This window comes from Drosophila ananassae, chromosome 3R (genome assembly GCF_017639315.1).
Source record: "Drosophila ananassae strain 14024-0371.13 chromosome 3R, ASM1763931v2, whole genome shotgun sequence".
NCBI classification, from domain to species: domain Eukaryota; kingdom Metazoa; phylum Arthropoda; class Insecta; order Diptera; family Drosophilidae; genus Drosophila; species Drosophila ananassae.
In genome coordinates, this window is record NC_057930.1 from 4023446 (window position 1) to 4095534 (window position 72089).

General features: G+C 40.9%; 3 protein-coding genes and 1 long non-coding RNA gene across 8 annotated transcripts; 1 reads left to right on the forward strand and 3 right to left on the reverse strand.

Annotated features, from left to right (window-relative positions):
• Positions 1-17844: 17844 nt before the first annotated feature.
• LOC6498748 (congested-like trachea protein) lies at positions 17845-36950 on the reverse strand. Its single transcript, XM_001965831.4, is given in 5 exon segments — positions 17845-18068; positions 18071-18112; positions 18170-18349; positions 36398-36919; positions 36922-36950. Coding segments are annotated over 5 exon segments (897 nt in total). The 5' UTR covers position 36950; the 3' UTR covers positions 17845-17943.
• Positions 32140-34509, reverse strand: LOC123257438. Of its 2 annotated transcripts, none has more exons than XM_044716557.1 (2): positions 34432-34509; positions 32140-34381 (listed from the first exon to the last, which is right to left on the reverse strand). In XM_044716557.1, exon 2 carries the CDS (start codon positions 34286-34288, stop codon positions 33092-33094), a length of 1197 nt encoding a protein of 398 aa, XP_044572492.1. In that variant the 5' UTR covers positions 34289-34381; positions 34432-34509; the 3' UTR covers positions 32140-33091. The 2 variants fall into 2 exon arrangements, with proteins under 2 accessions (XP_044572492.1, XP_044572491.1); XM_044716556.1 differs by having other exon boundaries at positions 32140-34393; positions 34444-34476.
• Positions 36951-37367: 417 nt separating the features above from the next.
• Positions 37368-39681, forward strand: LOC116655237. Its single transcript, XR_006507427.1, has 3 exons — positions 37368-37565; positions 38933-39247; positions 39303-39681. It is a non-coding gene; the product is annotated as an uncharacterized LOC116655237 (long non-coding RNA).
• A 20843-nt stretch (positions 39682-60524) lies between these two features.
• On the reverse strand, positions 60525-64960 carry LOC6498732 (meiosis regulator and mRNA stability factor 1). 4 transcript variants are annotated; one of them, XM_044716169.1, is made up of 7 exons: positions 64096-64960; positions 63909-64040; positions 62060-63853; positions 61748-62009; positions 61620-61687; positions 61039-61521; positions 60525-60981 (listed from the first exon to the last, which is right to left on the reverse strand). In XM_044716169.1, exons 1-7 carry the CDS (start codon positions 64759-64761, stop codon positions 60784-60786), a joined length of 3603 nt encoding a protein of 1200 aa, XP_044572104.1. In that variant the 5' UTR covers positions 64762-64960; the 3' UTR covers positions 60525-60783. The 4 variants fall into 4 exon arrangements, with proteins under 4 accessions (XP_044572104.1, XP_001965864.4, XP_044572103.1 ...); XM_001965828.4 differs by having other exon boundaries at positions 60525-60984; XM_044716168.1 differs by having other exon boundaries at positions 61039-61524.
• Between the last annotated feature and the right edge of the window lie 7129 nt (positions 64961-72089).

The following is a 72089-nucleotide window of genomic DNA, read 5'->3' on the forward strand; positions in this document are numbered from 1 at the left end:
TCATAAGTATGTTCGAAAACAATTGCGCTGTAGCAGGCTTTTCAAACGCAGAAAACATGCTGCGGCTTCAAAAAATGCTTGAAGGGAAAAGCGTACGAGTTGGTCCGTGATAAGCTGCTGATACCAACACTGGTTCCAGAAGTCATCAGTACGCTGAAAACATTTTTTGGACGACCTGAGCAAATCCTCGATCGACTGATAGACAGGATCCGTAAAATCAACGTGCACAAAGATAAGCTGGAGACACTAATAGACTTCGCCATGGCAGTCCGCAACGCCTGCGCCACAATGGAAGCTTGCCGGTTACATAGACACATGGACAAAAAGGTCATGGGGCTGCAGTTTTTAGCTGTCAGTGTAACACATTTTCACTACTTTTCTATTTTTTATTTGATATGAAACTAATGCAGACTTGAAAGAATTGTGAATGAAAATGCTCACTTACATGTTTTTACGATGGGCGCCAATTAATTAAATTAGGTGGTAGTAGTAGTTGTGGTCCGTTGGTGATGACGATGTCCTCAGTTCCGAATTAGTTAAGTTAGGTGGTAGTAGTGGTTGTTGGTCCGTAGCTGATGACGATGTCCTCAGTTGCGGGTGATATGATTGTACCTGGCGGTTGCCTAGGTTTCTTCCTTCTTGCTGGAAGTTACGGTGGGAGTCACTTACTCCGTTGTTACCGCCCTGAGGCTGAGTAACCAATTTAACAAATGAATTGACTTTAACGGCTTGTGCCGGAGTTTGATATTAGCGTTCTTTATTGTATGAAGCTCAAACATAAACTGAAACTTAAAGCTAACAAAAATGTATTTCATAGCGGCCAAGCAAATATGCAGTGTTCGCCGGCTATGCACGAGCATCCGGCCAGACGCTGTGTCAGCAGTTTGGCCAGAGCGAGTTCTTAAGCAATCGGACATTGCCGTTGTGCGGTTAACTTCGGTTAACTTACATATGGGTAATTCTCTAGAAAGGTCAACCACGACAAAAAAATTCAAAGTCAATAAAAGAATGAACCTATTAAATTTAGCTAATTTAATAATATTTAACATTTACTTATAACACATTTCGAAATATTTTAATCCAAAGTCTCAAATGTGCGAAAGTTTAGTTTTTAGCATTTCAGCGGCACGATTTGTTTTAAATAACTTTCGTAAAGAGAGTAAATTGCATTGATATTCACTATTTGTAATATCGGCTAATAACCAAAGATTACAACAATAATGTAAAAGAAACGAGGCGATTGCTAATTACTGTGAATTTCTCATCAGATTATCAGTTTATTTCATTGTCGCGTACGACATTGAAAAAGAACATTTGTTATCAGTGCGTCGAAGAAATTTGTCGAATGAGCATCAAAACTTGGGCCAAACAGAAAATTGGACATCTAAGTATTAAAAATAAAAATTTGTGAAATATAAGTAGTGCATTCGGTATAAACGTTTTTTAAGTTTGTCGCGTGCGACATGGTAAGACATTTTTTTTCATTATTTTTTTTATTTTTTATTTGCTTTTTATTAATGCAGATGAATGAAGGAAATAATAATAAAGTCAATTGCAAGTGGTGGAGACAAAATTTAAAAAAATAATGACACCAAATAAAAAAATATTATATTATTATATTACATATAATTATATTATTTTCCTCCTTGTTTGTTAAGTTTGAAACCTACATTTATTTTTTTTTAGCTCTAAATTAATTCTTATTAAATTTAGAATCTCCTAATTCACGTTTTATTATTTTAAAAGTACAAAAACAACTTAAACAAGAAAGGAAAGCTAACTTCGGGCGGAGCCGAAGTTGATATACCCTTGCAGAATTTTTATATAGTTTAATCCATAAAAAATAAATATTTAGCCCATTCAGTCAAACACACCCAGAGTTAGGGTTTCGCGTAACACTTTCAAAATATTGATATCGAATAATGGGATTTTGTGGGACTAACGATCATAAAATTAAATGGATTTCATTTTGGGTCATGGAATTTATCCCTTGCTTCAATGAACACGTGCAAGGGTCATTGCAAGGACACGTGCAAGGGACATAGTGCACAACATGTGTCACAGGTATGAACACTGTGGCACCTATAAAAACAGGTAATAGCTTATTTCTGATTGGTCGAGTTTGAAAAAAATGATCCTAAAAATTTGGACTGCAAATATTTATAACCCCAAAATTGCACAACAGGTAGATCAGGTAGTTATAAAACATGGTTTTTATTGCCTTTTAAAAAGGGATAAAATTGCGTAACCCAAAGGGTTAAGGTACAATGATTTATTATTTTTGGATATTACCCAACTTGGCTATATATTGGCAGATTCATTAATCCACAGATCAGTCAATGACAAAAATTTATCCAGTATTTTTTAAACAGTGAAAAGTGTGAACAAGTGAAAAAATAAGTGTGGAAAAAGTATTATACATGTGAAAATTCCAAAAAGGAAATAGTGTGGTTTAAAAAAAGTTTTTTAAAATATATTTGGAATAATTTTGTTAAGTATTTTCCTAATAACTCTTAAACTTTCAGCTTCAAACTTCTTTATTCATATTATTTACGTTTCCATAATAATTAATTTTCATAATTTCCCGTTTGTTTAAATTTTTCAACTAGCACTAGGTAAAAATATGCCGCGTGTATCACATTTATCACAGGATTAACGCCGACGAGCGGCTTTAAATCGTAGCCAGTGCTGGCTACGAACAAAATGGCATCCGAAATAAGGGTTCGGAATTCTGAACACATCGCCAACGTTCGCGCCAGTAACCCAGAACTGCGGGAGGAAAGTCGGGCACGTGAAGCCGCAGCGCGCGCCACTTGGAGACGAAGTGAAAGAATCCGTAACCTTGAGCGAATTCGGGATGCTGAAGGACATGCTCATCGACGACAGGATCTTGGCTACCGTGTCCCAGAAAGGAATCGCGACATGGAAGTACGTGCGACTCGCCGAGAGAACCCCGAGGAGCGACGACGAGAGCAGGTGCAAAACACTGCTGACCATGCCGCTCAGAGGACTATTCCGGACCATCGAATTACCGAACGGATTCGGGATATGGAGGCGCGCGCGACCCGCCGAGAGAACCCCGAGGAGCGACGACGAGAGCAGGTGCAAAACACTGCTGACCATGCCGCTCGGAGGACCATTCCGGACCATCGAATTCCCGAACGGATTCGGGATATGGAGGCGCGCTCGACCCGCCGAGAGGACCCCGAGGAGCGACGACGAGAGCAGGTGCAAAAACACTGCTGACCATGCCGCTCGGAGGACCATCCGGACCATCGAATTCCGGAACGTATTCGGGATATGGAGGCACGCGCGAACACGCCGAGAGGACCCCGAGGAGCGACGACGAGAGCAGGTTCAAAACACTGCTGACCATGCCGCTCGGAGGACCATTCCGGACCATCGAATTCCTGAACGGATTCGGGATGCCGCAGCGCGCGCTTATCATCGGCAGTGTTGCCGCCGATATTTAAATTCTGCTTCGATCCCTTCAATATGGTCCTATTAGAAAAAAAAATAAGGGATTTTGGCTTATATGGGTGAACGGCCACACAACTGATCTACCGTTACATTGCGATACTATCGACCGGAGAAAAAAGACAAAGTTTTTTAAAGTTTTTCTTTTCCAACTTGGTAGTTAAATAATAAATAATAAAGTCGAATTACTAAAGAATTTGTCAATACTTATTGGTCGGTCGAGCCAACACATTTTGTGCCGCAACATTTCTTTAAAAAACTTTACTTCAACAAACGCCAAATAAGCGAAAGCCAACAGACGCCTGAATTTCATCATAATTGTGAAATACCCGAAGACATCTGCACAGACGCCCACACATGCACATGACATACATGTAAAAAAGGCAATCTGAATGCAACCTCGTGTAGTACATCACAAAAAGTGAACAGGTCCTAACAGGCAAACGCAAAAACAGCACCATATAGAATCGTCACATCAAAACACACAATTATACATAAATATCTTGACATTCCAAAATGCCTACGGAGCAAGATACAACGGTGTGTAACATATGCAAAAAAAAGTCGGCTAAATAGCGGTGTCCAAAACTGGGTCCAATGCGACATATGCAAGCTATGTTTCACTTTGCCTGCGCTGGAGTCGATGCCAACATAAGAGAGCGTCCGTGGAAATGCACATTCTGTAAGGAAGAGGAAGACGACGTAATTTCAACTTGCCAGCGACTATCCAGTACCACCGCATCCACAGGAAGTTCAATCCATAAATAGCGCTAGAGTCTGCCCAGGAACAGCTGGATGTGCCTATCACCACAAATTTAACCCAACAAGCAACAAGCCTTCAAGTTAACTGAGCCGACAAGCGCCCCGAGCAACAGTAATCTAATGCTGGCAATGCTTGAAGAGACGCGTGAAGCTGAAAGAAAGTACATTCATCAAAAGTATAACCTTTCTTGCCCAGCAACAGGGAGTAAACACAATCCCCTTCGCAGAGATTGGACCAACTACTGCACAACTAGCCGCAAGACAAGTCTTGCCAGCGGATCTTCCCCCATTTAGCGGTAATCCAGAGGAATGGCCCATGTTCATAAGTATGTACGAAAACAATTGCGCTGTAGGCAGGCTTTTCAAAACGCAGAAAACATGCTGCGGCTTCAAAAATGCTTGAAGGGAAAAGCGTACGAGTTGGTCCGTGATAAGCTGCTGATACCAACACTGGTTCCAGAAGTCATCAGTACGCTGAAAACATTTTTTGGACGACCTGAGCAAATCCTCGATCGACTGATAGACAGGATCCGTAAAATCAACGTGCACAAAGATAAGCTGGAGACACTAATAGACTTCGCCATGGCAGTCCGCAACGCCTGCGCCACAATGGAAGCTTGCCGGTTACATAGACACATGGACAATCCAATTCTGCTACGGGAACTCGTTGACAAGTTACCTACTCATCACAAATTAAGCTGGGCTATGCATCAACGCTGCGATTCGATTCCCATAATACAATCTTTCAGCGACTGGCTATATAAACTAGCGGAAGCAGCCTCTACCGTACTACCCGGATCAAGCGCAAAGACCAACAGTGTAAACACCCATTCACAAACTCGACGAGGATCGTCGAACGAAGCAACTTTCGATACGGAGGTCGATCTCCAGGAAGAAACCAGAGCGAGCCAAACGTGCATTATGTGTAATTCTACTGAACACACCGCCGCCCAATGCGAAAAATTTAAGCTGCTAACTGTTCCAGAAAGACAAAGAATTATAAACGACTCTCGGGCTTGCTACAGATGTTTGAAGGGCCCATCGCCGTAAATGTTTTTCCAGGCGCGACTGCGGAGTCGACAACTGCCAATCCAAGCATCACCCGTTACTTCATAGAGATCCACCTCAATCAGAGCTAGTTAGTGACGAAAGTTAGTACGAAAGCGTACTCCTGAAGGATCTAAAAATTGCCACAACAAATGAACCGCTATGCCTACAGTGGACCGGCGGCACCACCAGAATGGAGGATACTTCAGAGAGAGCGCAACTTCAAATATCAGAGACTGGAAATTCGAAAAAGATGTGGCTTAACAAAGTGCACTCTGTTAAAAAGCTGTCATTACCAAAGCAGACCGTTGATGCAGACAAACTAGGCAAAAGGTATAAATATTTACATGGATTGCCTCTGAAAATCATATTATAACGCAGAGCCTATGATTCCTATCGGTACTAACAACTGGGCATTAGCAGTTCCCAGAAAAATCCGTGAAGGAAGACGCAACGAACCCATCGCCTCAAAATGTGCTCTAGGATGGAGCATCCAAGGAACAGGAAACTCAAGCAAACATGTTTCTCTACATCACTGCGAATGCAACTGGGGCGAACTCGATAAAGCCATCAAGGATATTTTTAATGTAGACCCTATAGCTCCACGAAAGCTTCAATCGGAAGATGACAAAAAGGCCATACGCATTCTTGAAGACACATGCAAAAAGGTAAATGGCCGCTACCAGGTTGGTCTTTTTTGGCGAGATGACCGTGCTACGCTCCCAGAAAGCCTTTCAACTGCTTTAAGGACGCCTGGAATGCCTGCGGTCAAAAATCAAGAGAGATCCAGAATTTTTCGAGCGAGTTCAAGACCAAATCAACAATCTTGTGTCTAAAGGATATGCAATCGAACTAGAACCTGCAGACATAAATAAGGAAGAACATCGGGTATGGTATCTCCCAATTTTCATCGCCTTAAATCCTAATAAACCTAATAAAGTACGATTGGTTTGGGATGCAGCTGCGAAAAGTCACGGAAATCTCTTAACGATTTTATTTTAAATGGACCCGATTATCTAAATCCACTCGCAGAGGTTCTTATGGCATTTAGAGTTGGCCGTATCGCCGTGTGCGCCGACATTGCAGAGATGTTCCATCAAATTACCATACAAGAAAGCGATATGCAAGTTCAAAGGTTCTTATGGTTCCATAACGACAAAAAACCCCAAGGACCTTCGTCATGCGTTCGATGACATTCGAAATTTGCTGCGCACCTTGTATCGCCCATTATGTACGCGACAAAAACGCAGAGGCATTCAAAGACACAAATCCTCGAGCATACGAGTCCATAACCAAGGCACACTATATGGACGATCTCATCGACACCTACAATAATGATTCCGAGGCGGTATCAGTGGCATCAGCAGTCAAGGATATTCATGCGAATGCAGGATTCACAATAAGAAACTGGATCTCAAACTCCGCCGCGGTTATGCATCATTTTGGAGAGCGCCAATTAAACACCCACAAGCCAAAGGAACTTGGTGGACCTGGAAAGGTTCTCGGTAAGTATTGGGATCCAAAACACGACGTTTTTAAGTATATATTTAGGTTCGCAAGACTTCAAAGAGATGTCCTGAACGGAGACGCTACACCAACCAAGCGAGAAATCCTGCAGGTACTCATGTCCGTCTTTGATCCACTGGGCTTAATCTCTTGCGACACAATCGGCCTAAAGATGCTACTTCAAAAAGTGTGGCGGTCAGGCATAGACTGGGATGAGGAACTTCCCGAAGAGCTACTTCAGTTTTGGATGCAATGGAAAATCGTCCTTCTACAAGCTACTAAGTTGGAATTTCCCCGTCACTACTCCAGATTGCTACCAGAAGCAGAGCAAATCGATCTACATACCTTCGTAGACGCCAGCGAATACGCTTATGCCGCAGTTTCATATCTTCGTATAAAAAAGGAAAACAATGTCGATACAGTCATAGTAGCCGCAAAATGCAAGGTTGCACCGCTGAAACCCGTCTCCATTCCACGTATGGAACTCCTGGCAGCCGTTATGGGAGTCGGACTAGCAAAAAAAATCAAAAACACGCGAGGTTTACGAATCGATAACTGCACTTACTGGTCAGATTCTAAGACTGTTCTTCAGTGGCTAAAAATCGACCCACGCAACTTCCAACCCTTCGTCATGCACCGAGTTGGCGAGATCATTGATAATACTACCATTAATCAGTGGCGCTGGGTTCCAACAAAAGAAAACATAGCAGATTTAGCCACAAAAATCGTGAAGGCTCCAGAGGCTTCTCGATGGATTAACGGGCCCCACTTTCTTATCCAGCCGGAGGGTGAATGGCCAGAACCGGACGTGTCCTTCAATGAAGAAACAAGCAAGATTGAATTACGTAAGCATGTACTCATAACAACCAATCTAAAGAATTTCGAATTTGCAGTTTACTACTTTTCGGACTGGAAACGCTTATACAGGGCTGTGGCTAATTTCCTCCTATATATCGAGAAGCTACGTGCCAAATGCTGTGGCAAACCTTTGCCTAAACGTCTAAACCCTGACATCGTTCGCTCAGCCAAGACATGGCTATATAAACAGGCGCAGTTTGAATTGTATGCTGCCGAGATCACCTCTTTAAAATCCAGATCATGCATCAATAAAGCCAGCCCGCTTATCGCCCTAAACGTCTATTTGGATGCATCAGGTGTCATACGTGTGCAAGGCAGAATGAACAAATTGAACCCAGCAGGTGACGCCATCGTACTGCCCAAAAAATCACGGATTACCTTCTTAATCGCCAAGGATTATCACGAAAGATCTCATCACATGCTCCATGAGACAACAATAAATTTGATACGTACCGACTTCTACATTCCACGTCTGCGAGTTCTTTTTAAGGAAGTCCGAATGAGTTGCCAAAAATGCAAAATCATAACCGCCTTACCTAAACACCCACAAATGGCCCCTCTACCAGCTGCCAGACTCGCTTCCTTTGAGAGACCCTTTACGTATACCGGAATAGACTACTTTGGCCCGATCCTTGTCAACGTTGGAAGGCACAAGGAAAAGCGTTGGGGAGTTCTGTTCACGTGCTTAACTTTGAGAGCCGTGCACTTAGAAGTAGCCCACAAACTCGACGTTAGTTCCCGCATAATGTGTTTAAAAAACTTCATGGCACTTCGAGGAGTACCGAAAGAAATCTACTCAGATAACGGCACTAATTTTAAAGCCACAGAAAAGATAGTGAAGGAGGAACTAAAAAGGATTAACTTCGACAATATAACCATACTCTATGACGCAATTATATGGAAATTCAACCCTCCGGCAGCGCCTCATATGGGAGGAGCGTGGGAAAGGCTTGTTCGATCTGTTAAATCAGTCCTAAAATCGATCTGCCCAACAAATAACTTTAACGACGAAACTTTACGAACTGCCTTAATGGAAGCTGAAACTATCTTAAATTCCAGACCATTAACCTTTGTTTCTCTAGATTCCGAAGACGAAGAGGCTTTAACCCCAAACCATCTACTCCTGGGATCACCGAGCGGTTACAAGCCAATGTTAGAAGACAACACTGACCTGAGGCTACGATGGCACCAAACGCAGCTTTTCGCCGATAAATTTTGGAAGCGTTGGATAAGGGAATACACGCCTACACTAACCAGACGATGCAAGTGGTTTACCAAACGCCCACCGTTAGCCATTGGAGACATCGTAGTTGTCGTCGACGATCAACTTCCCAGAAACTCGTGGCCCAAAGGACGCATAACTGACGTAGTGATTGCCAAGGATGGACAATTACGCAGGGCAACAGTATGGACGCGGAATGGAATTATGATCCGCCCAGTAGCCAAAATAGCAGTCCTGGACGTCGGCTTAAAAGAAAGTGAAGATCCGAAGGACGTTCACGGGGGGAGAATGTTGCCGCCGATATTTAAATTCTGCTTCGATCCCTTCAATATGGTCCTATTAGAAAAAAAGAAGGGATTTTGGCTTATATGGGTGAACGGCCACACAACTGATCTACCGTTACATTGCGATACTATCGACCGGAGAAAAAAGACAAAGTTTTTTAAAGTTTTTCTTTTCCAACTTGTAGTTAAATAATAAATAATAAAGTCGAATTACTAAAGAATTTGTCAATACTTATTGGTCGGTCGAACCAACACATTTGTGCCGCAACAGGGAGGACTCAGAGGAACATGCAAGGGAACAGGAGAGAAATACTGAGGAGCACCGACAACGACGAAGGAATCCGGAAGAGAGGCAACGAGAACGGGAAATGGACGCCAATAACAGGAGAGCAACTAGGAGAAATCCCATCGCAAGATCGCAGGAGCAACGGATGAACACATCTCAACGACGGGAAACACGACAACAGCGGAGGATTCGGGAAGAACAAATTCGACAAATGGCAGAGGATCGGCTAATCAACTTTAGGATGGACCCCCAAAACCGACTGGATGCCTCCCAAAGGCAGTCACAAAGGAACATGGACGCAAGAGCAGCCCTTTCTGAGGATGAGATGGAACAGGAACGGGAACTACAGCGTCATAGGATTCGATCATCGGCGAGGGATCTTTATCACAGGAACATAAAGGAAGGACCAACGGAAATTTGTGTCTGCTGTGGGGGAACGTGGTTCCGTTCGCAGGTAAGTGGAGTATATATCCTTGCTATCTCCTCTAAATTTCCCCTCCTAAACGTTGGCAACGCTTTCTATTTGTCGAGAAAATTTCCAGTTCCGTCCGGCAAATATTATTTTTGCAACACCTGCCGTCGTGCCGCCTCTTTAGGCAAACTCCCATCAGTCTGCCTTTCGAATGGTTTCGACTTTCCCGAAATCCCCGAGTGCTTAAATGGACTCACCTGCCTCGAAGAGCGCCTGATTTCACCGAGAATCCCTTTCATGAGGATTATTTCTCTCGGCTATGAAAGGCAATGCGGTATCCGAGGCGCTGTGGTGAACGTTCCAATTTCAGTTCCTGACATTGTGACTGCGCTTCCGCGCTCTTTCGACTCTACTCATGTCATCCAAGTCAGTTGAAGCTGTACGGTACTTAGTGAATACCGAGCTCTACAGAAAGCACAACATTTCACTTAACGAGTCATGGCTAGCACAACTTCTATGAAGTAATGAAATTCCTTTTATTGCGGATGAATCTGATCGCGAAGCGGTAGAGCAACTTCTTCAGCAGCAGCACCAATCCCAAAATGCTGTAGAGCTCGAGGAAAATTTAAATCCCGGAGGCCATGAAACATTATTGGAAAATAATGATACTGCAATTCAACGCATTGCACTGGCACCGGGAGAAGGCCGCCGCCCAACAAGCTTAACGCTCGACGAAGATGCAGAGGAACTTTCATTTCCAACTATTTCTTGCGGAGAAATATTTAAAGGAAATGCGAACAAATGCAAAAAAAACCAGCTCCTAAATCCGTTTTTACGACCGTCGTTGAGCTGTGGTTCCTAAAGTTTTATATATGTATAAATTTAACGAAAAGCAGCGTATACAAAATTCAATTTCCATTGCTTAACGCAACAAATCCGGAGCAGTTACCGCTGGTAATCTACGAGATGAGTCTTTTGTACATAGACTTGTGCAACATGATTATGGCTACCACATCCTCAAAGGCTTACGGTCTGCACCAGCTCATTGGGAGGCTGAGAAAAAGAAAGTTATCGCTATGATTCGACAATTCGGGTTGTTAACATTCTTCATTACTCTTTCCGCTGCTGAAACTAAGTGGAATGAACTTTTAGTTATCCTTTGTCTTCTATTGGACAATAGGGTTATAAGCGAGGAAGAAGCGGCAGCTCTTTCCAGCTCCGAAGCTCGATACTTCGATTACAGGTTGCGACAATTAATGAAATTGTTCAAAACCGAAATATTTGTGGAATTCAATCTTTCCCATTTTTATTGGAGAATCGAATTTCAGCACAGAGGATCTCCGCATTCTCATGGCATGTACTGGCTTGCTGGTGCTCCTAAGCTCGACGACACCGAAAATACCGAGCAGGTAATAAACTTTATCGATAGGTTTATTACCACAAATGGAGACGATCCTGAACTACAAGAAGTAATTCAGTATCAACGTCACAAACACAGTTCATCTTGCCTAAGAGAGTTACGCGGACAGGAGTTTTTCCGATTCAATATGTCACACCCTCCTATGCCCGAAACGCTAGTTTTGCATCCGATAGAAGAAAACGAAGTAAATGTTGAAGAACATAAAACTTTGTACAAAAAAATTAAGGAAACTTTAAGAACCATTCCTAATGAAGACGCAGCTTTAGTTAATAATTTTGAATATTTTCTGTCCCACCTTGATACTAATTTTGAAGCCTACAAATTAGCCTTACGTTCCAGCTTGAAAAAGCCAGAAATTTTTCTTCGCAGACAATTCTCCGACCGACTGCTCAATGCATATAATAGAGATATTCTAGGCTTACACAGAGCTAATATGGATATTCAATTTATCCTAGATGCCTACGCCTGTTGTAGTTATATCATTAACTACATAAACAAATCAAACAGAGGCGTTTCGCAGTTGCTCCGTGAAGCCATGGCATGAAATAAGCCATGGGAATATATCTATTAAAAGGAAATTGCAGCACCTAGGAAACAAGTTTATTAACGCTACAGAAATATCGGCCCAAGAAGCATCATACAATATTTTGGGCCTGCATATGTCGGAGGCAAGTGAAGGTACAATTTTTATAAACAATTGCCATCCAGACAAACGAGTTCGATTGGCTCGCTCAAATGAAGAATTAGAGCGACTCCCAAACAACTCGGTGGATATTTTTGAGCGTAATATTCTTGACCGATATGTGCAAAGGCATGAGCAACTGGAAGGAATTTGTTTAGCAGATTTTGCAGCTTGGTATAGATTCCATAAGCGCAATACACGATCTGCCGCTAATCATGGTGAGGACTATGATGAAGCAAATGATTTGGAGGTTGATGACGAAGTTGCTGAGCAAAACTATCCACTGATGGACGGCTCTGGTTACGTCAAGAAACGAAAGCATCCCCTGATTCTTAGATGGGTTCGCTTTAGCATTAACTCTTCACCATCGGATTATTTCCGAGAGCATTTAATGCTTTTCTATCCTTGGCGAAATGAAGAAGCTGAATTTCTTTCCAACGACGTTGAAATCACATTCAGAACTAATCATGAATCTATTAGGGTCATGAAGAGAAAACTATGATGTGTTTGATGATATGGAGTTAGAAAGAGTTCTTGAAGATTTGCAAGAGGATAGAGGGGATAATAATTCCATTTTGGAAGAACCTGCCTCCCAATTTTTAGACGAAGAATTTAGAGCTTTTAGCAGTGCCAAATATAGAGCGGAACGTAAATATTCTTCAGGATGACAATGCAACAAATAATCCTGAAGAAGATGGCGAACTTCAAATTAATTAGACTCCCCCCCGATAGTTTCCAATGATGACCTTTGCTCGCTAACTCGGTCCCTCAACTACAAAAAAGACAATATTATGCAAATGTAATGCATAATGTTGTTTGTAAAAATATATTTTACGAATATGTTGGTGGAGGGGCCGGTGTAGGAAAAGCAGACTGATTTCAACCATATATCAGTCTGTGACTTGCGAGCCAATAAGCTTCCTGGTTGCTACGGATTCGGCGAAAGTGTTATTATGTGCTCCAACTGGAAAGCTGCTTTTGGAATAGGAGGAATAGCTCTTCATTCAGTGTTTTCTCTACCAATTAATCAGGCCTCAGGTCCCTTAAGACCTTTAAGCAATGATAGTTTAAATACAATTCATTGCAAATTGATAGATCTCCAATTAATTATAATTGATGAAATTTCCATGGTTGGCTCAAAAATGCTTTCATTTTTGGATCAAAGGCTTCGTCAAATTTTCCGATGCCCAGACATATGTTTTGGGGGAAAATCAATTATAGTTTTTGGAGACCTAAAGCAGCTTTCCCCAGTTGGAGACAGTTGGATATTTTCGGAGAGGACGAATAATCCTTATAGCGTTTTAGCGGGAAATAGCCTATGGAACAACTTTAAGTATTTTGAGCTCACAGAAATAATGCGCCAAAGAGGCGATCATGCATTTCCCAAGCTTTAAATAATTTATCTGAGGCTTGTATGACAATTGCAGACATAGAGCTCCTAAAACAAAGAGTGTTTCACCCAGCGAATTTCCAGATGATGCCATTCATTTATTTTCTTCTAACGAAGAAGTAAACCATTTCAATTCCATTAAATTAGCGCAAATTGAGACGGAAGAGTTGGTTTCCACTGCAGTTGATACAGTGAAAACTGCGAACATATCTGCACAAAATAGAGAAAATACGTTAAGGGGCAGGATGGTTTGAGGCTTCAAAAAAAATTTTTTTTCAGAAAATTTTTATATAATAGAACATTATCTTAGGAATATCCTGTGAAAGTTTCATGTCGATCGGACTAAACTTGCTGAGATATCGATTTTCTAGTTTCTTTCTCTTCATATACTTTCCATTGCTTTTAAAACTTTAGACGCGTTTTTTCTCAAAACAACTCTTTCAAGTCGGTGCGTAACGTAACTCAAAAAGTAATACTCGGATCTAAATAATTTTGCACACATCTTTAATACAATAAATACTTGCGGATGAACGAACGCTTTTTTTTTTAAATTTTTTTTTAACCCATTTTTACGGCAATAATGGGCGGATTTTTATGTAAAAATGGTACCTCCGACTTTACACCGCTCCAAAAATTCAAAATCGCATATTTTTCAAAATGGTTTCGTTCATCCGCCAAAAGAAACTAATATTTTAAGTAAATCAATTCAATTTTTTTATTTCCGATAACACTGTAAGGCCAGACCTTACGCACCGCAAGAGACCAATTTTTGGAAGCGACTCCGGCCGACTGCCCGTCACGGGATAAATTATAATTATTTCTTAAAAATAAAAATTCCTAGATACTCTCCAAATATAGCCATTAATCGTGTAAAAAAATTGAATTGATATATTTACTCAGACATAAAAAAAAAAATCGCAAAAATCTGCTATTTTTCAGCCTCTGAAACCATCCTGCCCCCTTAAGATATGCTCAAAATATGAAAACCTCTGAAACCCAGGGTTTACCATATGTTCTTCATCTCAAAACAACTGCTAAATATATGGTTACCGTTAATATTGACAGAAATGACGGACTTGTAAATGGAGCAACTGGTCAGCTACAGGAAATTGACCATTGCGTAGTTAATGGCTCAAATTTAATAACGCGACTTTGGATTAATTTTTTCGAGCCCATGGTTGGTGCTATTGCCAGATCAAAAGTTCGAAATAGTCCAGATCCCGAATGGACTCCTATAGTAAAAGCCTCTCGAGTTTTTCAGTGTGGAAGATCAGAGCATGCTTCTGTTGACAGAAAACAATTCCCAATTGTTCCTGCTGAGGCTATTACCATCCATAAAAGCCAAGGAGCAACATATAGCAAAGTCGCGGTGCATCTTAAAAGAGGCATTAAACGAGCTTCGCTATATGTTGGATGCAGTAGAGCTACTAGCGCATCGGGACTTTTCCTTTTAGGCGACTTTGTTTCTCCAACAAGATTTGGAGCTCCAAATGTCCAAGCCGAACCTTCAAAATTTAAGAAAGGAAAAGTTCTTGACTACGCATTACGATTTGTGGTTAACAGAAACGAAGCAAACTGCCTATATACCATAATGTAGAGTCACTTCGAAGCCATCGCGAAGATATTTTTAACGGACCCTATTATTTGTTCTGCAAATTTTCTTTGTTTTGTCGAAACTTGGACTCTTCCCAGCGAAGATTTCTCTTTAGCAAGATTTCGTATTATAAAAATAATTGACAGCAATCGATTAAATGGTTTTGGAAAATGGAATAATTATTTATGCCAACAAAAATTTCTGAAAATGTAATGTTTTTGTTTGAGACAAATAAGTCTTTAAATCTAGAACCATATATCAATCTATTGCTTTTAAAATATCTTGATACATCTTTTATTGTTGTTTATAGGAATCCTGCGTATCCTATAACACAATTTCGAAATGAAGTTATGGCGGATGTAGAAAGAATACGCAGATTAGAAAATAATAGCAAATTGGTAATATTAGGAGATTTTAATATATGCAGATCCAGAAGCACTGATCAACTTGAAGAGGCTTTAAGTGAACATAACCTTAGTCCAATTAATAATATTGCAACTACAAAACATTTAACGCAAATTGATTGAATATTTGCTGAAAATGAGCTAAGGAATGCTGTAGCTATTACATATAAAACAACCTACAGTCATCATGATGGAATTTTCTTAAAATATTAATTTATTTTTTTTATCATATTTATTATTAATTTGCATGTAGATTTTGATAAATTATTTTTTTTAAAATGTGCAATATAGATTAAGTTATTTATTTCCCTCTCGTGGATTGAGACCTTGTCGTGGTGAGGGGGCTGAGTATGTGAGAATTCTTAATAAACATCACGGAAACCAGCATCAATACTTTGTTTTAATTAGTTTAAAAAATATAATATATATTCATCGAATTTAAAAAAAAATGGTTTTACTTTAACTTTGAAGAAAACACAATTTTCAATAGTTCAGTTATATGGCAGCTACAAGAATATAGTCGGCCAATCTTTATGCAATTTGCGATATGTTACGAGTTACAATATGTTGGCCAAAAATAAAATCTACAAAAAGTCCCAAGCCTCTAACTTAAAAAATTTTTAAATTTTGTAGACAAAATATGTTGGCCAAAAAAATTCTTTTGAAAGAATTCCCCAACGTTATAACTTAAAAATTTCGAAAGTTGTATCTTTTCCGATCTTTAAGTTATATGGCAGCTATAAGATATATATAAGATATATAAGATATATAAGATATATATATATATACTTTGGCCCAAAAAGGAATCTGTACCAAGTCCCATCTTTCTAACTTAAAAACCACCAAAGTTAAGTTTTCCAATTAAAGTTATGCCAATTCGATTGTTCTATGGCAGCTATAGGATATAGTCGGCCGATCCTTATAAAATGTTGTACACAAGATATTTTGGTCAAATATAACATGTGTGTAAAGTCCCAACCCTCTAACTAAAAACCACCAAAGTTATGCCAATTCCGATCGTTGGATGACAGCTATAGGATATAGTCGGCCGATCCTTATAAAATGTTGTACACAAGATATTTTGGTCAAATATAACATGTGTGTAAAGTCCCAAACCCTCTAACTTAAAAAACACCAAAGTTATGGCATTTCCGATCAATGAGTTATATGGCAGCTATAGGATATAGTCGGCCGATCCTTATGAAATTTGCCAAATCAGATTACTTTGCCCAAAAATGAATCTGTACCAAGTCCCATTATTCTAACTTAAAAACCACCAAAGTTATGCCAATTCGATCGTTGTATGACAGCTATAGGATATAGTCGGCCGATCCTTATGAAATTTTGTACATAAGATATTTTGGTCAAATATAACATGTGTGGAAAGTCCCAAACCCTCTAACTTAAAAAAACACCAAAGTTATGGCATTTCCGATCATGAGTTATATGGCAGCTATATGGCAGCCGTTCCGACTTATGTACTACCTGCAAGGAAAAGAAGGATGTGTGCAAAGTTTCAACTCGATAGCTTTAAAACTGAGAGACTAGTTTGCGTAGAAACCGACAGACAGACGGACATGCTTATATTGACTCAGGAGGTGATCCTGATCAAGAATATATATACTTAATAGGGTCGGAGATGTCTCCTTCACTGCGTTGCACACTTTTGACCAAAATTATAATACCCTCTGCAAGGTATAAAAATATGATGGAAGGAAAAGTCGCGTGCGACAGTGATTAAAAAAAAAACTACCAAATAATTTTAAGTGAAACAAAAAGAATTACTAAAATTAAATAATAAATAACGTTTTGAAATCGATTGCAGACAAATTTCCATCAGGTTTCGCTAAAATCAGCGTTTGAAATGGTTTTTGAAAAAGTAACTTCTGTTTTGTGTCGTGCGACATCCCTAGTTTTTTTTGAATATTTTAAAAACAGAGGGTCTTCCAAATTAATATTTACACCAATTAAACAACTTATCAAGACCTATTAGATTCACTTTTGTAATAATAAAAAACAGTCTTGGCACATTGTTTTTTTCTAGTTGGAATGCGTACGAATGTCGCGTTCGACATTAGAGAATTACCCATATATTGAGTTATCAATAAAATAAGGCCAGGTTATCAGAATGCATACATTAAATCGAAGATACAGTGCTGAATTCCTGTTATAGTTTTGCTAGTCAATGTATATCAACTTGATAATTTAGTCACAGACTAAATGAATGAGTTAAATCAGTATAAACCATGTATATATAAAAATGAATTGAGTTGTTGATTTGGACTTGTGTACGTTTACAGTGGAGGTGAAGCAGAGGCCGACAAAGAAACTGCCTCTCTCAATGTTCAAAGACATGGGAACCACTGTTTGAATATACTAATTATATTAACAGACAGACTCAACCTAAAATGCCTTGACCTTACAGTTTTTTTAAAGATAACTATACAGAACAGAACCCTTCTTTAATCCCTTCCCTAAAATATTTTATAAAGATTGACAATTCTATAAAGGAGAATATTTACAATATATTTAAAATCGAAGACACCTTTTACACTTAAAAAACAAAAAAAAAAAAAAATTTTTTAAAATTTTGGAGCCACTATTCAAAGAAATTGTTAGCTATCTCAATGCCAAAAAAACAGGCCGCATTTGCTGGAAATGCGCGAATCATTATGGGTGTCACACCGCGATATAAAGCCATTGGTCCATCCTTTACAATTAATTCTTGAAAACGCTACGAACTCCCATTCTGTAAGTTCCTTCTGGGGCTAAAACAGGAATAATCATTAAATTAAAAAAACTATATAAAAAATTAATTTGCTCACCAGATTGGAGTCGACTTTTTAATACATCGGCTGGCATTCCTAAAACCCAATATGCCATTCCAGCAGCTCCACCAGCAAATATTGTTGATGCTGTATTAATTTGGCCAGTTTCAGATTTAGCTTTGGGCCACATCTTGAATATATTCATATACCAGAAAATAAAACCATTTGCAGGTAAATCTGAAATACAAATTTTTAACTGTTAAAATTTAATCTTATAAAAATAATACCAAAAATATAAAATATGGTATTCACTTACATCTTGTATTTATTAAATATTCTGACAAGCAGTAAGCGCCTGAAAGGTGCATTTTTTTCGAAGTATACAATAAGTAACAAATTTTCAATCAACAGGGTACATTTAAAAATGTATAAACTTATAGTTACTTAAATAACTTAATAACTTTAAAATATCATAGGATGTCAGGGGACTCGTTAAAATGACCAGAGGCTTGGTCATAGTCTAATACAGGGATGCCCAGTCCCATGCTCTCGTTCCTCCTTTGTTTTTGGGTGCTCTGTCATATAGCATAGGCAAGGCAAATTACAGGAAGATTAATACTTCCTCTCTTTATCTCAAAGCGAACGGACGTGTTTTTTGTGCGCACTGCGTTTTCATAAAATTTGCTTATTAGCTTTCCATAAACAAACGGTGTTTATTTTATTCAAATAAAAAAAGAAAAATAATAACAAATTGCAATTCATAGATCCGTATCGCTTCGCGTGTGCAGTGATATATTTGGAGGTAAAATAATATATTTTATCAATTTTTCTTCAATTCATTGCCCTGCTTTGCTTCTTCATCTTTAACGGTGTTGCTTCTATTCTATTGCTCCTATTTCTCGCTCATAGAGAGTCTTATCTCTATTCTTTTGCGTTTTACTAACTTGAAATAGCCAATTAACGAGAGAGAGTGGACTTGTTCAAATACAAGAAACTCAGTGAAAAAGCAAAAGAAGTGGTGTGCTCTAAAAATCGCGAAAGGACGCTTTGGACACACATAAGTCTCGAGCTTATAGTGTCCAATAACTAACACAAAATCAAAATTATTAAATTCAACAAGAAAGGAAAAGCTAACTTCGGGCGGAGCCGAAGTTTTATATACCCTTGCAGTTGAGTCACAGTCCGCTAGGTGGCGCCACGCATCTTATATTATTAGATATATAGCGGATCGTATATAGTCGGCCGATCCTTATTAAATTTGGCAAATCAAATTTGCAAACCAAAATAGAATCTGTACCAAGTCCCATCTTTCTAACTTAAAAAACACCAAAATTATGCCAATTCCGATCGTTGTATGACAGCTATAGGGATATAGTCGGCCGATCCTTATGAAATTTTGTACATATGTACATATGTTGGTCAAATATAACATGTGTGGAAAGTCCCAACCCTCTATCTTAAAAAACAACGAAGTTATGGCATTTCCGATCAATCAGTTATATGGCAGCTATAGGATATAGTCGACCGATATCGTCCGTTCCGACTTATGTACTACCTGCAAGGAAAAGAAGGATGTGTGCAAAGTTTCAACTCGATAGCTTTAAAACTGAGAGACTAGTTTGCGTAGAAACCGACAGACAGACGGACATGCTCATATCGTCTCAGGAGGTGATCCTGATCAAGAATATATATACTTTATAGGGTCGGAGATGTCTCCTTCACTGTGTTGCACACTTTTGACCAAAATTATAATACCCTCTGCAAGGGTATAAAAATTGAAATGCCATCACGACAAACTAAACCAACAGCTTGTGCACATTCATTTAAAGAAATGAGAGCGGCCCCCCGATTGACCGATATATCCAAGTAAAACGAAAGCTCAGTCCTCAGCCGAAAAAATGCTAGCGCTGCATAAGCAATGAAATTCAACAATCATGACGAACCGATTAATTCTCTGTCTGAAAACAGATTTTCTATATTAAGCGAAGACAGTAATAATGAAGAGAATACGGAAGTTCCCAAAGCCAAGCAAAAGCCCCCACCCATATACATACGTGATCAAAACTGCAGCGATATGGTAAACTGTCTCGCTAAGCTAATTGGAAATAACAATTTTCATATAATGCCACTGACCAAGGGCAATATACGGGAGACCAAGCTCCAAGTCTACAAGGAGGAAAATCATCGCTTAGCCACGAAATACCTATACAACAACCAGAAAAAATATTACACCTACCAATTGAAGAGCAGCAAGGGCCTTCAAGTGGTCATAAAGGGTATTGAATCGTCGGTACCAATAAAAGAAATCATCGAAGCCCTTTCAAGAGCAGGTTTTAAAGTTAAGGGAGCCATTAATATCATCAATAGACAAAAAGTCCCCCAGTCTATGTTCAAAGTTGAGCTGCAACCTGAAATGAAAACAACTCCTAAAAATATGATTCATCCCATATGCAAACTACAGTATCTTCTGCATAGTAGAATCACGGTAGAGGAACCTCATAAGCACAACCAACCTCTACAGTGTTCAAACTGCCAAGAATATGGACACTCAAAGTCGTACTGCACCTTGCGCGCAGTCTGTGTGGCTTGTGGCGGCCTCCATAACACTGCCTTCTGTACCATAAATAAAACCGACCATAACTCTAAGAAATGTGGCAACTGCGGTGGAAATCATACTGCCAATTACAGGGGATGCCCAGTTTATAAAGAGCTAAAAAATCGTATGAATACAAAAAAAACCCTTACTACAACGTCCGTTTGCCTCTCACACTAACCACCAAACCACCACGGCATCTTTGTCTAAACCTGGAGTTTCTTTCTCTAGCGCTCTACGATGGCCAGGACTATTAAATGGCGTAGGTTCAGCACCACTGGAACCTGAAACTATAGGATATCCACCTCCGCCTCCGGGTACTACGAGGGAAAGAGTAGGCCAAGAATCTGCAACCCCCGAAATAAAGGGTATCGAAGGAATGTAATCCACACTTATAAGTCTAATAGTCACAATGCAAAATAATATGCAGGATTTTCGCTCATGCGAAACCAAAATCGACTAATGAAGCTTTTAGTCAAACAAAAATCCAATTAGATGGCTTATTTGAGAATCTGTCTATGGAATGCTAACGGCATTTCAAAGCGCAAAAATGAACTTAAGGGGTTATATACAGTCAGGATTTTCAAAAAATCGATTTTTTTTTTTTTCATTTTCTTAAAGAATATATATTTATATATAAAGAATATATTTTTATGAAGATTCGAGAAATATTTCCCAAGTTACAGACAAAACTAGAAAAAATTTTTAACTCAATGTAAACTGTTTGTGAAATTTTAAAATCGTTTTTCTCAAAACTATGTTTCTCAAATCGGTGAACACGATTTCTCGAAAACCACTGAACCGATTTAGCTCTAATTTTCACACAAAATTAATAACTACTTTTTGCTGTCTTTAATCGAAGATCTTTTAAATAAAATTAAAATTATAATTTAAATCAACATTTGAAGTCGATTTTTTTTCCATAAAAATGAACTTTTTTTTTGGAAGCTGCCATTTTGTCAAAAAGGGATATTTTTTTAATTCCTTCGATTAAGGACTACATTTTTTAATATACTAAAAGCATCTTTTTGAATTTTTGATTTCCGATGATTCTGCAAATAGTTATTATGTTCACCGCGAGACACTTTTTTTCGAAGACCATTGGGAGATAAGCTGCAGAGGCCAAAGGAAATAATATTTTTACAGATATAATATATTTTTTTAAACTTTAAAATATGTAAAATAATATAGAAAAAATTCAACTTTAATAAATAAATATTTCCTTGAAAAAAAAAATACCCAAAAACTGCATTTTTAACCCCTTAAGACATTTTTGATGATAATAATATCGATATTATGCTCCTCTCCGAAACTCATCTAACGAACAAAAACAACTTCTATTTGACGGGATATATATTTCATGCAACAAATCATTCAGGTGGGAAGGCTCATGGAGGAACTGGGATCCTCATAAAGCAGCGCATAAAACACCATTCCCTCCAACGAGTTGCTACAAATTCCTTGCAGTCAACTTCAATACGAATTCAAACCGTGGGAGGTCATCTAAACCTAGCTGCAATATACTGCCCACCACGTTTCTGCATATCTGATATGGAGTTTATGCAATTCTTTGATACACTATTCGATTGCTTTATAGCAGGCGGCGACTACAATGCCAAGCACCCTCCACGAAGCATCATTCGAGCCGAACCTTTGGATGACCTATCGTCTGACCATTCAGTTGTCCTTCTTCACCTATTTCAACATGCCGAATTACAAAATAATCAAATTTATCTCACATCAAAAAGGACAAACTGGCTTAGGTACAAAAAGTACATAAGCTCTCACAAAAACATAAGGCCGTCAATTAACTGTAGCAAGGACATTCAAGATGCAGTCAACCACCTGGAAGACATGATGACCTCAGCAGCAAAGCTCTCGACTCCTGCGACCACAGAAAAACCTCCATACTCCGCCACAAATTCCTATATAGAAAATCTAGTCCGGGAAAAGCGGCAGCTCCGCCGTGAATGGCAGGCTCACAGATTCCCTTATTCAAAGGAAAGGCTAAAAACAGTGACACGAAGGCTCACAAAGGTCCTACGGAGCAGAGAAGAACTTGCTCAAAAATCATACATAGAACAGCTTTCCCCAAAAAGTACCAGGTGTCCTCTATGGAAAGCCCATCCTAACTTAAAGCCGCCCATAGAAGCAGTTATGCCCCTTCGAAAACCAGATGGATCTTGGGCGCGCAGAAATGAAGAAAAAGCAAGCGTCTTCGCTAGTCACCTTTGTAAAGTTTTTACTCCAAATCAAGCAGCCTCTCCTTTCATTCTTCCAGAGCTACCAATTCCAGATCCAATTCCAGCTATAGAATTTCAAACAACTGAAATCACTAAGGTCATCAAAGAGCACCTCAAGCCAAATAAGTCTCCAGGGTATTGCGCCTCATTGCGCCGAAAATGATTATGTAGCTCTATTGAGCTATCAGCGTTTTGATAGCGGCCGAATTAATAGACCAGGTTCAATTTTACAAATCAATTTATTATGGGTCAATTTAACCCCAAAACAAATTCCGCGGCCGGTCCAAAACAATGCCGAATTACAAGTGCTAAAACCTAAGAGCTTGCGCAGAAGCTCCACCAAAGCTCCCAAACTGCATGCGCTACAAAAGAACAACAAAGCGCATGCGAATCTGGGAGAAACAAAGAATATGGAGCAGCTGATAACGGGCAATTAGTGGACCGCTGCGGCTGGTTACACTGAGAGAATAGAAATAGAAATAATTATGATTTTTGATGCTGGCACAAGTCCCAACATCCTCCCCCCGTTGAATTCCATCTTTCAACAAAAAATCCTTAGGGGCATGGGGCAGCTTCATCACATAATATTGCTGATGATCTCAAGGTCCATAATTCTCAGTTGCAGGCTGCCGTGTCCATCCAGATCCAGAGAGCGCTCGAGCCAAGCGTCAACAGAGTGGCGAGAGTGGAAGGAAACATCTTTGCGAAATTGCGCGTAGGCGCACCTTTCGATTGCAGGATCGGGAGCCTTCACGGCTGGAGCAGCAGCCACCTTGGCAGCTGCAAACGGCGGCAGCAGCGATGCGGACGACCTCCCCCATTGGAAGGGTGCAGGCTAGAGTTCCGAATGGAGTCAGACCTGGGTGCTGACTTAATCGGCAACGGTGACAATAATCCAAATCCCGAGCCAGATGAGGGATTAAGTTCAGCAGCTTCAGAAAATCCATCGCAGACAACTGCCAGATGCGACGTTGAAATAGCGACCACGGGGGGAGCGGTGGATAGCAGGGGCACTGATGAGACGCAATTGGACACGTCCTGGATATCGTGATCCTTGTTCAGGTTTCGCTCCAATTTAAAAACCTGAGAACCCGATTGGATGTCGCAGTCCAGCGGGTAATCCTGACTGCATGAGCGACGCTTTTCCAACAGACCATCCTGCACCTTCACCACCGCTATGGTTGGTTCTGCCATTGACGAAGCAGTGGGACCATTGGGGCCGTCGAGACAAGTGGAGTGTGCAGGTACCCTCATGGAGTGCTTTGCCATTCCCACCTGAATGTCAAAGCGCACATCAGCGGCAAGCTGGGAGAACTTCCAGCATAATTCACTCCCAACTTCAACAGAGCTCAATCGCTCTAACTCATCCTGGAGTGTGGTAAATTTCTTGCGCAACGCAATTTCCAACGGCTCCAGTACCATGATGGTCAAATCTTCCTTCTGAACTGCAGCCTTGACCTTGTTATGCAGGGCTTCCATCTCCTGGTAGGTCACCTCTGCTCTTCGCCGCAAAAGCCTTTCCCTGCTTGCAGGAACCGAGGCACTAGCTACATCTCCAGACTCCATTATGCAATTTGTTTTTTTGCAAGGTGCAATGCAATGGAAACAACAGCAATAAGTTTTCCTTTGCAAGGTTTCCTTTAAGCACTTTAATGATCACAAATCAATTAGAGCGCGATCACGTCGGGGTCACCAATATTGAGCTATCAGCGTTTTGATAGCGGCCGAATTAATAGACCAGGTTCAATTTTACAAATCAATTTATTATGGGTCAATTTAACCCCAAAACAAATTCCGCGGCCGGTCCAAAACAATGCCGAATTACAAGTGCTAAAACCTAAGAGCTTGCGCAGAAGCTCCACCAAAGCTCCCAAACTGCATGCGCTACAAAAGAACAACAAAGCGCATGCGAATCTGGGAGAAACAAAGAATATGGAGCAGCTGATAACGGGCAATTAGTGGACCGCTGCGGCTGGTTACACTGAGAGAATAGAAATAGAAATAATTATGATTTTTGATGCTGGCACAAGTCCCAACAAGCTCCCTGCGCGCGCTATCAACAAAGCTTGGCCACTTCCCCCAACAATGGAAAAAATCCATTATAATAATGATACCGAAACCAGGGAAAGACAAACCTTTGGCCTCTTCATATAGACCAATAAGTCTACTTTCATGCTTATCAAAGCTTTTTGAGAAACTTCTACTGCTCCGTATCACGCCTCATATGACTTCGAATAATATAATCCCGGAACATCAATTTGGCTTCCGAGAAAACCATGGCACCATAGAGCAGGTGAACCGTATCACATCTGAAATTCGAACCGCCTATGAACAGCGAGAATACTGTTCTGCTATATTTCTGGACATATTCCAGGCATTTGACCGAGTCTGGCTGCAAGGACTTATGTATAAAATAAAACTATTACTCCCACAAAACTGTCATGAGCTGCTCAAAACATACCTGCTTAATCGAGTGTTCACTGTAAAGCAAAAAAACTTTACAGCAGAAGAGTTCGAAATTAAGGCGGGCGTACCCCATGGAAGCGTCCTCGGCCCCACCCTATATTTTTTTGTATATACAGCAGATATCCCAACAGACCAGCGTCTAACTATGTCAACATTTGCCGATGATACAGCCATACTACAAAGATATAAATGCCCGCTGGAGGCATCCAGAAGCCTCTCCTCTCACCTTGCACTAATAGAAAAGTGGATGGCGGACTGGCGTATAAAGATAAACGGTGAAAAATCTAAACACATTACCTTTACTCTCAACAGACAAAACTGCCGCCGCTCCAACTCTAAACAATACCATAGTCCCCTCTGTGAATGAGGTCACATATCTCGGCGTCCACCTGGACAGGCGTCTTACGTGGAAAAACATATTGAAGCGAAACGGGACCATTAAGACATAAATCCAGAGGACTGCACTGGCTCATCAATCCTCGTTCCCCACTTCGATTGGAATATAAAGTACTACTCTACAATTCAGTCATAAAGCCTATCTGGAAGTAATGCAAGCAGTAGCAATATAGACGTTATCCAAAGGGCACAGTCTAAAATGCTCAGAACCATCACAGGAGCTCCATGGTATATTCGCAATGAAGATATCCATAGAGACCTAGGTATACCTCTCGTCAAAGTCGAAATTTCTAAACTCCAGGAAAAATACAAAAGGAAACTCTCCACGCACCAAAATCCTCTGGCCAGATCGCTAAACCAAGTTAGTCAACAATCGCGATTAAGAAGAAATGACCTTCCAGCCCGTTGACATCGTAGGCCCCATAGTATAGATGTTTACAAAGATAAACTAATTATGTATTAGATTAAGATTTTTAAAATTGTTGTTAGTCTCTTAATAAGAGAAGATCCAACAAATAAAAGATAAAAGTATGTAAAAAAAAAAAAAACTAACTCGCACTAACTGCTCTCTTCAATCTCCCCTTTCGTTTCCCTGGTACAGTGGTACAAGGTTCATCAATATTAATGAATTAATTATTGAATTTTTGATAATTGTTAATAAATTAATTATTAATAAATTAAATTTTTAATAATTATGGAATATAAATTGGTGTGTGCGTTGAAGTCTTGTAATAAGACAACCTCGTCTTCCCAGCCTACCATCCACTGCTGACTTTATGAAAACGTTTTACACGCTAAGTGTGCCGGGTTCACGGCCTCAGTTTCGGATGCAATCTCACGTAGGTCTGGTCTCCACTTTTGCTGTGACGGTTGTCGTGCTGTTCAGGACGAAATGAGATGGTTCATGAGGCAGACTAAAAGCGGATTCAAGGAGTTGATTAGTGGTTTTCGTAAAATCAATGACCAACTCTTTGCGCTCGTTACACAGTTTAGTAGTCTTCAACTACTAAATGAGTCTCCAAAGCGTAAGAAATCCTCTTTTAGTGATGTGCTTGTGGTGAATAATCTTCAGCCTACTCAGCCGACAACTATGCAGTCGCTTATATCTCTGGCCACCCCAAGGGCCGGACCTGAGAAAAATTCGGCTTTCGATTATCTCAGAATTAATGAGCAATTGTCCGATATGTCCTCTGTGGCATCGCTTAAAGTGATCCCAGACCCAATAATTCAAACCCCCGTAACAGTCACCAAACCGGGTAATCAACCGTCCGGACCCCCGGTACGTACTGATGCCGCAGTATTAGTTACGGCAGCACCAAAACCCTTGCAGGTGATCCCACCATCGAAACAAATTTTTGTTTCCCGGCTTGCCCCTGATACTTCTGAGATTGATATCTCGGCTTACATCAAAGCCAAAACAAAAGTCGACATAAAGGTGGTGGACATTACAAAATTTAAATTTTCCTACACCAGGCACACGTCATCTTTCAAAATACGTGTGCCCTTGCAGATGTTCAAGACGATTTGTTCCGCCAGCTTTTGGCCAGAGAATATTTTCGTCCAAGAACATCAGCCAAGTTCGGTGAAAACATGTTACGGCCACTGACCAACCTTCCACCTCATCTTCCTCAGTTTTAAAAAACTAATGTCTTCTATAACACTTACCTATCAGAATACAAGAGGGATACATCTCACATTATTGTATTTACAGAAACTTGGTTAAAGCCGGAGATCTTAAGCTCCGAAGTTTTTCCTAGTAGGTACACCACTTTTAGATGTGATAGAGCTCTGCGAAGGGGAGGAGGAGTGTTAATCTCTGTAGACTCCAAACTCGCTTCTGAAGAGGTAAAATCACAAGAGTTTGGTGACATTGAATTCCTTTGCATCAAAATCACTTTGTCCGATCAATCTTTGTATGTTACCTGTTCTTACATACCATCTTCGTCCAAACCGCCAACATACTGGCAACATTTGTCCTCTATTCATTTGGTTTTCGATCGTCTGTCTGATGGTGACCAGCTGATAGCTCTGGGTGACTTTAATATCTCAGAACTTATGTGGTCAAATGTTGAAAATTCACCGTCTTTACAGCTTAACTCCCACCACGACTTCCCTGCGGACATGTTTGACATGTCACTCGGGCAAATTAACCACAACCACGTTAGAAATTCTTTAGGTCGGCTGTTTGACTTATGTTTCGTTTCTGATCCTGATGGAATTACTCTTTCCAGAACTTTTTCCCTTTCTGACCCTGAGGATCCATATCATCCCACTCCTGAGCTTTCAATCGAAAACAACTCCTTAATTGACCTTAAGTCTACACTTAAATCTCATAAAGTTCGTTTCTTCCGTAAGGCTGATTTTATAAAATATAAGTTATAATATAAAAATAATAATATAAATAAATTAATATCCAAATTTGATTGGTCTGATTTACTGGCATGTGAGGATATAAAAATCGCATTACAAAAATTTTATTTCACTTTAAAGTTTTAACTCATTTTTCGACGCTTGTGTGCCATGGAAATATCCGTCCGCTTCAACGAATCCGCCTTGGTTTACAAGGCACCTTATAAATTTAAAGAATAGTATGAGTACTACTTTTAAATAAACATAGATTATCTGGCTGTACAGTTAGTTATTCAAGATTCTTAGTAGCTCGGTCCAATTTCACCGTGCATAACGCAGAATGTTATAGGAGTTATATTCGTTGCTGCAGGATTCAGTTTATTCAGGATCCGAAGCAGTTTTATAACTTTGTAAGCACTAAGCGTAAACATGTATCTTTTCCCGCACTGCTTACGTTTGAGAACTCTTATGCGAACACTGATCAGGCAATGGCCGATCTCTTTGCACAGCTTTTTCAAACTACGTATTCACCTAGCAGCAGTTCAGCTCAGCCTTACACTTATAATATCCAATCAGCCAATCTTTTATTTCGCCCATCTTTCGATCAAAGTGGTGTGTTATCGGATCTTCTTAAGGTCAAGCCCGCGTATTCGCCAGGCCCTGATGGAGTACCAGGCTGTGTTCTGAAGAACTGCGCCGAGGCTCTGTGCAAATGGCTCCCTAAACCAGTCAGCCATACCAGTTCCAGTATGGCTTACAAACAGACATCATTTACACTGACTTCAGTAAAGCATTTGACTCTGTTAACCATTCGCTTATTATAAGCAAACTCAGTCTTTTGTGATTCCCAACTGACCTTATCTTATCTTATCTGAATTTCGAGCTATTTATCTGGGAGAACCTTCTTTAAAGATGTTACACCATGGCGCCACATCTGAGGTGCCCCAAGGAAGCCATCTTAGACCCCAATTTTTAACACTGTTTTTTAACGACTTGCCCCTTCCTTTAACTAATTCACTTGTACTTATGTACGCTGATGACGTTAAGCTATGCCTTCAGTATAAATTCACTAGCGCCCAGTCTAGACTTCAATCCGATTTGGATAAACTTCAAAATTGGTGTTTAGCATATAACCTAAAGCTTATTTGATCGAAATGTAAACTGATGTCTTTTAACCGATCTAGTCCTCACCAGGCTATGTAATTTCTCTATGGGAACGCCTCAGAACGATTAACTCAGGTTAACGATCTAGGTGTCCTATTAGATTTTAGACTTAAATTTACCGACCATATATCTACCATAGTTAATAAAGCTATGGGTGAGGTTTTATTAAAAGATGGTCAAAAGAATTTAATGACCCGTACATAACTAAAACGTTATGTACATCACTGGTCCGTCCGATTCTTGAGTATGGATCGTGTGTCTGGAGTCCTCAATATGGAGTACACCAAGATCACATTGAATCTGTACGAAAAAACTTCCTTACTTTTGCTCTTAGGGGACTTAATTGGGATGCAAATCTTTACCTCCCCTTTTATCGTAGTAGACTTTTACTAATCAACTTACCATCATTAACAAACCGAAGAACGCTGCTGGGTGTCATGTTTCTATATAATCTTATTTATGGAAATATAGACAGCCAGCATTTACTAACACGCTTAAATTTTAACTTTCCTAGTAGAAGGACTAGAAACTTCCCTCGGCAGCTTCCCTCGGTCGGTTGGACAGATTAGGGTTGGATCTAAGGCTAACATCGCCATCGAACATATATTGGTTGTAGAGAAATTAATTTAAGAGTTTAAATTACCGATGAAATTGATGGTACATCTCAGCAGCTCGTTGCTCCCCTGTCTTTAAAAATCGTTTTTAAAATTGTTTCCTTCAATTCTTTAAGTTTTTTAAACCATCTGTGTACCAGGGAAGCTTGTACGATCTTCGTACCCCAACAGTGGCTTTGTTGTCAATAAAATTGAACAGAGCAATCAAAAAATGTGTAACAGTCGTCAAAATCGTCAAAAAAAAACACAATCAAAAGATGCAATAGAGGCATTAATAAGTCAAAGATTCATTCAAGTAATAATAAGAAATGCGTGAAGCGGAAGGAAAAAAACTATAAAATTCAATATGTATCAACAATGGCTTATGCTGCATGTCACATAGACTAATTGGTGCATTGCACAATTCTACTCTTACATTAAACAAAATTTTTAAAATTAAATGATCAAAAATTTTAAATCAATCATAAAAAAAATACCGTTTACTGGGAGAGGCCCCTACACAAAATATATTCCCCCAGAACCACAATTGCATCGGGTTGGTAAACATTGTTGGGTAACATGCAGAGTGACTCCGGGACAAAACAATAGAGATCATGTTGAAATCGCCAGTTATCATCAAAGCATTGGAGTCTTTCGTTCTAGCACAGACACTGGCGATGTTTTCCATATATATATGATCCTATTATGATGAAGGGGCCCAGTATGCCCTGACTTTAAACGGCTAGCTGATACTTGATACAAGTTGGGCTCAAAGAACTCGGAGGAACTGAAGTGGCTATTGAGTACAACTTTTAAGATTTATAAGAGTCCAAGGCAGCAAGGCTCTGCGGAATTTGGGTGAAGGTACAGAAGGTACAGCCAACAAGGACACACATATATTTGGCAATATATTATATTAAAAGCTAGAATTCATAATAAAATAGACTCAATAGAAGGAAATGAGCATGAAGAGGAATGAGATTGAGGAGGAGGAGTTTGCCTTTTCGGGGGCGAAACATCTTAAGAGAATTTAATTTTCTTACAATATGAAATGTCAATTACTTTATTTGGGTATAGCCGGTCTGATAGTCAGATAAATGTTATAAGTTTTCTCTAATATGGAAAAGCTACGGAAGATCGATATAAGCACTAACTATAGAACATGTTGTATCGTTAGTGATCTATGTAACTATATGATACGGCAATTATGTATGGACACTTTAATAGGTCACTTATAATAATAATACACCATAAAACTTTGTTTGAACTTTGTTTGTTATGAAACTTTGTTTGTTATGAAATGGACAAAACTCTTTTCCCACGTTACTCCAACTACTTTTATACTATTATATATAACTATATACAACAAGTCTTTCATCTTTTCGAATAAGCATTGCCTTTACAAAGGCAATAACTTCCTAATTAGAAAAGGAAATAGTCACTGGGGTCTAGATCTGGGAAATATGGGAGATGCTGAAGCAATTCGATGTTTAATTCATGCAATTCCATTGTTCCATTCCATTGTTTTTGCAGGTTTGTGACACGGTGCATTGTCTTGATAAAACGGCACTTTCTTCGTTTTCAAATGAGGCCGTTTTTATAATATTCCGATATAATACTCGCTGTTAATGGTCTGGCCGTTCTGAAGATAGTCCATAACAATTATTCCACGTGAATCCTAAAATACGGAATCCATAACCTAGACAGCAGACGGTTGCCTTTCTCTACGCTTTAGAGCCGGTTCGTCATGCTCGGTCCACTCAGATCATTGCCGGATTGAGTCTGGGGTGTAGTGATGGATCCATGTTTGCAGAGTCCAATTATTCATACACAATAAGCCAAACACGCTCTTTTAATATTTTCAGTCATAGCTAACTCTAACAACTTAACTTTACGGTCACTCAAAATAATTTTGGGGATTTTTATACCCTTGCAGAGGGTATTATAATTTTGGTCAAAAGTGTGCAACGCAGTGAAGGAGACATCTCCGACCCTATAAAGTATATGACAGAGATCCCTCCAACGATTCCATATTTTCAGTAAGTTTGCACAGCAAGTTCTGCTCGTTGCAAGAGACGCATCCAAACTGACCTGCGTAACACAGAGTTGTTTCTAATTTCATCATTTCTCCAAAGTCTATTGCCATCTCTGTTTCTTTCATTCAGTCCGCGCTCTCCGATCAGACCATGCTCAGCAGCAGAGTGTGTCCCTTTTTCCCTTTCAGCTGCTGTGCATTCTACAACTACTAGACAATGTGTCGCCACACCAAAGCTGTACGCACATGACGCACAACTACTAGACAATGTGTCGCCACACCAAAGCTGTACGCACATGTACTATGGACAAACTAACCATTCTACGACACGGCCTTCCTGACAACTCACACGTCCTCGTGTGTTTTGTTTTCAATACCACGAGACTCAATTTCTCTTTAAACTTTTCTTTATTCTTAAACAGATATTTTTTTCTTTCTTTTTACTTCATGTATTGGACAAAAGCTTTCAAAAATAAAAATCACTTACATAAATATCAAATCTTCTATATTCATTACATTTCTTCCATTAAACATAATCTTATTAATTCATTTTGTTATTCTTTAATAACATTATTCTCTTTTGTAAAATAAAACCTTTGTGCATTTCCTTTGGCACATTTTAACAATTTTGTAATTCCTTTTACACGTCTTACGATATAACATTAGTGTAGTTCCTTTAACACTTTGAAATAACTTTAGTGTAGTTCCTTTAACACTTTTAAACATTTGTGTAATTCCTTTAACACATTGAAATAACTTTAGTGTAGTTCCTTTAACACTTTTAAACATTTGTGTAATTCCTTTAACACAATGAAATAACTTTAGTGTAGTTCCTTTAACACTTTTTAACATTAAATTCTGTTCGGTATATCTCTATACATTAATTTATGCCACCCCTTTTTTTTTTTTCTTTTTGAATCTCTTTCTTTATTGTCAGACGCTTTTTCCATCATGCCGTCTCTATCTTTGCGTATTAGCTGATTGTTCGGCAAAGCTCTTAAGAATTCATGAGAATATTTGTAAATTCGCTTACTTGCTAAGGACAGACATCTATCTCCATTCAATATTTTGACAATCTCAAACGATTTGCAAAAATGCCTACCACCTATGTATGTACCCTCGGCGTTAAGTTTTACAATGTTATTTATTCTTTTGTTTCCCCTTAAATTTATCCATGACGCTTTCCTCCACTAAGGAGCATTCAGCACCTGAATCAAAACAAAATGGAATAGACTCACCGGATGCCCTCATTATTCCAGTCGGTGGAGCTACTGTGCAGATATCTACCCGCTTCTCATACGTACGGCCTTTTGGACAAGCGGATGCAAAATGTCCTATTTCGTCACATTTAAAGCATTTGACACTTGACCAATCCTTCGGTCCAGTCATGTTGCTGCCGCTGTTGATTTTGCCTTTGCTCTGACCCTTTTCCAAGCGAGCACGGCATTCGGCGTATTTATGACCACCCTTTCCACAGTAATTGCATTCCGTCGGTGTCGGAGACTTGAACTTCTTGCGCTCCGAGCCTGTTGAATCGTCATCTATACTGCGCTTTTTGAAAGAGTGTGCGTGTAACTGTTGTTGTAGCTCATTGCGAGTTTTTACGTTGTTTGTAAAAACCAAGTGCGTCAACTTGTTATCTATTTGCGCCATGTGAGCCAGAGTCACAGATACCGCTATTTCTTCCAAATCCTTGGCTTTCCATTTTGACATAAGTAGCGTAACAATACGGCTACCGTATTCAGCGAAGCCCTCCTCCGGCTTTGGTCGACCATTCAGAACATTTAACAGCATGGCGGCAGAAGTCTCAATTCCAACAAAGCGTTGTATAAACAGCTCCTTGAACTGCGCCCAAGTGATGCCGGCAAAGCAAATTTGGGAAAGCCACTGTGATGCGCCGCCTTCTAGTGCCTTGCTTAGGGCGATCACCAGATTGCTACCCTCGAGCACGTTATCCGCAAAAATTAGGTCCACTGTTGAACACCAAGAGGAAGCATCTGCTCCAGCACTGTCAGGATTGAATTTTGGAAGAGCTACATATGACGCTTTTCCATCGGTTGGCGGTGCCCTTGGTGTCTGCATGTTTTTGATGATTTCCAGTAGGTTGCGGTTTTGCAGCTCCAACGCCAACAAATACGGATCGGTGGCACGATCAGTAGGCAAAGCAGATCCCACTTCTGATGACAGAGATCCCTCCAACGATTCCATATTTTCAGTAAGTTTGCACAGCAAGTTCTGCTCGTTGCAAGAGACGCATCCAAACTGACCTGCGTAACACAGAGTTGTTTCTAATTTCATCATTTCTCCAAAGTCTATTGCCATCTCTGTTTCTTGCATTCAGTCCGCGCTCTCCGATCAGACCATGCTCAGCAGCAGAGTGTGTCCCTTTTTCCCTTTCAGCTGCTGTGCATTCTACAACTACTAGACAATGTGTCGCCACACCAAAGCTGTACGCACATGACGCACAACTACTAGACAATGTGTCGCCACACCAAAGCTGTACGCACATGTACTATGGACAAACTAACCATTCTACGACATATATATATTCTTGATCAGAATCACCTCCTGAGTCAATATAAGCATGTCCGTCTGCCTGTCTGTCTGTCAGTTTCTACGCAAACTAGTCTCTCAGTTTTAGAGCTATCGAGTTAAAACTTTGCTCACATCCTTCTTACCCTTGCAGGTAGTACATAAGTCGGAACGGCCGGGATCGGTCGACTATATCCTATAGCTGCCATATAACTGATTGATCGGAAATGCCATTACTTTGGTGTTTTTTAAGTTAGAGGGTTGGGACTTTCCACACATGTTATATTTGACCAAAATATCTTATGTATAATTTCATAAGAATCGGCCGACTATATCCTATAGCTGTCATAGAACGATCGGAATTGGCATAACTTTCGTGTTTTTTAAGTTAGAAAGATGGGACTTGGTACAGATTCCATTTTGGGCAAAATAATATATCTTATTTGTCAAATTTCATAGGGATCGGCCAACTATATCCAATAGCCGCCATATAACTGAACGATCGGAAATGGCACAACTGCAAGGGTATATCAACTTCGGCTCCGACCGAAGTTAGCTTTCCTTTCTTGTTTTTTTACATTTTCGGGAGTATAAAACTCTTTTGGGCGTCCACTACGTTCAGCATCATTTGTGCTCACCCGACCACGCTTGAAATCGGGAAACCATCGGCAACCGTTTTTTGTTTTAGATATGGCAGAGTCGGAATAACATTTGTCAAGCCAAGTTTTCGTTTCGACGGTATTTTTCCAAAAAAAAAACAAAATGTTTTAATAACAAGCGGATGTCGTCTTTTTCCATTTTTCGTAGAATTATAAAGGTAATTTCACTAAAACGCATATAACCTACTATCATTAAATTTGTTTCAAATTTGTGTATGTTTTGTTTAAAGGTATGTATCGAATAGGAAAAATATCAAAAAAATTATAGTGCCCCCACCTACAGTCGCGAGCACATGTCGATACATGTTTGTCACTTCTGAGTTCAGTGTTATAAAAGTGGCAAAAGTGTATTAATCGCCAAAATTGCTTTTTGCCAATTATCTCTATTCATTTCTATCAGCACACAGCCCGGATTTGAATCCAATTGAAAATCTATGGGATCTGCTAAAAACCGACTGGCAATGTACAGTATTTCACCGAAGGGCTCTAGGGAACATTGGGTCAAGATAGAAACAGGATGGAAAAATATTTCAAAGGAAATGTTGCAGAATTTGGTTGAAAATATGCCTAGGCACATTAAAAGTGGCAGTAAAGCTAAGGGTCTTTGGACAAAGTACTAATATTTGGGAAAAACCATAAAAAAGCAAAAACGTGCAAAACTGAATACATTGACTTCGGATCGTATATAGTTGGCCGATCCTTATGAAAATTTCATAGATTTGAACATCAATTTTCGAATAAAAAAATTGGAAACAGCCCCAAGCATCTTTAAAATTATTTTATGGTAACCATAGGATATAGTCGTCCGATCTTTATAAAATGTAATAATAATTATTATTTGGATTATTTTGCCCAAAATGCAATCTGTGCCAAGTCCCATCTTCCCTCCCTCCTTCACCGCGTTGCACACTTTTAAACAAAATTATAATACCGTCTGCAAGGGTATAAAATAAATTTCTGTTTGTTAGATTTGCTGAAACTCAAGAACGGCTGTACGGATTTATCTTATCTTAGTCTTGAAATGTTCGTGAAGTAAAAAAAATAGTAATAATTGCCGGGAAAACCCTACAACAGTCCTTTTTTATTTCCCATACAAATAAAATGTGTAGTCAATTTGAACTTTGTCAAATTGAGACAGTACGAAGTCCTTCGGGTCAGCTAGTTAATATTATTAAATAATGACATGAAATTTATTTATTATAAATATTATAATAAATAATGTAGCTATAATAAATACAATTTTAAACAAACTTACCCCTAAGCATGGTTGCGCAGCTTCCCTTAAAAACGCTGCGAAGGCCTCCTTCCTTATATAACTTTACGGCGCAGTCGATCATTCCGTTATATTTGCGCTGACCTCCTTGTCCCTGTTGAGTTTGCAAAAGTACTTTTATACGCTCTCCTGGAGCCATGATAAGAGTAGAAAATAGTCCAGAGAATGAGCCCGCAACAAAAATTTGAGGATAAGTGAGTTTCGCATCCTCGCCTCGTTGCTGTAGTCGTTTACCAAGTGCATACCCAGCAAAGCACATTGCAAAAATTGGTGCCACACCAGTTAAAGGTGCGGACATGCCTTTGTATAAGCCACGCACGCCTTCATTCTTAATAGTCTTTGCAGCACAGTCGAAGGTACCTTTGTACATGGGTTGCTCTCCAGCAGCCGGTCGTGGCATAGTCTGTAAACGTACCTTAATTGTGTCCAAAGGGTGGCCCGACAAAACATTACAAATTCCGCCGAAGCCACCAGTGATAAAGGACTTAGCGGGATTCGCCTTTTTTCAATGGATAATTTCTCTACAGTAGCCATTCTATCAGGATGAAAAAAAATACATATATTTAATGAACCCAAACTTTAGGTTTACTCCTTGCAACCTTGCAATAAAAAGACAGCAACTAAATTTTCTGGAATAGTCTTCAATATTATTAAATAGCTGTAAATGGCATCTGCTCTCGATTTTCCTTTTAAATGGTCTTTTATTTATTTGGCATAGTCCAAAGTCCGAACATTGCTCTTTAATTTCCCTGTTCAGAATTAACCAGGGATAGAAAACAATAATAAGGTAAATACATATACGTCAAAGTAGCGTCGCCTAGTTCCTGCCAATGTGGAAAAGGGGAAACTGGTAGCACTTTAAGTTTTTAATATTTCCCTCATAATAGGCCTTCCCTGGACATAGAAACAGTTTAAGATAGCCATGACTTTTTGAAAATATGAGATTAAAAACTCCAATTTAATTGACAAAAATGTTGTTTAACCACCTATAATAAATTCAATAAAATTATTTCGAGTTTTCCCTTAAATCCAAAATTAAAACATGTTATGACCGCGATTATGGACCACATAAAATTAAGCGTGGAGGAAAAAAGTTGGAAATTGTCGGCCTGTGTAATTTCGAACTATTATTCTTAGACCAAGTATACAGGTAAAACTAAATATTTTTTTATTGATCCCCCGTAACATTGCGGGTAGCTCGATAGCTTTAAAACTAGAGACTAGTTTGCGTAAAAACAGATAGACGGACATGCTTCCTGATCAAGAATATATATACATTATAGGATCGGAGATGTCTCCTTCACTGCGTTGTACACTTTTGACCAAAATTATAATACCCTCTGCATTGGTATAAAAAATGAACTGAAATAAACAATCCCTTGTGGGTTGCAGTAAAGCCTTACAGATGCTGTAGATATCCATGACCTAAAAAAAAGAGAACAAAAACTCCTAATTGACGAAAATATTGCTTTTGTAACTATAATAATTTTAATCAAGTTTTTCGAGCCTTCCATTAAATCAAAATAAAACATGGTAAGCTCTACTGATTTAAATAATTTGTTGGATATTTTTTTAACTAGTTTTATTCCGTTTGTTTTTCAAATTTTTAAAGCTGAAGCTTGCGGAAAAAACATGGTATTCATTTGTACCTGTTTACTTGGTTTAAGCACTAACCATACAACATATAGACCTTCTCATTTCATACAACGAAAATGGACGCAAAAATTTCTTGCGACAGGCCCCAGCTGGCCCTAGAGAGAATCTTACTCTGATTCTTAAGCTCATTTTTACACTCATAAAATCATTGAACTTTTTTGGTTGTTCAGTCGCAGAGAAGAGCATCATCAAGAAGTTTTTTTCCGCGGTTAAACTGATCTTTTTATGTATGCGTAGTCCCACATTCACATACATGATTTTATGTGTGTCGTTCTTAAGCCAGCAAAAATTTTAAGCCAGCAAAAATTTTTGGATTTTATAACTTTTTAATAGTAATATTTTTTAATAGCAATAAAATGTTTTATATATTTACGACATTTTGAATTTATATATTACGAATTTATAAATTTTCGAAGATTTAAAAATCATTGTACTAAGATAGGAACAGGGTGTCTTTCAGTCGGTTTCACTTAAAACTCAAATTGTTTTAAAACCCAAATGGATGTTGCTGTCATACCCTTACTAAAGCCCACAGAAAAAAAAAAAATCTGCTGTTTCATCATTAACCCAATAAAGATTTTTATTAAAAAAAAAACGGGTAAAGCAAGTAAAAAAGTAACGAAAATTTAATAATGTAATGTTAATGTTGTTTTAAATTTGCGTCCTTTACATAAAATATTAAAAATGTTGAAATTTAAAAAAATAAACTAAAACTACTTTTTTAAATGGGAAAAAATATTTGCAAATGTAAAAATATAAAAAAAAATGCTTTATTTTGTGGCCTTATTATTTTGTATTTTGTGTTAATTATTTAAATTTTAAACAAAATAACATTAATAAAAATTAATAAAAAATGTACAGTTTGTTGTTTGGTTCAGTTGTTCGTGATTTATAGCGTCTATATATAGAGCAAAATAAACCGCCGCCACCGTGACGTTTTGATATAGACATGTTCGAAGATGCGCCTGTTCCGAAGGCTTGCCGTTAAAATTGCGACAAAATCGCTGAATTGGCAGGGCATGTGTCATCAAACCGTTATAAACCATTTGAAGAAGCTTAGATTTACAACGAAGATCGATGTATGGGTGCCATTCGAAATTAACGCATAATTACATCTTTGACCGTATCGACGCAAGCGAATCACCACTGAATCGCAAAAAAATTGGCCCGTTTCTGGTGATTGGTGATTAAAAATGTCATTCAGATTCATCTTTGAATTGTCTCTCATCAGGACAACGCTAGGCCACACACATCTTTGATGACGCGCCGGAAACACCGTAAGCTGGGATGCGAGGTACCACATTTCCATGGCAAGCAAGTTTGGATGTCGGAAGTTCGCCACAAAAGAGATCGGTGAACATTGGCTTTTCAAAATTTGTTTGGCAATAAGGAAGCGCGCTTCTAAATACGGGCATCTCGCTGGAAACTAGTCATCGAAAAATTGAAGCATATTCAACTGGAATCGCATGATTGAACCATGAAACGCATGAATTTTTTGAATAGTTGAAAAAATCTATAAAAATACCGCAAGACTTTTTTAACCAGCCTTATATTAAAATGAACATGACAAATAACAATTAAAGCAACTTAAAAATATGATAATAAGAAAAGAATGGTCTAAATTCATTTTAGTTTAGGTTCGAATCTGTTTCTAAAATATCCAAATAAGATTCGGCATTATATTTTTTGTGGCCTGGTACAGAATACTCAAGCATAGAACATACAGAATAAATAGAGTTGTAAAGATAGATTTTCAAGTGATCGGACCCGGGAAAAATGCAACTAAGGATACCTTGGAAAGAAGCAACCGATACCTTGAAGGCTATCATAAATATGCATACATGGTGCACTTGTCGCACTCATGAAAGGTTTACGCAACATGTCAGTGTGCTATGCGTTGATAAGTAGTTTTAATTATATTTTAGATTTTCATGTAAGTTTCTTAGAAGAGTTTTCAATAAATATTACATCAATTATTACAAAATATAATATATAAGTTATTTATAATTGAGTTTCATTATATTTTATAATAAAATGTCTTTTTATCAATTATTTCGCCTAAGCCTGTTAAGGCAATGACTATTCTAAAGAATATGTTTATAAAGGTTAAAATACATCTATGGCTGTTGAGTACAAATATTAGACTAAATTATTTTCATTCAGCGACTTATTAGACTAGTCGCCAAAGTGCCGGGTCACCATTCCGGCATCCGGCCGGAGTGCGCGGTCAGCGGTTTCCTTTTCGCGCATGTTGATCACCGGGTACGGCCTGCTAAGCGGCAGATGGAAACCGAGGTAAGTTCTTCTGTAAGGGTTTCTAAGGGAGGTTGCTCAGACTCAGCTTGTGAAGAATTGGGAGACTTTGCCAGTTTTGGTAGGTCGTAATGCTGGCATAGCGGGTTTTTTCCAGCTCGTTTACGAACCAATTTCGCCCTGGGCATTCAGCGACTGTGTTTCCATTTTCGAAGTCCAAGATGTTGTTGTTGTGCTGGACAGGATAGATCGTTATCTTCTTACATACGAGCTTAGGATTAGGGAATTTAGTAAGAAAACTAATGTTAATAGGCTGCCTCTCCTTAAATTCGCCAATGTCGTAGATATCTAGAATTTTTTTAGTTACAATGTTTAATTTTGCTTTAAGGTGAGGCCTATAGGAATATTTTTCAAATCCGTGATGCAGATTCTATTTTAGCCAAAAATATTTTCAAAAGGTGTGTTTCTTTATTTGTTTCGAAATTTTAAATTTGATTAATCGCGTTCGCGAGATCGTTCAAACGCTCTTGAAATTTGATATTTAATTCCGTTTGTCCCTTATCTGATCTCAGTAATGGCTCTTGGTAGAATACTATTTTTTCGTTGCCAAAAGAATTAATTCAACTGTATCGTTTAATCCCAGTTTCAGGAATCTGGCTATTTTTGCCAGGGTGCTATGGAAAATGTCTACTGGAACGTTTAATGTGCTATGTAGGGGCGTTGGAAATTGTGAAATTGAGTTGGTTTAGCAGAATTGATTTTATTTTTTCAGAGTTAATGATCTGTCTTTGGGAAAAAATTAATTATGTGTAATAAAGGGGCCTTTATGTTCACAATAGCCAAATTTAGGAAATTTATCGACACATGTAAGGAATAGAGTACCATCTGTTGAGAAAATATTAATGTGTAGAATTTCCCTTACAGAAGAGGGTTTCGGTGTTTCTCCTACCTCTTGTTTTGATGGATGAGGTTATTTCTGTTGCTGACCGAAGCATTTTTGGAAAAAAAGTTATCTCTTATGATTTGTTTAACATCCCTTTAGCGTCGCATTAGGGTTCTTGTCCGAGACAGCTGATGATCGGTAAAGATCCGCAAGCCATTTACTCCATATAGGTAATGCCGGAGATTTTTTAGTGCTTAAACAATGACGTCGAGTTCTTTCTCGTTGGTAGCATAACATTGTAATTGGGCAGCCTTACTGGGATAGTACCGCTTGACGCAACAAACAACAAGAAAGGAAAGCTATTTTCGAGAAAAGCCGAAATTGATACAACCTTGCAGTTAAGTAGTTGCTCATATCAGTATATATATATATCGGATCGTATATAGATGGCCGATCCTAGTTAAAATTTCCCTATCAAATCAATTTGCCAATAAAAATGTTGGAAACAGCCCCAAGAATCTTTAAAAATAGCAGCTATAGGAGCAACGACAACGGGGAGTGGATCAACAGTCAAAAACAGAAGAAGAGGGAGCAGATCAACGGCAACAATAGCGCCAAGAGCAGCAAAAACAACGGGAGCAGCGACAGCAGTAGGAGAGAAACAAGCATAGGCCCTGCAGCTCGAGCACGTGAGTCAAAACTGAGAGAACTGATAGCCCAACCGGCGCCAGGCACCAAGACCTCACGTCCTGCTGGGCGAAAGCTTTGGAGGGGTGTGTAAATTGGCTCCAACCCGTAACGGTGACCGGGGAACAACGGGAAGTCGAGCGTAGCGAGGATCCTGCTGAGGAATTAACTCCGGTGAGATTCACCTTTACGATACATTGTAAACAAGCTAGAAATAAAAAGGGATATCACTCACGTCGGGCAGTCACGTAGGATATATAAATTCGGTGAAACGACCCCACAAACTCTGTAAGCAAGCTGCGGCATCTGTTGCGAGCGTAAACAAGCAAAACAGATTAACTCATAGTTAACGATCTGGGTGTCATATTAGATTTGAAACTTACATTTATCGACCATCTACCATGGTTAATAAAGCAATGGGTGTGCTTGGTTTTATTAAAAGATGGTCAAAAGTATTTATGACCCATACATTACAAAATTTTTATAAATGTTATGCTATTAATAGTTTTCAATAGCTGCTGAATAAATAGACGAGTGTCAGTTAAGATTTCAATATTTTTACTTGGGTTCAATTTAACCCTAATATATGCCGCACCAATCAATGCCGAATTACAACAAACGCATAACCAAGAGCTTGCGCAGAAGCTCTACCAAAGCGTGTGCGCTACAAATAACCATAAAGCGCAGGCGAAACTGGGAGACAAACAGACAAGAATAAATGCTGAATGGTAGCGCTTGGCCCAAAAATAAACATCATTGGTTCGTCCGATTCTTGAGTATGGATCGTGTGTCTGGAGTCTTTAATACTGAGTACACCGAGATCACATAGAATCTGTACAAGAACTTCCTGACTTTCGCCCTTAGGGATCTTAATTGGGATGCAAATCTTCATCTCCCCTCTATCAAAATAAACTTACTAATCAACTAACCATCATTAACAAACAGTATAACGATGCTTGGAGTCATGTTTCTATATAATCTTATTAATGATAATATAGACAGATGTAATGTAGACATTTACTAACACGCTTAAATATACAAGGACTCCTAGTAGAAGGACTAGAAACATTCATCTTCTACTCCTCAGCCATTGTAGTTCGATAAATGCCCAACATTAATTATCAGGCTATGTTCGGACTACAATGGTTTCTACCACATCTTATCATTTTGCTCCCCTAAGAATCTTAGATCCCTTATACTCAACGTCTTTATCTGTGCAACACTCTTCCTCGAGATATATTAACTCCTTCTCTTCTCTTTAACTTTCTCGGATCTATTTTCGCGACTCGAGCCTTACGTTACGCGGCAGCGTCTGTTGGACGGGAGGTGGGTTTGTATGTATGTAACCGCGCGATCATATTTAACATGGAAATTTATTATTTCCTTGTTTGAATATAAGCAAGTAGTTCCAATTTGTTTACATTATTACTATCATAAATGTTTTGGGTATAATCAGACAAAGTATTGGATAGTATAAACTCATCTATTTGAATGGTAAAATTCATAATTTTTATGATATTATTGCTGCTTGGCCCAAAAGTGGTGATTAATTCAAGCGGCTTCGTCACAGGGGCACTCATTCCAGCTCGGAGTGCAAATGTAAAGCAAAGGGTATTTTCCAGAACTTGAAGAGGATCCAAGGAGCCCTGCAGCCAGATGTCAAATATGGACGTTCCATGCTCCATGTGCGTCATGAGATTGCGATCATGTTTTCGGGACTCAGTTTTAGAGGCAGTTCCTTTCTTGGGTATCTCCGAGGAGAAATTTGACGCCGCGCTACATCTTTTGGCAGGGCCGGATTTATGTAAAGTGCCGCCCTGTGCATTATAGAAAATGCCGCCCTTATTATTAATTGAAATTGAAAACTTCCTAAATCAAATGTCGGGGAAACCGTGAACTATATACATAATAATTAACAGATTAAATAAATGTATATCGTTGGTTGAATTCATTTATTGTTGATACTTTATTTTCAACAATGCTCCGATTTTTCAATAATTGTTATGACATACCACTTTGCTCTGAGACGAGGCAACTCTCATCAATATGTTTTTCGTCTTTCTTTTTGATGAAAAAATTGTGCAATTTTGGAGTTTTGCACAAAATTTCCTCCTCCTTGTTGGCTTTATCTAAAGCGCGCTTTCTAAAAGCAGCGCCGCTTAATTTTTTTCGCCTGTCACTCATGACTCACAGAATTTACATAATCAACTCAAATGAATAGATAAACATCGAATCAAATTGTTTTGAACACATTTCTGCTCGAAAGACAACCCAACCTCTTAAAATCGGTCAGTAGCCGCTCTGAATTACCGACGGCTATACGCAAAAATTGTCCAAAATTATCCAAGTATAAATTTTCTATTTAGCCTCAAATTTTGCCGCCCCCGAAATTTGACGCCCTGTGCGCGAGCACCGACCGCACATAGTGTAAATCCAACGCTGTCTTTTGGAGAAACGATTTAATAACGGTCGTTTGATCAGGGTCATTTGAACATGAGATCCTGGGCCTCAATCTATTGGAAGGGGTGATTCTTCAAAGGTTGGATCCAGCTACTCAGGCCAAGTGGGAAGAAGGTCAAAGTGCCTCGAACTCGAATCTCATGCCTACTTGGGAGTCGATTGTAGGATTTTTGGAGCAGCGATAAAGGACTCTAGAGGCTATGGATGTGGCCATGGCCGCCTCCGCGTCGGACACTTAGGTGGGATGACTTAGAGTCGCAAATAACAGTAGATCGTCTGACCAATATTTTATCCGGTGGGTGGTCCATGTAGTGCATGCCCCAGATTTCTATTAATGGACCCTGAGAGCCGCCTTGGCAAGATTAGGCGACTCGGCCTTTGTCACAAAATCTCCACAAATGGCAATCACCTGCGTATGTGCCTTGTTGTTAATTATCGCAGTTGTGGGGAGGAGGCATCACAGCCTGCTGCTTTTTTTTTGGAAATTGCGACCATCCAGCAACCAGCCTTCTTTTTTTCCGTCTACGTCAGCCACAGCCGAGTGCATCGAACACGGGTTCGACCATCCGCGGCTAATGCACTATTTGCCCAATGTCGTAGCGGTGATGGATTTGCTGGCTATAGCTAACATTTTCGGAGTGGCGGTGGGGCCTTTATTCATGTCGAGCTCTTTTGAATTTAGGATCGCAGGTGCACGTTATTGCGTCGCATCTGGATAGTCAGTCAAATTCTCACATGACAGTATCCGTAATTGGCGACACTGGCTTCGTGTCAGACGGATTTTTGTCGATTTCCACGTACATCCCATTGCTCCGAATATTCGGATCTCCAGCTGGTTTTAGCTTGGATGTTTCAGTTGGAATATTCGGACAACCTCACTTTAACTGATCCTAAGTTTTTCCGTCCACAATTTATCGATTTTCTTATCGGAGCCAGTAGGAACTGCTGTGTGTACACAACGCGTAAGGACGTACAAAGAGCCCAAGACATCTGTATGAGCGGTTTAGAGTGTCTGCTCCTTAAATTTTAGGAAATCGAAGACTTCACCTAGCTTATTGTGAAGTAGACGATGGAGCAGTGGATTGCGAGGCACATTTCGTGCACCATTCTGCTCGGCTTGAGTCAGGCGCCTGCTCTGTGAGGCTTCCGTTTAAAAACTGCTCTAAGTTACTAGAAAAATCTTACACCCAAGCCAAGCGGCGATTTGTCTTCTCTGAAACGAAGCTGTCAGCTTCAGCCTCAATGTTTGCTGTCAGCCTCAATTGAAGGATCAGTATGCTTCATTCATAAAGGAGTATTTGGAGTTGGGGCATACGTCTCCAGTCCCGGTTAGTGCATGAAACACCAGTTAGTATTTCCTACCGTATAACTATGTTTTGATGGAGGTCAGTTCAACAACCACCATCTTTGTGTACCTGCCACCATCTTTGTGTATTCGTTAAAAAACGTGCTGATGTCTGGTCCGGTTATGCAGCTAAAGTTGCTGCACATTCTTCTAAGGTTCCGTTGCTATCGGGTGGCCCTTTATAGGAGATATTTGCAAAAATCTACCGATGCATCAGAGTTTTCTCTGAGGATAGCTATCTGCAGTGCATTCATTGGCGGAATTTAATCCTGGATCAGTTGCAGGTTTTCAATACTGTCTGGATACTTATGGGACAAAGCCGGCCTCATGTTTATCAGTTCGTGCAATGCATCAGTTGGCCGAGGATGAGCAGTCTATGTTTTCCAAAGGGTTGCCGAAATTCTGCGTCGCAGATGAGGCTGTCAATATGATGGAGCAAGCATCGGGGATCCTCTCCAAGGGCCAGTTTCGGTTAAGAAAGTGGTGCTCCAACTTTTCTGAAGTGCTGTCTGGCGTTCCGGAGGAAGATGGGGAATCGTTCCTTATATTAAATGATGGCAGCAATCTTACGAAGACTCTGGGCCTCGCGACTAATCGCTTGTTTTCGTTTGAAGGGTTCAGTCAACCTCAAAATCCACTAGGCGCATCATTCGGGAAGAGCCCTCTCGTTTTAATGTTTTCGTCGCCAATCTGGTTTCAAAAATCCAGAAGTTGCCGGAACGATGAAATGACAATATGTTTCTATGTTTTTAAGCTGGCAGACATACTGTCGCGTGGTGCTCTTCCCAAGGAGTTAATTGATGTAAGCATGTGGTCTCATGGTCCTCAGTTTATTCTTAGACTTCAAGATCAGTGGCCAGCAGCGGTACAATCTGAAAGAACCACTCTGGAGCTGAGGGCAATGGTTCTGCTAATGCAATCTCCGTACGTTGACGTGACAGCTGGTTCCAAGTACGCTAATTCGTTTCCAGCACTGCAGCGGGTATATCATTGATCAAACATTTAAAATTAACAGAAAATTTTGTATCATTAAATAAATTGCATTTTTTTCCACAATACTTATTATACTTTTGATTATATATTTATTATCTCTGTGGTCAGCCCGAGGTTGATGTGCAGGAATGCGAGACTTGGGGTCATGTGACTGTTGACTGGCCTCGGTTGAGATAGTGATGTCAATCAAGGCACTGTAATGAACAGTATGCCTTTTTACTCTACCTTGTTTAATAACTATGAATAAATCTTACTGACATATTAAAAATACCCTTACAAAACTATTTGTGTTCATCTTACTAGGGAGACATTGGATCATCCGAATCTCCAATGCCTGCTGGTTGTTTGATTAGTTAAAACTCTTCCCTTGCCTCTATTACACTGTATATTCCTAGCATTATTATACTGAAATGTTGATGAGCGGTGGTTCAGAGTGTCCTGTTGTCCACATTCTTTTGCGTTTGCTTGTTCCATGTCTTCAATCCCTGAATCCTCAGAATGTAGTCGATCTAATTGATCCAAAAATGACTGCAGTTTCCTTTCCGTTGTCTCTACTTTCCAAGTGCTGGGCATTCATGCACGGCTGGGGCAAGATGGCTGGGGCCTACCATCTTCACAATCTCTTATACGTTAATATATTATATGTAGGATAATTCTCTTGTTGACCAATTCTCATATTAAGCTCTTCTCTAAATGATTCATTGATATTTACGCGATCTTATAATATAATTTCTTTTCTTAATATTCTACATGAGAGTTTTTACTTTTTCTTGACCTTGCAAGAATTTTATCTTCTTCATTCTTCTTAACAGATACTAAGTTGTTACTAAGTAGTTCATACTACATATAATTTTAAAACTTTACTTTTACATATTAATATTGTTTCGTTTTTCTTTTCTTGTTCTTCGTCATCTTGTTTAAGACAAGAAGAAGGTTAAAAACCTTTAATTTTATCTATTTATTCTCGATACTGCTGACGGCTCTTGGTGGGCTGTACTGAGACTTCTGAATCCACCTTTTCCACGTTTCACTTTTCTCAGTGTATTGGGCACTTGAAGCGGCGTTCGAACGCCTAGCTGGACTTTGGCGATTTGGAGGTCAGGCCTAACTTTTTGTAGGCCGCCCACACACGAAAACTTTTGTCAATACCCTTGATGACCACTTTCTCTCCAAAACTCACCCAGATAAACCATAGGATGGTTTTATAGTTGCCAGGGAATTTCCCTCCTGTGTAATATGCACGCACTTTAAACTGAGTGTAGATCTATGATCTTAGATCTTACTTACGAGTTTACTTGTTACAACAACACTTCAGCCAATTCACTTACTGTAGCTTTCTTATAGAGGGTCAGATTGAAAATAAAATCCACCTTGTATATAAAGGGCGGCTCGACAGGTTATATCCGTTTTCCTATATATATACTCTTCAGCTTTGGATAAGACATGCTATCGATAGTCTGCATACGAATGCTGATTACCTGTGGGCGATTCGTAACCCCATATGGCAAATACTAGAGTGGTTGATCTATCCCGCGCTAGATGGCGTATTCCTAAATCCATTCTTTTCAAACCTTCAAACCTTCAAACCTTCTTCGGGGGTTCGTTCCATCCTAAGTAGTTGTCATGTTCTTTTTGTTTGAGATTTTGGGCTAGAGTTTGGTGGGCTAGCCGGCAATTGGGAACGGAGTCCCAGCTCCTTTTTTTTTCTCTTTTTTGGCTTCTCTAAGTTGGACAAGAAACTAGCTAGTCCAGAAACCCTACCTCCTGCTATCCATGGTTCCTGGACTATGACTATGTCGGCTCCATCCTCAGCCAGATGGATCAGCAGTGCAGCTATATGCAGAATCCGTATGGACATCTGACAAGTCAGCCTCCACCATTGGGATATCTACCTCCTCGTCGTCGGAGATATCTTCATCGATGGCCCGACTCGCAGCATCCTGCGCAGCTGCGAACGTATTCGTGCTGTAGCCGTCCTCGATATCTGAAGCGTCAACCTCGGAGGCCAGTTTTCTCCAGAGTTTGTGGTCTATTTCGAAAGAGCCTTCGCCCGAGTCATAATTGTATACCTGTATGTTAATGAGCAGAAGAGAGAATAAGTTAAGCTACTTCTTAGAGTCGGAATCTCAGCAATCCTTTTACTTGCAGGACTGTGTCAAATGATCCATGGTGATGGATGTTATCCATCCAAACCTCTGATATGATAACATTATAGCTGACCATTTCCTTCCTTTTTATTGATCTTTGGTGTTGTCCTATTGATTGGAATTTGGCCAGGACTCTGCAATTTGTGCTAAAAATGGTGCTCCGGAGAATCGCGTAGCTGAGCTGCAATGCACCCTCTGGAAAGGTCTGCGGGGTTATCCTTTGATGCCACATTCCTCCTTAACTCTGGATCTGTCATTTCCTGAATCTGGGCCACTCGGTGTGCTACAAACGTTAGCAAAGAGGATGCAGTGGTGTTAATCCATTTCTGTGAATCTGCCCATAAATATATTGCTTCTAGTTTTATGTTAAAATCGTTTTTATCTTTTTTGGTGAATTCAGCTGCTAGCACTTCCGCTTAGAGTTCTAAGCGTGGTAATGTTTGTTTCATTAAGGATGGCTTTGACCCGTGGCTTTGATCATACAAATTTTCCTGTATTGTTACTCGCTCGTAGATACGCCACTGTCCCATATGCTGCCTCTGATGCATCTGCAAACACATATAGTTGAATATCTGCTGATGTGTCTGAGGGAAGTGCACACCTTGGAATTGTTATTGTAGTCAGGATCTGGACGTCATGTCCAAATGTTTGCCATTGATGGGTAGGTTCAGGGACTAATACCGTGTCCCAGTCTAGTCTTCAACTCCCTTAGCTGTTGGATCCTTATTTTTAGCGTCCGAACAATCCTAGAGGGTCAAATATTTTCGCAATTTCCAATCGCACGATCTTTTGGTGAAGATTCCTGTATCTTCTGTCGCAGCACATTCACGAAGCCAGTCTTCGAGTGGATCAAATAATTCCAAGTGTTTTGACGGTTTGCTCCGAAAGTAGCTAACCATGCTGACCTTAGTTTTAATTTGAATCTTGCATCACTCAACAGGTTTATTAGCTGATTTCTTTTACTATACTTATTGCAACCTTTATGGTGTGACCTCCTGTGAGACAATCATCTACGAAGCATCCCTGTCGTAGTGCGGCAGCCCCTGGCCCATAGGCTCAGGGTGCGGTATCCACTAGATATAGTAAGCTAATGGTCTTCAATCCGAAAATATGGCTTCGTATTTATTCGCAAGGTGTTTGAGCGCTTTGGCCTTTGTAAAATATTCATTATCAGGACTCTGCTGATTTTTTTGTAATATTTCTTATCAGCTTATGGATAGCTGTATTGCTCATTGCTCAAAAGATTTAACGGTTGAAATGCTATGTGGTTTTTATTCAGGTTTTGATCTCATAGGAAAAGGTTGCGCCGGGGTCACCAAAGGTTAGTTCGTATAGCATTATGCGGCCACTATCGTCGAATTTGAACTCACGGGAAGAACGTTAGGTACCGGTGTCGTATTCAAAACCCTATAGAAAGTCTAACTAAAGTTATCTGGCCTCTTTTTTCGGAGTTCAGACGAGTGGTAGAAGAGACCGGTGGCATGGCTTGTTTCGACAGTCGCACATGAAGATGCTTCTAGGTGCGGACACCAATCACTCTTCGGGACCTACTGGACTCGTTCGGAATACACCAATTTAAAGATCCAGGAGTGGCACACTCACCTTTGTTGAACATAACCGGCAACCACGAGATTTTGCGCCTCCCTTACCTTCATCGCATCAATGAACGTAACTTGAGGTTCTTTCATAAAGTGATAGAATAGGTGAAAAACGTTTGTTTCAGGTAGCGCTAATCTTAGTAGAGGTATGCTGTTCTCTGATTTGAATTTTTCTCACGTGCTAGTCATTAATGCAAAAAATATCAGCAACCCAGTTGAGGGAGGTGATTGCCGAGATTGGGTCGGCTGAGGGCGGCCTAAATCTTGAAGTGTGGAGTTAACTAACTTATATGACAGTGGACATGAAATTTTCCTGTGTAATATGTGTAGCGCCAAGTGATTTTCGTCTGTCATAAAATCGAATAATTGCCGGGAAAACTGTAAAAAACAGACCTTTCCTATTTTCCGTACAAACGTTTTCAAATTAAAATGTGGAGTCAATTTGAACTTTTGCTTTTCAATAAAGTTGTAACTCTTTTGATAGCTTGAGTTTATAGGCCAAGGGTTCATTGTTCAATTTCAATCTTTTTTGGGGTTAATTCCGTTCAAAAAAATCAAGGTAGCGGACGGTCAATATCAATTCCAAAGTACAAGTATTTAGCTTGGCGGTGGCTTGGCTTAGGCTTGGGCGGCGAAGCTGTAAAAAAGCTCCCAAAAGGCATGCGCTACAAAGCGCATTCGAATATGGGAGAATAAGAGAAGATGGAACTACTAATATCAAGCCATTAGTGGACCCCGGCGGCTAGTTACACTGAGAGAACAATAATTGATGCTGGCGCAATTCCCAACAAAAGCTCATATTAAAAATATAATTACTCACTGTTGTCTAAGCAATTTAGCTGTGTTTCTAACGACAAAGAGTAAAATTGTTGTATTCTGTTTGGATCTATTTCTGACAATCATCGAAATGTTAGTAAAGAGATGTATAATTCTGAGAGACTGCAGGCCTGGGCAGTAGCATAAAATATCTAAACAGTTTCTTCAAAGTTGTCTTCAAAGTTAGCTAAAAGTTCAAAGTAGTCGAAAGGACATAAATGACGATCAACATGTGAGTCAATCAAAATTCGTGGTGACCGACATTTCCATCAAAACTGTGCATAAATTCATAAAAAATCAGCAGAAATTATCATTAAAATTGATATCAGTATGTCCTTTATCCGTCTATCTGTCTGTTTTACGCAAACTTGTCTCTCAGTTTTAAAGCTCGTGAGTTGAAACTTTTTCACATCCCTGTTTTATTTACAGACGTTTGACGTTTTTTATGTTGAGAAGGTTGGGACTTTCCATACATGTAATATTTGACCAATATATCTTATTCTAATAAATTTCATAATGATAGGACGACTATATCCTATAGCTGTCATAGAATATCGGAAGTGGGCATAACTTTGGTGTTTTTTTAAGCTAGATTGATGAAACCGACTCCATTTTGGGCAACCTTATCCGTTCTGCCAAATTGTATAAGGATCGGCCGACTATATCCTATAACTGCCATGTAACTGAACGGATCGGAATGGAACTATCTTGCTATTTTTAAAGATGCTTGGGGGCTGTTTCCAACGGTTATTATTAAAAATTTGCTTCGATTATGAAAATATCTTAAGGAACTGACCGATCCTTAAGATACGATCCGATAAATATAATATTAAGAGCTGCTACTTAACTGCAAGGGTACATCAAGCTTCGGCTCCGCCCGAAGTTAGCTTTCTTTTCTTGTTAAATATGCTTGGGGCTGTTTCCAATATTTTTATTAGCAAATTGATTTATGGTGAAATTAACATAAGGATCGGCCAACTATATACATACGATAGTATATTTAATAATAGAAGCTGCTTATTTAACTGCAAGGGTGTATCATTTTTGGCTCCGCCCGAAGTTAGCTTCTTTTCTTGTTAATTTGAGTTGGTATACACGCATATCAAAAAAGACATGTACTTATAAAATTGTCGCGGAACGGATAAGCTAATCTGCTAGAATATAGAGTGTCCACTAAGGTGCACTTTCGTTAAGTATGTATTTAGGATTCAAACTATGTTTGTAATTGGCCAATTACAGAATAATAATAAAACGCTCATATAGTCGCTCATTACCACACTTATCGAGTTTCTACAAGATCTGGCATTTTCTTGTTCGGGGAGTCCAGAGTGTTGGAGGCAACTCCTGGGATTTGAATCGTCGTCATTTATTTTATTTGCATTCTTTGAGTTGGAACTGTAACGGCATTTGGAAACGCACGTACACAGCTAAACGCGGGACATGCCGACATCACATTCGCTCAGATGGAGCCCCAGGCTAAATCAATCTGAAGCTACCGCAGCTACAACCACATCAGCAGCATCCGGCACTCCGAGCGGCCTGGCGAATGCAGACGGTGGACGACAGCGGGCACGGACTCCAAGGGATGGAAGCGGGGACCACACGAATTCACAGATTGCGGGTGCTCATGGCAAGGATAGGCAACAGGCAGGGGCAATGTAGAACTTACGGCGCCCGCCAGGAATTCCGTTAGGATCGGGTCGGAGTGAGTGGTGCGGCCAATTCACCGCTAGGAGAGCGCCTTGCTTGAGCGCAACGATGAGGCAGCTCTTGAGTGAATATCTGCGAACAGGCCCAATAGAGTCAGTGACGCCATCTTATGCCGTATTGGAACAGCTGCGCTGTCAATATGGGCGTCCGAAGCAATTGATTCGTAGCCAACTGAAGAGCGTGCGGGAGCTGCCACCTAAAGGGTGTGAGTCGAAAACTAAACGTGCAGTGGCTTGGCGGTAAGTCTGCCAGAGAGCCTACGAGGATAGTTAGCCTGAAGATCAGTGGAGCGGGGCAACCGAAGGGACACGGTTTAAAAAACGTGTACGCAGTAAGCAATCTAAGGTTTGCCGATGCAGAGTTTACGTCGAGAAGATGCCAAGACGGCAAGGGAGAGCGCACGCCTACCAATGAAGTTGTACAACAACGCAGCGAAATGGATTCTTATTGAAGTGGGGCACCTAGGAATACTCCTGCAGACCAGAAGCTTTGGTACAGGAGAAACACACTCAACAGCTACCAAATTAGGGCGGGTAGTATTTGGACCAGTGAGACATCAAGCAAAAACACTGATGGGGAGAGATCGTGCCTTCTAGCGGTTACCTAGGATGACATTCAATTATTTCGACGACTAGAGCAGCAGGAGGTCATTTATGGCAATAGTGACAAGTTGTGGTACCTGCCAAACAGATCCGTCTAGGTTTCGATGCAGCAGTCAAAGAGAACGGCATCTTTTTCCTGTCCTCTTTGAGTCGGTTAAGGGAAGGAGCCGTGGGAGTCTGTGCGGACATCAAGGAGTTGAGGTATTGATACTGCCACAAGATAGATGCGCCCAGAGATTCTTGTGGCGGCATGGAGATGACAGAAAGGACTTGGAGATCTACGAGGTGACAGTGGTGACGTTTAAAGCAGCTTGTTCGCATTGCTCAGCGCAGTACGTGAAGACCGTAAATGCTTTAAGGCACGTGCACACTGATCCCCGGGCGGTCTTGGCCATTGATAAGAACCACTAAGTAGACTATTACGTAGACATTACGTGATGTTCACGTTTGATGCAATTGGGTTCTTGAACTGCTACGTGGTAACTGCCAAGCTACTTATGCGAGAGATTTGGCGGAAAGGAGTCTTATGGGATGAGCCATTGCGAGCTATCCACGGCATTCGAGCGCTGGCGGCAAGAGATGAGCTACGTGAGGGAGTTCCGATGTCCACACTACTATTTTGGTAATAGATGAGTACGAGCACTTCAGTTGTACGTTTTCGTGGACTCCAGCCAGTCAGCGTTCGCTGCGACGGCGTATTGGTGGGCCACCTACACAAAGGACGGCATGCAGACGCATTTCGTATGTTTCAAAAGGAAAATGTGCTCCGATGAAAACAAAGTCAGTCTCGAGATTGGCATTACAGGCCGTGCTGGGAACACGGTTGATGAACACTGTGAAACAGGAAAAACAGTGTAGAATTTAGCAGATACATACTTTGGACGGATTCCAAAACAGTGCTGCACTAGAAAAGCAGCACCCACCGGCGGTATAAGCAATTTTAAGCAATTCGACCCCGAATGAACTACATTTCTTCATATACTCTGCCGATGTTGTTGTTTTCTTTGGTCCTTCGTGATTTCCCTCTTTTATGACTTCATATCGACCGTGATTTAGTTTTTTTGTAATTTTATAAGGGCCGAAAAATTTTGGCCTAAGCTTCATGCCTGTTCCGTATTGTGTCCTTTTTATAGCTACTAACTCGCCTACTTTATAATTCGACTCTTCCCTTCTTTTCGCATTAAAATATTTTCTGTTTTCTTGCTGAACCTTTTTAATATTTTGTTGCGCCTCCTGTTTCTCAAGTTCGTTTACAACTTCGTCTGTTCCAGTCGACTTCGTCGGGTAAAGCCAAGTAAATTTAGAAAATCCGTCCACTATTTCTAGTATATGATTGTATTTTTTCTTCGTGTCCGTTAACGGTCCAACATGATCAATGTGATATGTTCGAGAGGTTCCTGAGCTTTATCGATTGGTGATAGTAAACCTTCTTTTTTCCCTCTTTTTGAATCAACTATTAGGCATTCTACGCAACCTTTAAGCAATTCTTTCGACATTTTTCTGTATATCTGGTATGAAGTAAAACCTTTCTAGCATGTCTCGCGTTTTTTTATATCCGAAATGCCCATCTCTATGTGCCATACTGATTATTTCGTCCTGCATTGAATCGGGTACCACTAACAATTCCTTCACTGTATCCTTGTATAGTATGTCATTATTAAGGAAATAGTCTTCATACTCATTTCCACCTTCCAGAATAGTTTTCACTGCCTTGATCCACTTTAGCAAACTAAAAGCTAATAATCCTTGGTCATTCAGCTCTATTTCTTCTCTAGGTTTGTCGCTTTTCTTCCATAGCAGGTCTGTCAGTGGCTTGGCTGCCAATGAGTAGTCCTTGATAAAGCCTCGCATGTATGAAGTCAGTCCTAAATACCTCTGTAAAGATTGCCTATTTTTTGGGGCTGGAAAATTAACAACTGCTTTTATTTTTTCGTCCGTCGGCGCTATTGTCCCATTTTCTATCTTATATCCCAGGAAGGTTATGCTACTTTGTAGGATCTGTGCCTTTTCCCATTTTATTCGAAGTCCTGCCTTGGATGCAACTTTTAAAACCTTATCTAGTGCCTCAACGCCTGCAGCTTCAGTCTTCGTAGGAACAATGATGTCGTCCATGTAGACCACTATTGTTTTAGCTTGGATAAGCTCCATAACATGGCAGATATATAGCGACAAAAAACTGCTGGCGAGTTGGATATACCAAACGGTACAAAGGTAAATTCATATTGTCCATTGTGCGTCACGAATGCTGTGAATTTTCAGAGTCAGCCTCTACTGGAACGTGAAAGAATCCGTTCATCATGTCAAGAGTTGTAAATACTTTTGAACCCTGCAGTCTTTCGAGAACGTCGTCTATCAATGCCATCGGAAAATTATCTTTCTTAATCTTCAGATTAAGCTTACGGTAGTCACAGCAAAGTCTTTTCGAACCGTCCTTTTTTGAAACAAGCACCACTGGTGATGCGTACTCAGAGTAACTTGGCACAATAATTCCTTCCTCTAGCCATTTCTGTATTTGAGCCTCAATCACGCATCTGTTCTCATACGAAGTGCGTCGTGGGCGTTGGCAAACCGGAATGTCGTCTTCTAGAATAATTTTCATACTAACGGGAGATTCGATTGATTTACAGGGCTTATATTCATTTATCATCATCTCCACCCTATCTTTCACATCGTTTTTCAGATGCGATAGTTTCACTTTATCTACTACTGTCTCTTTTTCAATAATTTCCGTTGCACACAACCCTTTAAATACAAATTCATTTTCCTTCTCTTTAAATTTTACGCCGTTTGAACTAAACATCAGATCCACCGTTTCTAAAACGTCATTTTCCCGCGATTGCTGGATAATCAAAATCATTGTGCTTTACAATGTGAAAAGTTACAGGGAAGCAAACTCCATCTGCCTCTAAATTGATTTCGAAAGATCCTATCGTCCGTAACTCGCCCTTACCGATACCCTTGAGATATCTCACTTCTGGGTTTATGCTTAAACCGTCGAGAGTTTTAAAAATGTCTTCTCTTATTAAACATAAATCACATCCCGAGTCAATCATGGCCGTAAAAACTACTCCTGCCGCTGTTACTTTCTTGTAGGTTAATCCTTCTGATCTTTTAACTCTTAGCATATTAGCCGGTTCATTCTTAATGGAAATATTTGGCATTTTCTGTTCACAGTTTTTTCGATATGTGACCCCTTTTATTGCAGTTATAGCACACTACTTCCCCCTTGCAGTCCTTGGCAATATGGCCTTCTTTGTTCCACTTGAAGCAATTTTTCTGAGAATTTGAGTCTTTCCCTTGAGTCTGTTTACTTTCTTTATAATTAGTCGTCTTATTTCTTATCTTCTCATATACTGTGATCTCATATTTAAGCTCTTAATCGTTTTTGCCCGATATAATCCTGCCTTGTTCATTCTCCCATCGGGTATTCCATCTACAAAATAGGATATTAAACTCTCCTCATCGAGTTTAATCGGCTTGCCTATCCTCATTAAGCTGTATTCGATACATGTTTCTCTTGCCTGCTTCTGTCTTTGCTTTAGAATCTTATGAATTTCGGCAGCGCACAACCTTTTGCCGAACTCATCTTGTAGCACCTCTTTAAGTTTAATCCAACCTCTAACACCCGTCTGACTCTTAATGTAAAGATTAGCACCCCAGCTAAAAGCTGTTTCGCGTATATCAATTTTTGTAGCTCATCCCAGCCAACAGTAAATGCAACGTCTTCAAACTCAGACACCCAATGATTTACGTCTTCTTGTTCCGACCCTGAAAACGAAGAAACACTGTCCTGCACATCTCTTAAAGTAAACCTTGAACTAAACATCTGCGGTGCTTCTTGGTATGCCGACGAGTTTACGCTCTCTGCATCTTCGTTACTTCGTTCTTCCACGTTATTCATTGCTTCAAGTCCAAAAGGCTCAAACAACCGATCTTGCAATGCTCTCTTTAACCCTGTCGTTTGCAAGTTCAGTTCAGAGAGTTTTGCTCTTAAGTTTTGCACAGTCATTCTTAAAATTTCGTCAGCATCCATCGTAATACGTTTAAGTCGTTCACAAGATTCTTATGATTACGAATTTTACAGAAGTACAATGTATTACAAAATTTCTTTTCTTAAAATTAGCGTTTAACAAAAAAAAAATGAAAGTATTGATTGAGTTTCTGGATTTTCTCTCGTCAACCCAAGCCAATTGGATTTGGCTGACTTCGTCGATGTCTGTCGTTTCTTTGGAATAAATGTGGTCACCGAGCTCTTTGTTGCTCGCCGTTGGATTGATTCTCGGAGTTCCTTTCCCGTGTGTGTACCCCGCCTTGCACTCGTTGATGGTTCTGCTTTTCTTCTCGTCGTCTCGTCGATTGCAGCTTCTTCTTTCTTCTCGTCGTCAAATTCGTTTGCGGCTTCTTCTTCTTTCTTCTCAGAACCGAACTTTGTTTCTGCTTTTTCGTCGTATTTTCGTTTGCAGCTTCTTCCTTCTTCTCGGAACCGAACTTCGTTTCTGCTTTTTCGTCGTATTTTCGTTTGCAGCTTCTTCCTTCTTCTCAGAACCGAACTTCGTTTCTGCTTTTTCGTCGTATTTTCGTTTGCAGCTTCTTCCTTCTTCTCGGAACCGAACTTCTTTTCTGCTTTTTTCGTCGTATTTTGTAGTTTTTGTGGTTTCTTACTAAATTTTATGCATTCCTCGTGTGGATAAAACTTAGCCGTCGTAGTTTTTGATACCGAGGGCCATCAATTGCCCCGATCTATGTATTCTTCCTCGCTTCACAATTGCTCTGCCATTAAATTCCTTTTAGAGCATTCTCGTCTCTACAGATCCCTGACTCCTTGATCTCTGCCTGATCGTGCTCCTGCGTGATCGTCCTTTTCTTGTTCTTCTCCGTTGCACAGCCTTTCGTCGAATTTTCGTTGCGGAATATGCGCCTTTCCTTGTCGACGTCGTCGGCGGCCACTCTCGTTTTTCCTCGTATGTGCCGCTTCCACGCTGCGCAATTTCCAAGATGCCGGTTCACAAGCTCACAGGTTCACAAGTGTGTGTAGTTTTCATGCACCGATCACCTTCTATGCACTTTATATATTGTTTATTGAGTCAAAAATCTTTTTCACTTTCACGATTTCTTCTGCTTTTGATTGTACTTTCATTGCATTGTCTACTTTCCGCGATTATTATTCTGTGTTAGCGCACTGATCTTTTTTTGTAACGAAAACCCGGTTGAGCCCCCAAATAATTTGTAGGGTTGTACAAATTATATTTTATTATATTCTTTTGGGTAACGTATACAAAGAAATGAATTTTTTATTTAATAATAATCGCGACTTTCGCACTCGATGGGCTTCGGTAGCTTTTCCCGCGTCTTCTCTTTTCTTTGTTCAACTCTCTTCTTCTTCCCAAACGACAGTCTTGTATATCATTGTCTTTGGATTGGTGTTTGGCAAAATGGTAGTTTCTTAAGTGTGGGCCTTTCTATAAGTCCTAATATGTCCTAATCCCACATATCTTTCCAGAGATTTTTTAACTAAAACCGGCTGGTAAGGACCACGGCTTGAGTCCGCGGCAACCGAATGCGTCAAGGCGGAGCGCATATTGGTCCGGCTGGCGCAAAGTAAAGCGTTCTCCGGAAAGATGAGGGAGAAAACAGGTTAGATCTCGAAAGAAGGCAGCCAACGACGATGGAGTCATGCGCGTAAGGGGAAGGATCGACGCCGCTGCACCACTACCACAAGAAGATGAGGCATCAGAACCAGGATGCGATCATAGGCGAGATACGGAAAAAGTTCTGGATAACGAGCTTACTCAGGAAGGGGGTGCTGACCTCCAGATTTTCATGGATCCGTTGGATCTAATCGAGAGGCCAGAAGATTCAACGAGTTTTTCGACCCAGAGAAGATCCAGGGCGAGCTGTCGTTCAAAGGAATCGAAAGGATTTTCAACTGACCAGCGAGAGTGGCGCCTGGAAAAGGATGGTCCAGTGCGTCAAGCAGGTGATGGCCCATACAATTAGGGGGCTGGCTCCCATGGAACATGTTCTGAAGAATCTGCTGATCGAGGCGGAGAACATAGTAAATTCTCGTCCCCTAACGCATCTGCCAGTCACTGTGGGATCACAAGGCTCCACACACTCCCAACGACTTGCTGAAATGAGTACCCAATTTCTACTCAGAGACATTGGACAGCCGTTGAAGATGTGCGCCACAAAGAAGCATTGGCGTCTGGCCAGGATGATGAGAGACCGCTTCTAAAAGCGATGGGTACACGAGTACCTGCGAACTTTTGTGCGCAGGGAGAAATAGTGCGAGAATGTCGAGCCCCTGCGCCGTGGAAACTTGGTGTTCATCTGCGATCCGGCCATATCACGTCGAGATTGGAAACGAGGCATTATGGAGAAGGTATACAAGACCTCGTATTTTCTTGTTTCGGTGCAGTCCAGAGTGTTGGAGCAACTCCCGGGATTTGGATCGGCGTCATTAACTCAATGACACGGCCTACATATATCAATATATGAAAAAATTTGACAATTTTTTTGTTTTAATAAATGAATTTGATCAATTTGATTTTTGAATAGTATAATAATACTAAAAAATCATTCGGAATTCAACACTTCTAAGAGATAATTTTTTCTCAGAAGCTTTTCATTTTTATTAGTTAAAGTGAAAGTGTATCTTGGGATCCTTGTGCTTGGGAATCACACCACGATTACGGGATTCGCAGGTACATGGATATATACAGGGCTTAAAAGGTGCTGCGAATAAAAGAAAAAAAATCTGTAATCTGTATTGTTGTTTGACCGAGCCTCCAACAATCCAGGTCCCAAAATGTATAAAGGCTCCGTGAAAATTCCTCGATGAGACAATGCTGGGCGCATATGGGCAAAACCATGAATAAGTATTCCCAAAAAAATATAAAATAAGAATAAATAATGGAAATAATAAAACTGCAGAAGTCAGCTGCTAACACACAATCAGATCGGCAATTAAGTATAATCTTTATTTTCTCTTTAATTCATTTATTAATATTAATTTGAAACAACAATTCTATACAAATTAAAACGGTATGACAACCAACATAAAATTAATATAAGCACATGTATTGAAACATAAAAAGTAAAAAAATTTTAGTTCGAAACCGAATCAGATATACATTAATTGCTTTTATACAAATATTAAATATTACTAGGGATAAATATGTTTGAAGGATGTTTTGATACCTTAGCAATTTTTTGTTGTTATGCTATTTTGCGATCGTGATTATCCATGCCTAATAGTTTTCGTTTTATATTCTCATTCTTAGAAATTGTATATGGAGATAATAGCAATGGGAAAGTATTTTTGGAGTTGAATTCAGGTCGAACATTGACAATATTCATTGGATTTGGCTCCTCAGCTTTGTTGCTCCATATCGGATCAATCCAAAACGGAAGTCTCTGCTGGTAAAAAAAAGTATTTTATAAATGTGGGCAACGAAAAAAAATTTTTTTTACATCATCCGATGGAATATCTGGTTTTGGTGGTCCATAAAATGATCCTTTCAATTGTTTACTAGAGCTCATGAGGTCGTAAAGGCCATTAGAAGCTTTTCGTTTTTGTTGCGAAATATTTGTATTCATATGTTGCAAGGGTTGCGGGTAGGAACTGACTTTACGTCGACGCCAAAGTTTGGGCAAAGAATGTTCATAGTAATTTTCTGTCATTGGGACATTTGGGACTATCTTAGTCAAATCACCTGCTCCCAAACTAGCGTCTAAATCCCCAGATGTGTTAAAAGAACTGTTGAATAATTTAAGGGAAGAATTAAGAAAATTGTCGTTCATATCCATACTGTCGGTGAAACTGGAATTTCCTTGACCTGATCCAAAACTACTGATTAGTGATGAATTGGTAATTGACAAAGAAGTATTTTCTGAAGTAGGAAACGCGATGACACTATTTGCAAAATTGTTCTTATTGGATTCGAATTCGTCGATCTGCTTGTTAAGGGAAATATAGTTAGAAAGTTGCTCAATAAATTTGATTTTTAGGTGGATTTCAACATTGTTAAAAAACTTGTTATAAGTATAAATACCTTCTTTGCGTTTGTAAATTTAATGGAGCCAAACATGTCCAGGTATCTTAGCTGGGTACAAAGGCGCACTGTGTAAATAATTGACACATTATGATGGCTGTCTTGAACTATTTAATTGTCTTACTAACACTCGCAATTAGCGTTTAATGAAACATTACATCTTTCATGAGATGCTCCATAGTCCAATGTAAAGAGATCTTCATATGCGGAAAGTAGTTCGTATAAATTAGGGAATCCAAATTCAAAAGTAGCGCCAAGACCGCATTTTAAACTCTTCTTTATTTCATGCAGGTGCATACTTCGCCGATGCTCTAGAATGCGAACTATAGAAACCAAGAATCTCAAAAGGCCAGTAAGACGAACACACTCCTTGTCAGCGTATTTATAAATCTATAAATAAAATAAATAAAACACCTTTACATTAGTTATATTTTACTAACCTCAATAGCATGACTCATAGATGACAAAATCGAATCGTTGAGATGATATTTATTTTGGCTGTTAAACTCATTTATAAATTGATCCTTCGAAATGTGTTTTGAGTTTTTGTTGGACTGATCAAAATGTGTATTTCCTTCAGTGCCTGCATAAGGTCCTTGATCCAATAACTCTGATCGAATAAGATGCGTACATGCACGATAACAGAAATTTCGAAATGATAAATCATCTTTGCGACATATTAGCCATATGGCTTGATCTATATTTTTTACTTCAATGTACGGTAACATTTTAACAGCCGCCATCATATCAGAAGCACCTAATGTCTGCGCTTGCATTTGGTAACCAAACTTTTTTTTGTGCAACTTAAGAACATGATCAAGTTTTACGGCATTTCTTATGTTTTTGGCATTATTAATTAGGTCACCGCATTGCTCTGCAAAAACCCTTCTAGCCACATATGGAGAAAGACAAATTTTTTTGTCCTCATCGGATGCTATTTCCATCTCTACCAAGCCCTGAATAGCATCCATGAGATCAGTTAATTTAAGGAAGCCGTAATCACTGAGGCGACACTGATATGAGAAGTGGTAATGGTAGGATCGAACAAACTTTTGAAATAATATTGAATACTGTAGTGAGTTTTGAAGGAGTTCGACTATTTCGCCAGCGAACACACTAGTTTTTTCTAATTCATTACTTGTTTGCTTTCGTTTCGGCATTGAGATAAGAATGTCCTTTCCATTCTGAACAGTGTTTACTACTACAATATTTGAATTTACCAAACCATCCAATATATCCACAATGCTGCATACACCGTAGTCCGAAATATCAAAATTTTTATTTTGTGATTGCGATAAAATTCCTGGTAATTGAGACAGAAGAACGGAATTATTACCATGGGCACGTAAAACACGCAAAAGATCTGATGTAAATCTGCGTGTTTGGGTTCGGTGCGTGAGCGTAATTTGACGATTTTCGCCGTCTCCCATTATTTGCACTACAGAGGATAGAGCTTCAAAAAGCTCAATCAGTTTTGTGTAGCCATAATCTGCAACTCTGCATTGCTTGCCAAAATGATTGTGATAAGCTGGAATAAAGCGGTTAAACTTCATTGTGGACTTTGGCGACATCTTAACTAACTCAATAACTTCACGTGAGATTTGATAAAGTGGGTCCGATAAAGAGTGTTTTAAACCACTTGCGGCTGAACCAATAGAGCGATCTCCGGAACTTAGACTGCTAATATTAGAACTTAAGTGAAAAGCTCTATCTTTATTAATTTCCAACCATCCAAGAATTTTTATCCCAAAATTATTGCAATGGATTTGAATCCCTTGGACACAACAGACCAAATGCTCAAGATTTACTCCACTTTCATTTGCTAATATCTTTACTTGTAACTGTTCTTCAATACAGTAAAGAAGAGTAGCAACCGGAACGTCACCAGTATGAAGCTTTAACAGTGGATAGATAAGGTTTTGTATTTCTGATATACTCATGAAAACATTTGGCAAGGGCTCGATTTCCTGTTCCGCCCAACCCTTGTGCTGTTCTCTCCTAAAGTGCATCGTACAATATGGAACACTGTGTTGAAGTTCCTCCATTAAAGGCGAGTTTTCCAGAGTATTCAAAAGATCGGGCTGCAAACTGATAAACTTATCCTCATTGTTATCAGAAGTAATCGTGCAAACATCAGACATTTTGTACAAATCCAGCACACTTATCGAAGTTTTAAAGCGCGACTGAAAGAGCTCTCGAAACTTATACATGGGGAGTGTATAGTATGGAACATCCTAAAAAAGACAATTTCAAATATAAAAAAATGCAGAAATTTTATTAAATAATTACCTTTAGAAGACCAGCTACTTGGCACCGCAAGGTGTTGACTTCGGTAAGCGAAGAGTCACGTGTGTAACTAACCAGCATGCGTTTATGACCAATCTTTTTTCGATGCATATTGGAAACAACTTGCTTTGCAAACTAAAATAGTAAGTGTAAAAATGAGTTTAAAAATACTGAGAAAAAATTAACTTACATAAAGGTCAGGAACAGTGACTTTGGCATATGCACTGCCTTCAAAAACAAGGGATAATACCGGAGTAATAGGCTTTAGTTGATTCAAAAGAAAACTTCGTAGGCTTGACTCGTCCAGCGAGTAATCAAGATTAGTAATCTGCAATGTAACTGTATCTCTTACGTCTTTTATGGATGCAAGGCAGTGCATTTCATTCACTAATGGTCCTTCATCAAAATCAACTAGACTATCAAATTTTTTTAGGCAGTTTTTTTCTGCACAGCTTTGTGGTATATTGCTTTTAGTGAAGTCTTGCATTAAGAAACTGTTAGTAGTTACTTCTGAAGTAGGCAAGCTTTTTAATAGTCCCCTGCTTGATGACGGGAGGGATAACGGATTGAGAGGCTGAAGTAAACTACACATGTTGGAAGCCTGTTTGTGCATTGTAGAAGGTTGGTGGTAGACCTGTTGCTGCAGCGGCTGCTGATATTCGTTAACCATCGGACGATGTAACAGAGCTCCTGCCGTTGCTGAAGTCTCACAGGTGGGATTCTGGTTGTAAGGCATATAAAGGCTATTATAATAGCTAATACCAATTCCTTGAGAGTGAGCATACTGGCATAGCTGAGTGGAAATGGAAGATGTTGCAGTTTTCACTCCATAAGTAGGAAATATTCCCGGTAGCATAGAATAACTTGACAATTTATTACTTTTATGAAAAGAAATCCCTGATGGAATGTCTGATCCATGATATACACTTGTATTTTCGCTGATGTAGTTTCGCCCAACTAAAGTTGATTGATAAATTTGTGATTTTTCTTGGGAGTAAACGGATGAGGGTAATTTCTCATTTTTGTAGCAAGGACAACTGAAAAAAAAATATTTTTGGTTTTTAAATTAAAGGCTAATGGTGACTATAACTACAAATCATATACGTAGGTTCCATCACAACGCACGTGAGGCGTAACAAGATAATTCCATATTTGTTTGTTCTAAAAAAGTTTAATAAATTGCAATGACGTAACCCACTATTTTATATATTATTTTAATAATTAAAATCTGAAAATCTCGAATATTTCGTAAATTTGAGGGTTTTTGTAGGCAAAGCATGTAAAAAAAAAAAAAATGCCTACATTATCACTCAAGTGACTCAAGAACATTGGTCACTATTCCCAAAGTGACCGGAAGCTGTTAACAAAAATCCAAAGTGACGCTTCCATGCGGACCCAAAAATTCAGCCTCAACAGTAATAGGAGCAACAAACATTTTCGTGTTAGTCAACTATGTTGGAATTGGTCACATAGTTTCCAAAGATATACATTACAGACAGATAGGACAGACAGACAGGACAGACAGACAGGACAGACAGACAGGACAGACAGACAGGACAGGACAGACAGGACAGACAGACAGGACAGACAGACAGGACAGACAGACAGGGCAGACAGACAGGACAGACAGACAAACAGACAGACAGGACAGACAGACAGGACAAACAGACAGACAGACAGACAGGACAGACAAACGGGACAGAAAGACAGGACAGGACAGACAGACAGAAAAGACAGGACAGACAGGTCAGACAGACAGGACAGACAGACAGGACAGACAGACGGGACAGACAGAGAGGACAGACAGACAGGACAGACAGACAGGACAGACAGACAGGACAGACAGACAGGACAGACAGACAGGACAGACAGACAGGACAGACAGACAGGACAGACAGACAGGACAGACAGACAGGACAGACAGACAGGACAGACAGACAGGACAGACAGACAGGACAGACAGACAGGACAGACAGACAGGACAGACAGACAGGACAGACAGACAGGACAGACAGACAGGACAGACAGACAGGACAGACAGACAGGACAGACAGACAGGACAGACAGACAGGACAGACAGACAGGACAGACAGACAGGACAGACAGACAGGACAGACAGACAGGACAGACAGACAGGACAGACAGACAGGACAGACAGACAGGACAGACAGACAGGACAGACAGACAGGACAGACAGACAGGACAGACAGACAGGACAGACAGACAGGACAGACAGACAGGACAGACAGACAGGACAGACAGACAGGACAGACAGACAGGACAGACAGACAGGACAGACAGACAGGACAGACAGACAGGACAGACAGACAGGACAGACAGACAGGACAGACAGACAGGACAGACAGACAGGACAGACAGACAGGACAGACAGACAGGACAGACAGACAGGACAGACAGACAGGACAGACAGACAGGACAGACAGACAGGACAGACAGACAGGACAGACAGACAGGACAGACAGACAGGACAGACAGACAGGACAGACAGACAGGACAGACAGACAGGACAGACAGACAGGACAGACAGACAGGACAGACAGACAGGACAGACAGACAGGACAGACAGACAGGACAGACAGACAGGACAGACAGACAGGACAGACAGACAGGACAGACAGACAGGACAGACAGACAGGACAGACAGACAGGACAGACAGACAGGACAGACAGACAGGACAGACAGACAGGACAGACAGACAGGACAGACAGACAGGACAGACAGACAGGACAGACAGACAGGACAGACAGACAGGACAGACAGACAGGACAGACAGACAGGACAGACAGACAGGACAGACAGACAGGACAGACAGACAGGACAGACAGACAGGACAGACAGACAGGACAGACAGACAGGACAGACAGACAGGACAGACAGACAGGACAGACAGACAGGACAGACAGACAGGACAGACAGACAGGACAGACAGACAGGACAGACAGACAGGACAGACAGACAGGACAGACAGACAGGACAGACAGACAGGACAGACAGACAGGACAGACAGACAGGACAGACAGACAGGACAGACAGACAGGACAGACAGACAGGACAGACAGACAGGACAGACAGACAGGACAGACAGACAGGACAGACAGACAGGACAGACAGACAGGACAGACAGACAGGACAGACAGACAGGACAGACAGACAGGACAGACAGACAGGACAGACAGACAGGACAGACAGACAGGACAGACAGACAGGACAGACAGACAGGACAGACAGACAGGACAGACAGACAGGACAGACAGACAGGACAGACAGACAGGACAGACAGACAGGACAGACAGACAGGACAGACAGACAGGACAGACAGACAGGACAGACAGACAGGACAGACAGACAGGACAGACAGACAGGACAGACAGACAGGACAGACAGACAGGACAGACAGACAGGACAGACAGACAGGACAGACAGACAGGACAGACAGGACAGACAGACAGACAGACAGACAGGACAGACAGACAGGACAGACAGACAGGACAGACAGACAGGACAGACAGACAGGACAGACAGACAGGACAGACAGACAGACAGGACAGACAGGACAGACAGACAGACAGACAGACAGGACAGACAGACAGGACAGACAGACAGACAGACAGACAGGACAGACAGACAGGACAGACAGACAGGACAGACAGACAGGACAGACAGACAGGACAGACAGACAGGACAGACAGACAGGACAGACAGACAGGACAGACAGACAGGACAGACAGACAGGACAGACAGACAGGACAGACAGACAGGACAGACAGACAGGACAGACAGACAGGACAGACAGACAGGACAGACAGACAGGACAGACAGACAGGACAGACAGACAGGACAGACAGACAGGACAGACAGACAGGACAGACAGACAGGACAGACAGACAGGACAGACAGACAGGACAGACAGACAGGACAGACAGACAGGACAGACAGACAGGACAGACAGACAGGACAGACAGACAGGACAGACAGACAGGACAGACAGACAGGACAGACAGACAGGACAGACAGACAGGACAGACAGACAGGACAGACAGACAGGACAGACAGACAGGACAGACAGACAGGACAGACAGACAGGACAGACAGACAGGACAGACAGACAGGACAGACAGACAGGACAGACAGACAGGACAGACAGACAGGACAGACAGACAGGACAGACAGACAGGACAGACAGACAGGACAGACAGACAGGACAGACAGACAGGACAGACAGACAGGACAGACAGACAGGACAGACAGACAGGACAGACAGACAGGACAGACAGACAGGACAGACAGACAGGACAGACAGACAGGACAGACAGACAGGACAGACAGACAGGACAGACAGACAGGACAGACAGACAGGACAGACAGACAGGACAGACAGACAGGACAGACAGACAGGACAGACAGACAGGACAGACAGACAGGACAGACAGACAGGACAGACAGACAGGACAGACAGACAGGACAGACAGACAGGACAGACAGACAGGACAGACAGACAGGACAGACAGACAGGACAGACAGACAGGACAGACAGGACAGACAGACAGGACAGACAGACAGGACAGACAGACAGGACAGACAGACAGGACAGACAGACAGGACAGACAGACAGGACAGACAGACAGGACAGACAGACAGGACAGACAGACAGGACAGACAGACAGGACAGACAGACAGGACAGACAGACAGGACAGACAGACAGGACAGACAGACAGGACAGACAGACAGGACAGACAGACAGGACAGACAGACAGGACAGACAGACAGGACAGACAGACAGGACAGACAGACAGGACAGACAGACAGGACAGACAGACAGGACAGACAGACAGGACAGACAGACAGGACAGACAGACAGGACAGACAGACAGACAGACAGGACAGACAGACAGGACAGGACAGACAGACAGACAGACAGGACAGACAGACAGGACAGACAGACAGGACAGACAGACAGGACAGACAGACAGGACAGACAGACAGGACAGACAGACAGGACAGACAGACAGGACAGACAGACAGGACAGACAGACAGGACAGACAGACAGGACAGACAGACAGGACAGACAGACAGGACAGACAGACAGGACAGACAGACAGGACAGACAGACAGGACAGACAGACAGGACAGACAGACAGGACAGACAGACAGGACAGACAGACAGGACAGACAGACAGGACAGACAGACAGGACAGACAGACAGGACAGACAGACAGGACAGACAGACAGGACAGACAGACAGGACAGACAGACAGGACAGACAGACAGGACAGACAGACAGGACAGACAGACAGGACAGACAGACAGGACAGACAGACAGGACAGACAGACAGGACAGACAGACAGGACAGACAGACAGGACAGACAGACAGGACAGACAGACAGGACAGACAGACAGGACAGACAGACAGGACAGACAGACAGGACAGACAGACAGGACAGACAGACAGGACAGACAGACAGGACAGACAGACAGGACAGACAGACAGGACAGACAGACAGGACAGACAGACAGGACAGACAGACAGGACAGACAGACAGGACAGACAGACAGGACAGACAGACAGGACAGACAGACAGGACAGACAGACAGACAGACAGACAGGACAGACAGACAGGACAGACAGGACAGACAGACAGGACAGACAGACAGGACAGACAGACAGGACAGACAGACAGGACAGACAGACAGGACAGACAGACAGGACAGACAGACAGGACAGACAGACAGGACAGACAGACAGGACAGACAGACAGGACAGACAGACAGGACAGACAGACAGGACAGACAGACAGGACAGACAGACAGGACAGACAGACAGGACAGACAGACAGACAGACAGACAGGACAGACAGGACAGACAGGACAGACAGACAGGACAGACAGACAGGACAGACAGACAGGACAGACAGACAGGACAGACAGACAGGACAGACAGACAGGACAGACAGACAGGACAGACAGACAGGACAGACAGACAGGACAGACAGACAGGACAGACAGACAGGACAGACAGACAGGACAGACAGACAGGACAGACAGACAGGACAGACAGACAGGACAGACAGACAGGACAGACAGACAGGACAGACAGACAGGACAGACAGACAGGACAGACAGACAGGACAGACAGACAGGACAGACAGACAGGACAGACAGACAGGACAGACAGACAGGACAGACAGACAGGACAGACAGACAGGACAGACAGACAGGACAGACAGACAGGACAGACAGACAGGACAGACAGACAGGACAGACAGACAGGACAGACAGACAGGACAGACAGACAGGACAGACAGACAGGACAGACAGACAGGACAGACAGACAGGACAGACAGACAGGACAGACAGACAGGACAGACAGACAGGACAGACAGACAGGACAGACAGACAGGACAGACAGACAGACAGGACAGACAGACAGGACAGACAGACAGGACAGACAGACAGGACAGACAGACAGGACAGACAGACAGGACAGACAGACAGGACAGACAGACAGGACAGACAGACAGGACAGACAGACAGGACAGACAGACAGGACAGACAGACAGGACAGACAGACAGGACAGACAGACAGGACAGACAGACAGGACAGACAGACAGGACAGACAGACAGGACAGACAGACAGGACAGACAGACAGGACAGACAGACAGGACAGACAGACAGGACAGACAGACAGGACAGACAGACAGGACAGACAGACAGGACAGACAGACAGGACAGACAGACAGGACAGACAGACAGGACAGACAGACAGGACAGACAGACAGGACAGACAGACAGGACAGACAGACAGGACAGACAGACAGGACAGACAGACAGGACAGACAGACAGGACAGACAGACAGGACAGACAGACAGGACAGACAGACAGGACAGACAGACAGGACAGACAGACAGGACAGACAGACAGGACAGACAGACAGGACAGACAGACAGGACAGACAGACAGGACAGACAGACAGGACAGACAGACAGGACAGACAGACAGGACAGACAGACAGGACAGACAGACAGGACAGACAGACAGGACAGACAGACAGGACAGACAGACAGGACAGACAGACAGGACAGACAGACAGGACAGACAGACAGGACAGACAGACAGGACAGACAGACAGGACAGACAGACAGGACAGACAGACAGGACAGACAGACAGGACAGACAGACAGGACAGACAGACAGGACAGACAGGACAGACAGACAGGACAGACAGACAGGACAGACAGGACAGACAGACAGGACAGACAGACAGGACAGACAGACAGGACAGACAGACAGGACAGGACAGACAGGACAGACAGACAGACAGGACAGACAGACAGGACAGACAGACAGGACAGACAGACAGGACAGACAGACAGGACAGACAGACAGGACAGACAGACAGGACAGACAGACAGGACAGACAGACAGGACAGACAGACAGGACAGACAGACAGGACAGACAGACAGGACAGACAGACAGGACAGACAGACAGGACAGACAGACAGGACAGACAGACAGGACAGACAGACAGGACAGACAGGACAGACAGGACAGACAGACAGGACAGACAGACAGGACAGACAGACAGGACAGACAGACAGGACAGACAGACAGACAGGACAGACAGACAGGACAGACAGACAGGACAGACAGACAGGACAGACAGACAGGACAGACAGGACAGACAGACAGGACAGACAGACAGGACAGACAGACAGGACAGACAGGACAGACAGACAGGACAGACAGGACAGACAGACAGGACAGACAGACAGGACAGACAGACAGGACAGACAGACAGGACAGACAGGACAGGACAGACAGACAGGACAGACAGACAGGACAGACAGACAGGACAGACAGACAGGACAGACAGACAGGACAGACAGGACAGACAGACAGGACAGACAGACAGGACAGACAGACAGGACAGACAGACAGGACAGACAGACAGGACAGACAGACAGGACAGACAGACAGGACAGACAGACAGGACAGACAGACAGGACAGACAGACAGGACAGACAGACAGGACAGACAGACAGGACAGACAGACAGGACAGACAGACAGGACAGACAGACAGGACAGACAGACAGGACAGACAGACAGGACAGACAGACAGGACAGACAGACAGGACAGACAGACAGGACAGACAGACA

What these genes read in the sequence shown, in the direction of transcription:
- LOC123257438 (XM_044716557.1), bottom strand. Translation starts at nt 34,288, where the DNA reads ATGCAAGAAACAGAGATGGCAATAGACTTTGGAGAAATGATGAAATTA.
- LOC6498732 (XM_044716167.1), bottom strand. Translation starts at nt 64,761, where the DNA reads ATGCTACCGGGAATATTTCCTACTTATGGAGTGAAAACTGCAACATCT. An exon ending in CTATGAGTCATGCTATTGAG is followed by an intron (nt 62,010 to 62,059) that starts GTTAGTAAAATA and finishes TTTTATTTATAG; the next exon opens with ATTTATAAATACGCTGACAA. An exon ending in CAGATATTCCATCGGATGAT is followed by an intron (nt 60,985 to 61,038) that starts GTAAAAAAAATT and finishes TTTTTTTACCAG; the next exon opens with CAGAGACTTCCGTTTTGGAT.